This window comes from Ylistrum balloti, unplaced genomic scaffold, assembly GCF_031769215.1.
Source record: "Ylistrum balloti isolate Yb309-2 unplaced genomic scaffold, AGI_CSIRO_Ybal_v1 Utg370568, whole genome shotgun sequence".
NCBI lineage: Eukaryota > Metazoa > Mollusca > Bivalvia > Pectinida > Pectinidae > Ylistrum > Ylistrum balloti.
In genome coordinates, this window is record NW_026782356.1 from 1,256,943 (window position 1) to 1,319,083 (window position 62,141).

General features: G+C 35.5%; 2 protein-coding genes across 2 annotated transcripts; one reads left to right on the forward strand and one right to left on the reverse strand.

Moving 5' to 3' along the window:
• Window positions 1–8,995: 8,995 nt before the first annotated feature.
• LOC132556388 (E3 ubiquitin-protein ligase ubr3-like) lies at window positions 8,996–46,093 on the reverse strand. Its single transcript, XM_060220791.1, has 37 exons — window positions 45,862–46,093; window positions 44,303–44,516; window positions 42,568–42,704; window positions 42,040–42,186; window positions 41,645–41,752; window positions 40,777–40,922; window positions 39,863–40,091; window positions 38,719–38,898; window positions 37,883–38,016; window positions 36,452–36,544; window positions 35,003–35,158; window positions 34,496–34,624; window positions 33,673–33,725; window positions 32,950–33,092; window positions 32,444–32,592; window positions 31,971–32,040; window positions 31,415–31,511; window positions 30,743–30,890; window positions 30,374–30,472; window positions 29,480–29,693; window positions 28,318–28,774; window positions 27,479–27,576; window positions 26,856–27,002; window positions 26,231–26,364; window positions 25,727–25,837; window positions 25,290–25,484; window positions 24,700–24,833; window positions 24,150–24,229; window positions 23,241–23,349; window positions 22,403–22,500; window positions 21,568–21,686; window positions 20,765–20,869; window positions 20,164–20,289; window positions 19,394–19,585; window positions 18,818–19,027; window positions 12,573–12,712; window positions 8,996–12,316 (listed from the first exon to the last, which is right to left on the reverse strand). The coding sequence occupies exons 1-37, from the start codon at window positions 46,091–46,093 to the stop codon at window positions 12,199–12,201; spliced, it is 5,451 nt and encodes a 1,816-aa protein (XP_060076774.1). The 3' UTR covers window positions 8,996–12,198.
• Window positions 46,094–46,391: 298 nt separating this feature from the next.
• LOC132556399 (uncharacterized) lies at window positions 46,392–56,639 on the forward strand. The gene is made up of 10 exons (XM_060220808.1): window positions 46,392–46,541; window positions 47,714–47,832; window positions 48,018–48,172; window positions 49,411–49,572; window positions 50,109–50,235; window positions 51,797–51,919; window positions 53,925–54,039; window positions 54,235–54,306; window positions 55,152–55,255; window positions 56,195–56,639. Exons 1-10 carry the CDS (start codon window positions 46,395–46,397, stop codon window positions 56,328–56,330), a joined length of 1,260 nt encoding a protein of 419 aa, XP_060076791.1. The 5' UTR covers window positions 46,392–46,394; the 3' UTR covers window positions 56,331–56,639.
• The last annotated feature ends 5,502 nt before the right edge of the window (window positions 56,640–62,141 follow it).

The window sequence follows — 62,141 nt, forward strand, 5'->3', positions numbered from 1 at the left end:
CATGTATAAACCCCATGTAATGTAGCATACATACTGTATACTCTTTTTTATTTTATTTTTAAAACCTTAAATACTAAGATAGCTGTACTGAGTTAAAATTGTTGCAAACATGAAACCTTTCAATTGTATTTATAAATAATACAATATCCGAAACAAAGTAATTTCTCACCTTTTTATGTATTTTTTCGATCATTTTCCATTTTCCGCGGTCGGCTTTTAAGTTTCAAAAATTAACCCTTAGCATCACTGAAGAGGCCTAGAAAGACGAAGCAGCTGTTGATTCAGTTTGACTCATTATTTGGCACGACTCCATCTAATTTTAAAATTGTATTAAAAGATGCTTTTCATCCTCGTGAGTCGTACAATTTTCCATACGCTTATAAACTGCGTGATTTTAATGATATCTCCTTCTGTATAAGTAATAGCAGCCTCTTATTGACTTTTTTTTTTATAAATGTGAAAAAAATGTATATGAAATTAAAAGATAAAATCCATCTATTTATTTTCGACAAAAAGAATATTCTACATTTCGGAACATCATAGCGCATTGTTATCACCTTCATATCATAACACGGCCAGTAGAAAATTAGAGTGTGACGTTTTGATGACTTCACGGTCAGCTTCATATCGTAACACGATCAGTAGAAGATGAGAGTGTGACGTTTCGGTGACAGCATGGTCGCCTTTATATCATAACACGACCAGTAGAAGATTAGAGTGTGACGTTTCGGTGACAGCATGGTCGCCTTTATATCATAACACGACCAGTAGAAGATTAGAGTGTGACGTTTCGGTGACAGCATGGTCGCCTTTATATCATAACACGACCAGTAGAAAATTAGAGTGTGACGTTTTGATGACTTCACGGTCAGCTTCATATCATAACACGACCAGTAGAAGATTAGAGTGTGACGTTTCGGTGACAGCATGGTCGCCTTTATATCATAACACGACCAGTAGAAGATTAGAGTGTGACGTTTCGGTGACAGCATGGTCGCCTTTATATCATAACACGACTAGTAGAAAATTAGAGAGTGACGTTTCGGTGACAGCATGGTCGCCTTCATATCGTAACACGATCAGTAGAAGATTAGAGTGTGACGTTTCGGTGACAGCATGGTCGCCTTTATATCATAACACGACTAGTAGAAAATTAGAGAGTGACGTTTCGGTGACAGCATGGTCGCCTTCATATCATAACACGACTAGTAGAATATTAGAGTGTGACGTTTCGGTGACAGCATGGTCGCCTTTATATCATAACACGACCAGTAGAAGATTAGAGTGTGACGTTTCGGTGACAGCATGGTCGCCTTTATATCATAACACGACCAGTAGAAGATTAGAGTGTGACGTTTCGGTGACAGCATGGTCGCCTTTATATCATAACACGACTAGTAGAAAATTAGAGAGTGACGTTTCGGTGACAGCATGGTCGCCTTCATATCGTAACACGATCAGTAGAAGATTAGAGTGTGACGTTTCGGTGACAGCATGGTCGCCTTTATATCATAACACGACTAGTAGAAAATTAGAGAGTGACGTTTCGGTGACAGCATGGTCGCCTTCATATCATAACACGACTAGTAGAATATTAGAGTGTGACGTTTCGGTGACAGCATGGTCGCCTTTATATCATAACACGACCAGTAGAAGATTAGAGTGTGACGTTTCGGTGACAGCATGGTCGCCTTTATATCATAACACGACCAGTAGAAGATTAGAGTGTGACGTTTCGGTGACAGCATGGTCGCCTTTATATCATAACACGACCAGTAGAAGATTAGAGTGTGACGTTTCGGTGACAGCATGGTCGCCTTTATATCATAACACGACCAGTAGAAAATTAGAGTGTGACGTTTTGATGACTTCACGGTCAGCTTCATATCATAACACGACCAGTAGAAGATTAGAGTGTGACGTTTCGGTGACAGCATGGTCGCCTTCATATCATAACACGACTAGTAGAAAATTAGAGAGTGACGTTTCGGTGACAGCATGGTCGCCTTCATATCATAACACGACTAGTAGAATATTAGAGTGTGACGTTTCGGTGACAACATGGTCGCCTTTATATCATAACACGACCAGTAGAAGATGAGAGTGTGACGTTTCGGTGACAGCATGGTCGCCTTCATATCGTAACACGATCAGTAGAAGATTAGAGTGTGACGTTTCGGTGACAGCATGGTCGCCTTTATATCATAACACGACTAGTAGAAAATTAGAGAGTGACGTTTCGGTGACAGCATGGTCGCCTTCATATCATAACACGACTAGTAGAATATTAGAGTGTGACGTTTCGGTGACAGCATGGTCGCCTTTATATCATAACACGACCAGTAGAAGATTAGAGTGTGACGTTTCGGTGACAGCATGGTCGCCTTTATATCATAACACGACCAGTAGAAGATTAGAGTGTGACGTTTCGGTGACAGCATGGTCGCCTTTATATCATAACACGACCAGTAGAAGATTAGAGTGTGACGTTTCGGTGACAGCATGGTCGCCTTTATATCATAACACGACCAGTAGAAAATTAGAGTGTGACGTTTTGATGACTTCACGGTCAGCTTCATATCATAACACGACCAGTAGAAGATTAGAGTGTGACGTTTCGGTGACAGCATGGTCGCCTTCATATCATAACACGACTAGTAGAAAATTAGAGAGTGACGTTTCGGTGACAGCATGGTCGCCTTCATATCATAACACGACTAGTAGAATATTAGAGTGTGACGTTTCGGTGACAACATGGTCGCCTTTATATCATAACACGACCAGTAGAAGATGAGAGTGTGACGTTTCGGTGACAGCATGGTCGCCTTCATATCATAACACGACTAGTAGAATATTAGAGTGTGACGTTTCGGTGACAGCATGGTCGCCTTTATATCATAACACGACTAGTAGAAAATTAGAGAGTGACGTTTCGGTGACAGGATAGTCGCCTTCATCTTATAACACGACCAGTAGAAGATTAGAGTGTGACGTTTCGGTGACAGCATGGTCGCCTTTATATCATAACACGACCAGTAGAAGATTAGAGTGTGACGTTTCGGTGACAGCATGGTCGCCTTTATATCATAACACGACCAGTAGAAGATTAGAGTGTGACGTTTCGGTGACAGCATGGTCGCCTTTATATCATAACACGACCAGTAGAAAATTAGAGTGTGACGTTTTGATGACTTCACGGTCAGCTTCATATCATAACACGACCAGTAGAAGATTAGAGTGTGACGTTTCGGTGACAGCATGGTCGCCTTTATATCATAATACGACCAGTAGAAGATTAGAGTGTGACGTTTCGGTGACAGCATGGTCGCCTTTATATCATAACACGACTAGTAGAAAATTAGAGAGTGACGTTTCGGTGACAGCATGGTCGCCTTCATATCGTAACACGATCAGTAGAAGATTAGAGTGTGACGTTTCGGTGACAGCATGGTCGCCTTTATATCATAACACGACTAGTAGAAAATTAGAGAGTGACGTTTCGGTGACAGCATGGTCGCCTTCATATCATAACACGACTAGTAGAATATTAGAGTGTGACGTTTCGGTGACAGCATGGTCGCCTTTATATCATAACACGACCAGTAGAAGATTAGAGTGTGACGTTTCGGTGACAGCATGGTCGCCTTTATATCATAACACGACCAGTAGAAGATTAGAGTGTGACGTTTCGGTGACAGCATGGTCGCCTTTATATCATAACACGACTAGTAGAAAATTAGAGTGTGACGTTTTGATGACTTCACGGTCAGCTTCATATCATAACACGACCAGTAGAAGATTAGAGTGTGACGTTTCGTTGACAGCATGGTCGCCTTCATATCATAACACGACCAGTAGAATATTAGAGTGTGACGTTTCGGTGACAACATGGTCGCCTTTATATCATAACACGACCAGTAGAAGATGAGAGTGTGACGTTTCGGTGACAGCATGGTCGCCTTCATATCATAACACGACTAGTAGAATATTAGAGTGTGACGTTTCGTTGACAGCATGGTCGCCTTCATATCATAACACGACCAGTAGAAAATTAGAGTGTGACGTTTCGGTGACAGGATAGTCGCCTTCATCTTATAACACGACCAGTAGAAGATTAGAGTGTGACGTTTCGGTGACAGCATGGTCGCCTTCATATCATAACACGACTAGCAGAATATTAGAGTGTGACGTTTCGGTGACAGCATGGTCGCCTTCATATCATAACACGACCAGTAGAAGATTAGAGTGTGACGTTTCGGTGACAGCATGGTCGCCTTCATCTTATAACACGACCAGTAGAAGATTAGAGTGTGACGTTTCGGTGACAGCATAGTCACCTTCATCTTATAACACGACCAGAAGATTAGAGAGTGACGTTTCGTAACACGACCAGTAAAAGATGAGAGTGTGACGTTTCGGTGACAGCATGGTCGCCTTCATATCATAACACGACTAGTAGAAGATTAGAGTGTGACGTTTCGGTGACAGCATGGTCGCCTTTATATCATAACACGACTAGTAGAAAATTAGAGTGTGACGTTTCGGTGACAGCATGGTCGCCTTTATCTTATAACACGACCAGTAGAAGATTAGAGTGTGACGTTTCGGTGACACCATGGTCGCCTTTATATCATAACACGACCAAAATATTAGAGTGTGACGTTTCGGTGACAGCATTGTCGCCTTCATCTTATAACACGACCAGAAGAAGATTAGAGTGTGACGTTTCGGTGACAGCATTGTCACCTTCATTTTATAACACGACCAGAAGAAGATTAGAGTGTGACGTTTCGGTGACAGCTTTGTCACCTTCATCTTATAACACGACCAGAAGATTAGAGTGTGACGTTTCGGTGACAGCATGGTCAGCTTCAGTGTGACGAGATGGCAAACCGATTAGAGACCAAAAAAAATACACAAGATCGTAACAGTATACTGTAAAATATTTCTGCTGCGCTTTGCTTAACACTGGAAATATGAACCAGATTACGCTTTTTTTATTAGCATTTAGCCTTGTTCTTTCACTTATTCAGGAGTTTCTATATAAATTTTCCCTTCGTTCATATTTTGCCCTAGTTTCATCGAATTTGAGTTTGAATTTCTTCGTTGTTTTGACCAAAGTGATATAGTACTTGAGACACGTTTAGCTCCTATTCTATAACCACATCCTTTGGGCCTTTCTTTTGTGATCTGCGCAATATAATGAAAATCTTTTCGGCGAGTTTCGAATTTGTTTAGATATGTTTGATATTACTACTGTATCCAGAGCAACACCAATATATCAAACAATGCTAAAGCTTCCATATATATCTGGCTTTTGTCAGGAATATTGGTACTGCATCAATAATTCGACCGTCCGGCGTATTGAGATCATCTTATCCTCACTAAGGACGACGAAAACGGAAAGTTCTGATCCGAGTTGACAATAGGTCTGTAATGATGTCGGCGATAGTGTATAGGTATATAAAATTGAAAAGTCATAGATGTTTTTCGTGATTGGCCGAAGGGTTCGCCGTTTACATCATATGTAAGTCCTATACATGTGACTTTGGAGTATTCATAGACGTTCAAGCAAGACTTCAGATTAACAGAAAGCAGTGCCTCTTCTCGATCGTATATCTTGTTTATAATGTGGAAGCTATAATTCTCGTCCTTATTACAGTGCAGAGATATCGCAGGGCCCTTTAATGACGTTGCTATTCCGCTTCATGTTCTCGTGGTTTCACCAATTTGTCCGTACAGGGGTGCATGTTATCACCGATATCTAGTGTCAGTTTGAAATCAAAAGAAAACAATATATTCATATTTCTAGTTTTTGTATTGGTAAAATAAGATAAATCACACACAAACAAATTGAACAAGAACAAAACAATAACATTCCCTCATTATCCGATGTTTACCATCACATAACAATTCTATATAACAGGGAAATTATCTATAGCTTTAATAATGTAACTATTGCAGGAAAACGTCATTTTAAGTGATTGCTTCGAATCACAAAGGATGATTGATTCTCAACTGCTAAGATATCAAGGGAAATAACTCGAAAAATCAATCTATACTTCAGAATCAGTGCAAGGAACGACAACTCCTGCTACAGAAGGGATATATTTTATAATAACAAAAACAGGTCATCTTTATTATACACTGGTGTGTTATTGTAATTAATGATAAAACAAATCATATCTTTAGATAATTTTCACATCTGTAAGATTAATTCCATAATGAGATTTCCGATCTGTTTCAACTGTCAAACACAAAAAGTTTACGTAATAGAGTCTATACAATAATCTGTTCAGTGATTGTGTGTCAAAATTACTTTAAAACTTACTATTCAAACTTCAAAATCAATCACTTGCAATGTGTAAGGGAAAATCATGATTTCCTGATCTTTGAAAAATCGTTTTAAATCACAAACAAAAACATTTATGGAGCAACATCATACGTATTAGCATACTTTCAAGTTTTATCTCACTCACTAGCAAACATCTGGTGAAATATCACATAAATAAAATAGTCACCGCAACAATTACATATAGAGAGTTAGTACTGTCTGACATTAACGAGGCCTTGCATAATATACAACATGAAAACAAAAATTGTTTACCCCTTTATAAGATGTTTGTTTACCTTTAATTCTTATGTCAAATATAAGTGTTGTGATGTAAAGGAAAGTTTTATTTTTTTTTCTCAATATTGCAATGACCAATCACGGATATGGAAAATCTGACCTCTTGGAGGTGTGTTTAGACAATTTATCACAAATGTTTATCCAGAAACTGGTCTTACTGTTAAATGTAAGTATCTATTATAGTCCCAGTTATCCTTTATAACCAACCAGATCAACAGAAAATAATTTTTTCTTGTGTTGCTATGTGCTAAAATATGCTGCTAAGCAACTAGCTGAAACTAACAAAATCATAAACTATCAAATATCCAGCAAAAAAGACTTGAATGGTAAACAATGTTGAGGTTTCATCTTTTACTGATCTTGTTATTGTGATTTTTTGTCAACAGCACTTACTGTTATATCTGTATGTACATCATTACCTGTAAAATCTTGTTTGCATTGAACAACTACACTGGTCCTATCTTGTATTCTATTTCTCTAGGGTTTGACTTAAACAGTGAACAGTCTAAAAATCTTAAAGGTTAGAAATGAAAACAAAACAGCCATTCTGAGCAGTTGAGAACAAAATACAGCTAGAATTAGAGAATTTAAGATCTGGATTTGCATGAAAATTACATGCCAGAAGAAATCCTACAATTACATATATATCTTACTTGTCACAGTATTCAGATTGTCTGATTGTACAACAAGATAGACTGTAAGCGGGGGCGGGGGGAGCATGAACCTGTATTGGTCATAACACATCTATAGGAAGATTGCATTGGTAAACAAAACTAAATAAATACTGCAGTCATGAGGGCGTGGAAAATTTTAAGGAAACCTAGATCCCACAAACATACACATTTGCACACTGCCTCATTGAGACAATAACTAGGATCTTGACAGTACATTGGAAGTTGAGCTACATCGAAATTGTTCATAGAATAAATATACATGAAGCTTCAATGGATGAGTAATTTATTAATAAAAATTATATGTAGTTTATCAGCAATCAAGAGCCAGTGAAAACAAAAGTGTTATCTACCATAATGTTGATAAATCAAATAGTATTTGTTACTATAAAGTCATAAAACTCCCCTAAATGCATATTGTTACTCCTATCACATTTAATCTCAATGTTTCTAGCTATATAAAGTATAAATTACCAAATTAATGTGTTTGAGCAATGTGTTGCCCACAGTCATTTAATAAACCCAAAACAACATCAAGGCAATGCAATTGGATATAAATGAACACTTAACAGTACAAAAATTATAATGTTTGATCTGGAAAATGGTCATGTCTATTAGTATATGGTTCATGTTTGAAAAAAAAAAATAATTGGAAGAAAACAAGACAACAATTTATAGTGATTCTTTCAAAACAATTATATAAACTGAAATAACATAATTTCTTAGAAAAAATTGAAAAAAAAACCGACAACATTATGGTACCTTTTATTTTCCATGAGAAAAACTGTATTCTACTCAAAAGTATTCTTGTCATACAACTCTTCTATTCATTCACCAAATTTTTTTTCCTTGAATCTCAATTTCTCCATTAGGGAAAATCAAGGGGTAATCTTATAAGGTTTTAAGTCACTCATACTCCAAAGTAACAGTCACAAAGCATGCATCCTGAAGTCCCCAAGTCACAGTCAGGTAGCATGCATCCTCCAGTCCCCAAGTTACAGTCAGGTAGCATGCATCCTCAACTCACCAAGTCACAGTCAGGTAGCATGCATCCTAAACTCACCAAGTCACAGTCAGGTAGCATACATCCTCAACTCACCAAGTCACAGTCAGGTAGCATGCATCCTCATGTCCCCAAGTCACAGTCAGGTAGCATGCATCCTCATGTCCCCAAGTCACAGTCAGGTAGCATGCATCCTTAAGTCCCCAAGTCACAGTCAGGTAGCATGCATCCTGAAGTCCCCAAGTCACAGTCACATAGCATGCATCCTCCAGTCCCAAAGTCAGAAGAGTATTTGTAATACATACCATAAGTGTCAAAGTCAGAGTCAGGTTGCATCCAGTCTGAAGTCTCAATGTCATAGTTAGAGAAAATAGCCTAGATAGTCACATTAATCTCTCATTTTAACAAGTAACATGTATCCTGAATACACAAATCACAGGTATATAAAGTTTGTTACCCTTTCAGTACTAAGAAAATTATCAAATGTGTTTACACATCCAGCTTTCTGGTCACCAGAACATGCTTCATGTCATATCAAACAATATAACCTGGCATACAAACTAGAAACAGACACCAAGTACAAAGTTTGGGTAGTGACATATATGTGTGACATAATCAAAACAGTGTTTATCTGTTGATGTTAGGAGCTTAAAATTATAAAAAGACTTAAAAAAAAGGGGGGTGGGGGGGGGGGGGGGGGGAAACAAACACGCTTAATGAACCTTAGGTAATCTGTAATTGTAATATACTCATACACTTATGATGATTTTAAACTGGCACAATGGCATACATCTTAACACCATAAGCATGAACAGTATTTTGTACTTTCAATCAAAAGATGTGTTTTACAAATTCTCCTGAAAAAGAATCACAACCTCAAAATGGAACACTCATGACAGAGTATCATGTAGCTTAGTGTAAGTGTTTAAATTACTACAACATGAAAAGTCTATGAACAGCGTCAGTAAGTTTAATGGGTATTATGTAGTATCATCTTCTTTCATCTGGTTTTTTTAGCTTCATTGGTTTAGCAGTAGGACGTCAAATTCTTTTTAAATATATGGGGAATGTTTTAGTGTTAGTACACAAGGAGCTTCGCTTGAGGACTGGAAATAAACATATAAGATTATCTAAAACATACAACAATGTCCAAAAATCACGATTCACAATTTGAATTTAAAATCCTCTGGTGCATTTCACAATAAACACTTTACATACTTACCAGTTACATAGACGTGTAGGATCAATGAGTTTTTATTGCATTGGAGATATTATGAAATAAACTTGCTTAAGAAGTTTTTACTTTTTCAAGTCTTATCAAGAAAAAAAAACTCATATAATTAAATGAAAACAAATTTAACATACCTTTTTATCACAAAAATAAGAAAAGTTACATTATTTTTTAAAATCCAACATGTTGTGGACGAAATCAAACAGTGACAGCCATTTTGTTGCACCAATTTCTATTCATGATGTTTATAATGCATTTGTGACGTATTACGATCATTATCCCTATGGGGCAGCCAATTAAAAATGCTTCATGGTATAGTCTAGTGATATATGCAAACATATGGAATATTACATGGGCAAATCCACTGGATTATAGACTGATAATGTGACATTAAATAAAATGCTGTGAAAATGGCACAATCTTGTCAAATTGAAAAAAAAAATATTGAAAAAAGTAAAGACAAAAAAGTTTCCTTAAAGAAAATCTATCGAAAACTCCTTTACTGTCTTGATATTCACAACCAGAAGAAAGTTGATACGTCACAGAACTACACTAGAAATGTCCGACTGATGCTGACAATGTATGCTGTATCATACAGACCTATATATAGAACCATATCTAGTAAGTCATGATCTGTGCTACCATTATTGTATTGTTAAATGACCCGTCGACACACAGGTCATCAGGGTCACCAAATGGTGAAGAAAAAAGTACATTACAAAGGAAATGACATGAAACTAAAAGACTAAAAGACAGATGTCAAGACATTCAAGTATTGCATAATTCATAGTCAGAGATTCTGTATTGTAGTAAATGAAGTGACAATAAAAACACATGTATTACTATTGCATAATTTATAGTCAGAGATTTTGTATTGTAGTAAATGAAGAGACATTAAAAACACATGTATTACTAACAGTTACTGATTTAGAGTGTAACTGGTTGTTTACTGACTGAACAAGGAATAACACAATTAGTCAAAATGTTGGTGTACGTCCTTCTTAAACAAAGAGGATACTTACTCACAGCTGACACTGACATCTCCACTCATATTGATCGACACTGTGCTATGATGGGCTAGAAGAATTACTGATATATCCCATTCATTCACATATTAATATTTGATACACCTTAGTTTCCACATATATTCAGTGTAGTTTTAAATTATTGTTAAAAAGCTCTGAGTTCGAAACATTTCATTGCCCTATAATAAGCAAACCTCTAGCCCCTTTCACCATTTCAACATTTTATTGTTTTGCAATATTTTCAGCCTTTTATTCTGAGTCAGAAACATAATATTGTACTGTACTAAGACCTGCCTCTTACTCTGAGTCAGAATTATGAAACTATTTTGTATTAAGCTAGCTCAGCCCCTTGCTCTGAGTCTGAAACATAATATTGAACTGTAAAAAGCCCAGCCCCTTACTCGGAGTCAGAAAAATAATATTGTTCTGTAATATGCCCAGCCCTTTACCTTGATTAAGAAACAATGTGCTGGACTCTGACCAAGATTATTGCTAGATAAAGAAAAAAAACAGCATATTTTGACCAGGGATCTTTGGGAGGTGCAAAAGCCAGCAAACAGGCAAAACCCTCCTATATAGCAAGCTAATGCATTGGCACTAACAGACATATTGAAGAAAAACATAACATTATGTATTCCATATCTAACATGTTGACCTTTAACCTTGTATCACAGTTCACAGGTAATCTTAACCATTTTATCAAAGCTTGTAGCCAAGTGGATGCAATTTTCACTGAAGATTTCAAACTTATCATGATTTTCTATTTTAAACTTAATTCCTAAGGTGGTTATTTTGGCAATATTATTCCATTCTCAAAAATAATATTAACTTAAATAAGCTGTGCCCAGGTGTTATATTAGATTCTATAAATCACCCGGGGTACTAATTGGTACCTGCATATTGTAAGATTCTGCAAATCTCCGAGGGTACCTGATAGGCACCTAGGTATCATACAACATTTTATAGCATTACAGAAGTTTTTTGTGCTTTCTATGAACACAGTAAAGGAGGGAAATGTATTTTTGTATCTAATCCTAATGGTTTGACTACTTGCTTTGGAATATTTTACTATAACTCCTATATTATTTAGTGGCATGTTTTATACCTTAATTCACTGCCATTGATATCTGGTGCTGGTATAAACATCTAGGCCACAGTTATCAATGGTTTCATCAATTGTGGATTCCTGTGCATATATTGCATGATTTAAGATTACTGATAGAACAAAAACTTAGTGGTAACAAAACAGTACAATAATGCTTGTATTTCAAACTCACTTAGAGCTCTTAGTGCTGTCTAGGACTAAGCAGTTCTGTTGATATCCAACAGGTAGGTTTATAGGTATCACAGAGTCAATTGACATTCATTACAAGTATTAACAGGCACAAATCAAGCTACATCTTATCATATAAAAAAAAGAATCTCAGAGTCATGCTATCTACCATCACAGCAAACACTATACAAGAAACCTTGGAGTTTACAGACAATCCTGGTGGAATCGTCAAGCTATGTCTTGCACATTCACAGAATTCCTTACATGGTTTTACAGGTGAATACTGATCAAGGTGACTTGTCAAGCTGTATCTTCAGTGGCCACAGGAATTCCTTACAGGATCTCATAATTCCTAAACAGGAACTTACAGACGATCCTGATGCCAGATCCAACGTTTACAGCTATGGTCAAAGTTATGTGAGATCCACTGATGTTGTAAAAGGTTGTATCTTTCCTTGCTTAGGAAGAGTGGCTTACCTCGTCTACAACACAAAGACATCATGCATATAGGATAGTCTAAACCATGCAAGAAAAAGGACAAAAGCTTCAGGTTAAATCAAGAAAACTTTATATTCCAATCATTTTGACTTGACCTTAATACAAACCCGAAACCATTATGAAATAATATTCCCTGATTTTGTGATAGCTGGCTTTAAGAAAGATAAAACAACAATGAAGTTTAAAATATTTAAAAAAAGGCTATGATTCATCCTAATTATCTTCCCTTGTATAACTCACTTGAGGTCTCTGTCCTCCTCGCCATGTTCATCAAGGTAGACACATCCCCAAAGTGTGGCCCTTGGTCCACGAATCACCACCACCACACTAGAGTTGACTAGTAGAAACATTGCTGTCCCTGCACCACACTCTATGGAATGCTGTAGAAACAAACAATTAACACAATGTCAAATTTTGTGGACATGTGCTTTACAGACAAATAAATAACATCCATGTCAAATGCCTGCAGACACTATACAGACAAATAAATAACATCCATGTCAAATGCCTGCAGACACTATACAGACAAATAAATAACATCCATGTCAAATGCCTGCAGACACTATACTGACAAAACAAATAACATCCATGTCAAATGCCTGCAGACACTATACAGACAAACAAATAACATCCATGTCAAATGCCTGCAGACACTATACTGACAAAACAAATAACATCCATGTCAAATGCCTGCAGACACTATACAGACAAATAAATAACATCCATGTCAAATGCCTGCAGACACTATACTGACAAAACAAATAACATCCAAGTCAAATGCCTGCAGACACTATACTGACAAAACAAATAACATCCATGTCAAATGCCTGCAGACACTATACTGACAAAACAAATAACATCCATGTCAAATGCCTGCAGGCACTATACAGACAAATAAATAACATCCATGTCAAATGCCTGCAGACACTATACTGACAAAACAAATAACATCCATGTCAAATGCCTGCAGACACTATACAGACAAATAAATAACATCCATGTCAAATGCCTGCAGACACTATACTGACAAAACAAATAACATCCATGTCAAATGCCTGCAGACACTATACTGACAAAACAAATAACATCCATGTCAAATCCCTGCAGACACTATACTGACAAACAAATAACATCCATGTCAAATGCCTGCAGACACTATACTGACAAAACAAATAACATCCATGTCAAATGCCTGCAGACACTATACAGACGAACAAATAACATCCATGTCAAATGCCTGCAGACACTATACTGACAAAACAAATAACATCCATGTCAAATGCCTGCAGGCACTATACAGACAAATAAATAACATCCATGTCAAATGCCTGCAGACACTATACTGACAAAACAAATAACATCCATGTCAAATGCCTGCAGACACTATACAGACAAATAAATAACATCCATGTCAAATGCCTGCAGACACTATACTGACAAAACAAATAACATCCATGTCAAATGCCTGCAGACACTATACTGACAAAACAAATAACATCCATGTCAAATGCCTGCAGACACTATACTGACAAACAAATAACATCCATGTCAAATGCCTGCAGACACTATACTGACAAAACAAATAACATCCATGTCAAATGCCTGCAGACACTATACTGACAAAACAAATAACATCCATGTCAAATGCCTGCAAACACTATACAGACAAACAAATAACATCCATGTCAAATGCCTGCAGACACTATACAGACAAACAAATAACATCCATGTCAAATGTCTGTAAATACTGTTCAGACACACAAATAACATCCATGTCAAATGCCTGCAGACACTATACAGACAAACAAATAACATCCATGTCAAATGCCTGCAGACACTATACAGACAAACAAATAACATCCATGTCAAATGTCTGTAAACACTGTTCAGACACACAAATAACATCCATGTCAAATGCCTGCAGACACTGTACATACAAAACAAATAACATCCATGTCAAATGTCTGTAAACACTGTTCAGACACACAAATAACATCCATGTCAAATGCCTGTAAACACTGTTCAGACACAGAAATAACATCCATGTCAAATGTCTGTAAACACTGTTCAGACACACAAATAATACCAATGTCAATTGTCTGTGGACTCTTACACTGACATAGATACCACAGTACTTACTCTAACACTGACATCTCTAACACTGACATAGATACCACTGTACTTACTCTAACACACCCATAGATACCACTGTACTTACTCTAACACTGACATAGATACCACTGTACTCACTCTAACACACCCATAGATACCACTGTACTTACTCTAACACACCCATAGATACCACTGTACTTACTCTAACACTGACATAGATACCACTGTACTTACTCTAACACTGACATAGATACCACTGTACTTACTCTAACACTGACATAGATACCACTGTACTTACTCTAACACTGACATAGATACCACTGTACTTACTCTAACACACCCATAGATACCACTGTACTTACTCTAACACTGACATAGATACCACTGTACTTACTCTAAAACTGACATAGATACCACTGTACTTACTCTAACACTGACATAGATACCACTGTACTTACTCTAACACACCCATAGATACCACTGTACTTACTCTAACACTGACATAGATACCACTGTACTTACTCTAACACACCCATAGATACCACTGTACTTACTCTAACACACCCATAGATACCACTGTACTTACTCTAACACTGACCTAGATACCACTGTACTTACTCTAACACTGACATAGATACCACTGTACTCACTCTAACACACCCATAGATACCACTGTACTTACTCTAACACACCCATAGATACCACTGTACTTACTCTAACACTGACATAGATACCACTGTACTTACTCTAACACTGACATAGATACCACTGTACTTACTCTAACACACCCATAGATACCACTGTACTTACTCTAACACTGACATAGATACCACTGTACTTACTCTAATACTGACATAGATACCACTGTACTTACTCTAACACTGACCTAGATACCACTGTACTCACTCTAACACTGACATAGATACCACTGTACTCACTCTAACACTGACCTAGATACCACTGTACTTACTCTAACACTGACATAGATACCACTGTACTTACTCTAACACTGACATAGATACCACTGTACTTACTCTAATACTGACATAGATACCACTGTACTTACATAGATACCACTGTAACTCTAATACTGACATAGATACCACTGTACTTACTCTACTGACATAGAACACTGACATAGATACCACTGTACTTACTCTAACACTGACATAGATACCACTGTACTTACTCTAACACACACTGACATAGATACCACTGTACTTACTCTAACACTGACATAGATACCACTGTACTTACTCTAACACTGACATAGATACCACTGTACTTACTCTAACACACATAGATACCACTGTACTTACTCTAACACACATAGATACCACTGTACTTACTCTAACACTCTAACACACATAGATACCACTGTACTTACTCTAACACTGACATAGATACCACTGACTCTAACACACATAGATACCACTGTACTTACTCTAACACTGACATAGATACCACTGTACTTACTCTAACACTGACATAGATACCACTGTACTTACTCTAACACTGACATAGATACCACTGTACTTCTCTAACACTGACCTAGATACCACTGTACTCACTCTAACACTGACATAGATACCACTGTACTCACTCTAACACTGACCTAGATACCACTGTACTTACTCTAACACTGACATAGATACCACTGTACTCACTCTAACACACCCATAGATACCACTGTACTTACTCTAACACTGACATAGATACCACTGTACTTACTCTAACACTCTAACACTGACATAGATACCACTGTACTTACTCTAATACTGACATAGATACCACTGTACTTACTCTAACACTGACATAGATACCACTGTACTTACTCTAACACTGACATAGATACCACTGTACTTACTCTAATACTGACATAGATACCACTGTACTTACTCTAACACTGACATAGATACCACTGTACTTACTCTCTAACACTGACCATAGATACCACTGTACTTACTCTAACACTGACATAGATACCACTGTACTTACTCTAACACTGACATAGATACCACTGTACTTACTCTAACACACATAGATACCACTGTACTTACTCTAACACTGACATAGATACCACTGTACTTACTCTAACACTGACATAGATACCACTGTACTTACTCTAACACACATAGATACCACTGTACTTACTCTAACACACTGACATAGATACCACTGTACTTACTCTAACACACCCATAGATACCACTGTACTTACTCTAACACTGACATAGATACCACTGTACTTACTCTAACACACCCATAGATACCACTGTACTTACTCTAACACACCCATAGATACCACTGTACTTACTCTAACACACCCATAGATACCACTGTACTTACTCTAACACTGACATAGATACCACTGTACTTACTCTAACACTGACCTAGATACCACTGTACTTACTCTAACACTGACATAGATACCACTGTACTTACTCTAACACTGACATAGATACCACTGTACTCTAACTCTAACACTGACATAGATACCACTGTACTTACTCTAACACTGACATAGATACCACTGTACTTACTCTAACACTGACATAGAAAGACCACTGTACTTACTCTAACACTGACTAGATACCACTGTACTTACTCTAACACTGACATAGATACCACTGTACTTACTCTAACACTGACATAGATACCACTGTACTTACTCTAACACTGACATAGATACCACTGTACTTACTCTAACACTGACATAGATACCACTGTACTTACTCTAACACTGACATAGATACCACTGTACTTACTCTAACACTGACATAGATACCACTGTACTTACTCTAACACTGACATAGATACCACTGTACTTACTCTAACACTGACATAGATACCACTGTACTTACTCTAACACTGACATAGATACCACTGTACTTACTCTAACACTGACATAGATACCACTGTACTTACTCTAACACTGACATAGATACCACTGTACTTACTCTAACACACACATAGATACCACTGTACTTACTCTAACACTGACATAGATACCACTGTACTTACTCTAACACTGACATAGATACCACTGTACTTACTCTAACACTGACATAGATACCACTGTACTTACTCTAACACTGACATAGATACCACTGTACTTACTCTAACACTGACATAGATACCACTGTACTTACTCTAACACTGACATAGATACCACTGTACTTACTCTAACACTGACCTAGATACCACTGTACTTACTCTAACACTGACATAGATACCACTGTACTTACTCTAACACTGACATAGATACCACTGTACTTACTCTAACACTGACATAGATACCACTGTACTTACTCTAACACACATAGATACCACTGTACTTACTCTAACACTGACATAGATACCACTGTACTTACTCTAACACTGACATAGATACCACTGTACTTACTCTAACACACCCATAGATACCACTGTACTTACTCTAACACTGACATAGATACCACTGTACTTACTCTAACACTGACATAGATACCACTGTACTTACTCTAACACTGACATAGATACCACTGTACTTACTCTAACACTGACATAGATACCACTGTACTTACTCTAACACTGACATAGATACCACTGTACTCTACATAGATACCACTGTACTAACACTGACATAGATACCACTGTACTTACTCTAACACACCCATAGATACCACTGTACTTACTCTAACACACATAGATACCACTGTATACTCTAACACACATAGATACCACTGTACTTACTCTAACACTGACATAGATACCACTGTACTTACTCTAACACTGACCTAGATACCACTGTACTTACTCTAACACTGACATAGATACCACTGTACTTACTCTAACACACCCATAGATACCAATGTACTTACTCTAACACACCCATAGATACCACTGTACTTACTCTAACACACCCATAGATACCACTGTACTCACTCTAACACTGACATAGATACCACTGTACTTATTCTTACACTGACATAGATACCACTGTACTTACTCTAACACACCCACAGATACCACTGTACTTACTCTAATACTGACATAGATACCACTGTACTTACTCTAACACACCCACAGATACCACTGTACTTACTCTAACACTGACATAGATACCACTGTACTCACTCTAACACTGACCTAGATACCACTGTACTTACTCTAACACTGACATAGATACCACTGTACTTACTCTAACACACCCATAGATACCACTGTACTTACTCTAACACTGACATAGATACCACAGTACTTACTCTAACACTGACATAGATACCACTGTACTTACTCTAAAACACCCATAGATACCACTGTACTTACTTTAACACTGAATAGATACCACTGTACTTACACTAACACACCCATAGATACCACTGTACTTACTCTAACACATTCGTAGATGCGCTGCTGTTGGCAGCATATTTGACGGAAACACAAGAAGCGTCCACAGACCATACAGATGGCTGGGTCCTTGGGTACATTGGTACACATAGAGCAGGTGGCATTATTGTAGGCTTGGAAGATCTTGTAGTAGTGGTGTGGGAGAGCTATCAGCTGTGGTGGGTACCAGGTTGGATTCCTCAACAACAAGCTCTGGGAAAATTGTACATTAAAGCTATAATACTTTGCCAACTATTCCAATGAAATCAATAAATAATATACACATCAGTACAAGTATACCTTCAGTATATTTTGAAAAGGTCACAAAAAGGAACAATAAAACACTGATATAATGGAAAGTAATGACATCAAAAGAAAGAACAGTTACTGTATAAATCTGGGAAAAGCATTTAACTCGCCTATTGATGGCAAATTTAAAAAGAAAACATTAGAATACATATACAACTTGAATTATGTTGTAGTCTAATGACCATTGAAAGCTTGCATCAATTTTACACTATTCCAACAGAAAGGGTAACACTATATATATTCTATCAGAGATCTGAAGTCCAGATTTACCTTGGCATCACTAGGGTGACTGTTGATGAAGTTTGTCAGGTCTGTACACCACGCCCTCACCAGAGTTAATGGTTCAGGAACCAGCCAATGAACAATGGATGAACTAGTCACCATACCTGGTGGTGTGATTGTAGTGCCAATCTTGTTGAGGCCTAGGAACTGACAAGTCTCCTGGAACTCTGTTACATTTGGCTACAGAAAGAAAAAATTAAGACATCCTTGAAATTTCCAGAAGTTGTGAGCAATTTATGACTGAAGAGAAATTTGTCAGGTATGTGACCCTCAATTTTTAGGAGATGAGAGTGCTTATGACTGATGGGAAACCTGTCAGGTACGTAACCCTCAAATTCCAGGAGTTGTGAGTGCTTATGGCTGAAGAGAAACTAGTCAGGTACGTAACCCTCATATTTCCAGAAGTTGTGAGCACTCACTGTTTAGAAGAAACTTATCAGGCTTATAACACTTGAATTTCAGAACTATTCATACTTAAAAGAGTAACCGATAGACTAGAAAATATTTTCATATTCTCCCATGCATATTTAGTATGAAGAACTTTCAGAAGTTTTGACAATTCAACCTTGACCTATGAGCACTTGGGGTAGAACTTGATGTTTTAATACCATCGGTTTGATAAGAACAAAACCTCTTAAATTGAAGGGACATGAAAAAATGAATTTTCAAATTAAGAATAACACATCAATACATAAAGGTAACTATACCATTTAAACCAGAACATTATACTGAGTTTCTATAACAACTTGTCATCTTACCGTCTTCTCCGGGAACTCCAGCTCAAACATATGATGTCTAACAAGTGCTGCTATCTTTAGAAACGGGAGACAGAAATCTTGTACAGCCATGTCTACACAGTGAGGAGACCATACACTTTGACAAATCTGTAATGGAATTTAAACATTGATTTCATTTTTAATTTTAATGTCTTTCACATAGCAGAGGGATGACTTACAAATCAAAATCTTCAGGGAGTTCAAGTATCTTTCATAATAAGATTCTTAACAGAGATTTATCTGCAGCATAATTTAACCTGTATTAATGCAGTTTTCAAATCTTTGGTCAAAATTTGCTAAAGTACATACCAAAATATAGATAAGGAGGTCCACTCTCTCCATAACTCAGTATGTTTTATCAATCTTTAAACATCTGATGGATTTGAAAAGATATAAGAACATTGTAAAATATTCTGAGCTGTATGGAACACCATAACATTTGACGGTGTGACCAACCTCTAAATTTCTTTATTTCAGCTACCTAACATACAAAGGAGGTCATTATATTAGTACAAAGGGGGTCATTATATTAGTACATTTGAAGATAACATTTTACAGTACATGCTGAAAATTCTGTACTTACAGCTGGTATTCCGATATCCTGCATATCAACATCTTCATACAGCCGGCTGACCTCTAACCTTGTGATTACATGACTTAGCATCCCCTCCAGACTGTCAAATGATACCTGGTAAAATTCAAAGTAGCAAAGTGGTTGATTTTTATCATTTCTCTAACCTTTGATGAAAAAAACAATCATAAGGTTTATTTAAGAGCATGATGTATATATAAAAAGATAGAAATAACAGGTTACCATATTTTAGAAAAAAAAGAGGAAGTTGCTTTGAAGTTAACCTACTGAAGAATCCTGTTCTGTGCCATGGACATTTAATAAACAACACAGACATGAAGCATGCCTTCATATATGCTAAGCAACATGTATACAATTATCAGAGAGACTAACCCATTAACCCCTATAGTTGATCAAGCATATTATCGATACATTACAGTTTCCATCATCTATCTATTTCATTTCTTTCACTCATCTACCCTATTTAAACTTTTAAATTGTTTTTAAGAAAGGTATTCCTGTGTACTTCACTGATCAGGACCAGGTGTTACTTTGATTATTTGTGTTAAAAAGACTTATCATGAATTTATTGTATTCTATGAATGCAAAATATACTTTGTACATACATTCATTGTCTTACCAATATTTACCTAATAATATAATGTAAAACAAAATTTTCTCATGTTTGAATTTTATTTGGATGTCATTATTTACACTCTGTTGCATACATATTTGACATTTAAGATAAAGCTACCTTATCTCTTTCTCAAGATTAGATTTGAAATGTATTGTAAATTCTATCCCTACTGACTTACCTTGCGACCTTTCTTTCTCCAAGCCTCTCGCTCATCCATAGTGAACTTACAGCTGGTACATGCAAGGGCTTGTATGAATACCACGTTGTACAACATCTTTGTCAGCAAACAGTAATGTTCTGCACAAATGAACATCAACATCTTAAATAATAGATGTTCACTGTGTTTAGGTCAAAATTTCTAAAGATGTATGTAACAATAATCATCTATCTTAATTTACATTATCATGGAATTGTCAGTTCCCCCTTACCGGAAACACCAATTTCCAGCTTCGCTCTAACCCACATCTCAATTATCAACTTCCCTCTGACTCACATATCAATTTCCAGCTTCCCTCTAACCCACATATCAATTGCTAGCTTCTCTCTGACCCATATCGCCTTAATCTGCTTCATTCCAACCCACACCTTAATTGTCAACCATTCTCTGACTCACATCAATTACCAGCTGCTTCCCTCTGACCCACATTTCTATCCATAGCATCCCTCCATCTCACACCTTAATTGTCAGCTTCTTTCCAAATTACACCTCAATTGCCAACCTCCCTCCAACTCACATATCAATTGCCAGCTTCCCTCTAACCCACATTTCTATCCATAGCATCCCTATATCCAACACCTCAATTGTCAGCCTCCTTCGTTTACTGTTTGTTTCTTTTCCTTGTAACACATGTACACAGAATCCATCTTTTCTGGCCTATACATGTTTTGTAAATTGATTTAAAGTTAAATGTTAAAATTAATAAAAGGTCTTTTTACACTGGATATCTGAGTATGCCCACCGATGATTGTCAAGTTGAAAACTACCAATATTTATAAGTAGATGCTACACCCACCTTTCTCTATTGTGGCAGGCAGAGTAAGGATTAGTTGTATGAGGAGTGAGGATGGATCCTTCAGCAGCACTGGAACTTCCTTATTGTAGGGTCGTACACTACAAAAAAAGGGTTACCGAGTCTTAAATTTGACAGTAGGTATCAATGAAACTGTGGACCAATTAGCAAACAGTAATGGAAAATTATTGAATTTGATTTGACACTGTTGTCAAGGGTTACATTGGGATTAACATTGCTGTCAAGGGTTTACATTTAGATTAAAAACATTGTCAGGAATTTACAACAGAATTAACAATACTATCAAAGGTTTGCATTTGAAATTGATAATGTTGTCAAGGGTTTACACTGGATTTAGCAGTATTGTCATTATGCAGTCATGAATTGGTGGCTGAAAATTCCACCAAGAACCAAATTGATAGTATCTTGAGCATAAACATAGAATGCACTGAAAAAAGTTGTTATCTTCAATGGTTCCAATCTGCATGTTTTACCAAAAGCTGAAGCAAAATGAAAGCTATTTTTTCATGGAAGATGTAAAAACGGACCATATGGTTTTCATTATTGATTGTAATTTCAATCAGAAAATATCTGTTTTTCATCTTTCATTATAATATAGCCCCCCCCCCCCCCTCGCCCTACACCTCCACGTTGTACAGAATTTCTCATTAATTTTCCATCTTAACCAAGCACTGAATCTTTACACTAACAGTCACAACAGTGGTGGTCTCAAAAAGAACTCCAGAGTATACAATGTATTTGTATCAAGATACCATATAATTGTCATGTGACATATAAATGTTGGCATATTTCAAATTTTTCAAAATATGATGTAACCTACCTGCTGGACTCTTCACCACAACTGACCCCTGTAATGTGTGACCACAGGTCAGTATAGGGTTTGGTGGTCAGTATTTTACTGTGCATGCTTAGAACATGGGTCAGAGGCACTGTTAAAGATATAAATAGAAAAAAAAGGTTAACATCTTTCAGGCATAAAAGCTCCTATATACTACAATAAAATGCTGGTTTTGGCTTTTAATTAGAATGCAGGAAAATTGATTCATCTAAGGTATTTTCATTCCTGCCATTCACAAAAACAGTGAAGAGACTGAATCACAAGATAAGGTATGAAATGACAAGATGGAGATGTGTAACACTATATTTTCACCTCTCCCCCTAAAATGGTAAAGACATAATATACCCGGTATTGTTCCTCCTCCAGGCAACTGAATTTCTGATGAACAGAATCTGAAAAAGATGTCTTCAAACCTTTGGAACAAGACCCTGACATATGGGCTCATAATAATCAAACCAAATAAAATTATTATAAGTGATACTAATAGTGTAAACATACTTCACTTGGTTCAACGAAATAGCAGCCAAATGATGAATTCCTACATCCACAATAATTGATATATAAACATACCCAAACTGAAATTAGCACAATCATATTTTAGCTCAATATTTTTTGCCCAAAAAGCGCTAAACTAAGATAAATGCTAAATTAAGATCAATGCTAAAATATGATTAACACTGAAATAAGATTAATGCTAAATTAATATCAATGCTAAAATATGATTAACACTGAAATAAGATTAATGCTAAAATATGATTGCCGGTAATGCTAAATGTAAATTTGTAGTAATATATATAAGGTCAAAAGATCTATCAAAAAAGGAATATACATCCTTGCTTGAATACTTTTGACACTTTAAATCTATTGATTTTTTTAATGATCATTACTTACAGAAGCTTTGCTTCCGACCAAGTGATGTAGCTGGACATAGTTCTCCACCTCTCTGTAATAGCTCTATCTCCAAATTAGACCTGAAGTATCAAAATTATTGATATTTTACAAAGAATTTTAATAGGATTTTCACCTTTTATACGTTAGCTGTCTTTATATCAAATTAAATATGCATGCTGCAGTCAAACTTGATTAACCATAAGAAAGTAATCCTAAAGTTGAGAAAACAAAACTGGTCTTATAAATACACCCATTTTACACCAAGATACTTTTCAAAGACCTTTTCATATATTCATCATGAGCAAAAGAATTTAATTCAAAGAATCATACAGAAATAATACATCAACTGTTAAAATACAACATGCAACACATATTTTATATGATTGATTTTAAAGTAGTTTTCAACTAATGAATGACTCTAAATAACATGTTTCTGTACACTCAAGAAGACATTACCAGGCGACAGAGCACACAATGATAGCATGTTTCTGTACACTTAGAAAGATGTTACCTGTAGGCAGAGCACACAAAGATATTAAGTTCCTTTTACCTAGCTACAGAGCAGACAAAGAGAAGGACACTCTCTGATGACTGTGATGTGGTGTAGGTTTTGTAGACGCTGTATGTCACATTGGTGAGGTCCTCCATCACACTGCCCATAGCTTTGGTTAGCGTAGATGACCGCTATAAGAAGGAGTAAATTGTTGTTTTAAGTAGAAGCAATGGGTTTCATCATGCTTATCTCAAATAGATTTAGACACTCATGAAGATTCCTCTATTTTATTTATCAGTGACAATATATCGTACACTTTGTGTAAATATCAATAATCATGAAAGGTTGTAAGGAATATAATAGTGTAGACATTCTTAGCCTATGATAACCTACTCTGTTTAACTTTCTTAAAGTCACATTTCTTATACAAATAAGTTTCTCCATACTATTTGGTAAATTCTGGACACTAATGATGCTGTTGGTAAATTAAGTAACTGAAGCAGTTACGATCAACCCTCTGTCAGACAAATATATTCTAAACATATAAAGAATTTGAGAAAACATACAATGGTATCCAAACAATATAAGCAGAAGCAAATATGTATAAAATTCATCTACAATGCTTTCTGTGGTCAGTTTATACTGACCGGTGTAATAGGTCGTCGTATCATCATCTCTGCGATGTCCTTGATCATCTGAGTTAGGACAGGACTGACCGGCTTCACCAGTGTGTACTTGCTCTCTTCTGGGATGATGGGGATGAATGAGTTAGACAGCTGACGGCAGAGTGGACACCAGTACTCTCCCTTGCTAACCAGAAGATTCTGGTTTACTTCCTGGGTCTACAGAACAAAAAAGAACATAAAAATTAAATGATAACAAAACCGTCAAACAATTAATCAATATTGCAATTATCAACTGATGACATATCATATTTTTTTTGTTTCAAGAATAGTTAATACTTAAAAAAAATTTTGAATTGAAAGGAAAAAAAAAAAGAATTTTCATCATTTTCATCCAACAGCTTGGCTGTATCAGAACACAAAACAGACAAATTATTTTAGAAATGTACAACATCACTGACCGTTAAAGATGCAACATAGGAACTATGACAATCTAGGTGAAGATAGTGACCACATGTTTGCACCACCACACCTCCTTCCCAGCCAATGTTGACAGACATCTGACAGGAAGTCTGAAAATTAAACAGTTTCACTATACTAAGGCTGCCACTAACAGTTTGATCAGTATTTAATAGTATACAACAGTAAATCAAAGAATAAAATCATCACCTAGTACAATTTTTCTGTAGAAAATATAATTGTTGTAGAATCAATTTAAAAATTACAATACATAATTTCAATGCTTGGAATTGTGATACATAATTTTTTCAAAGCGATATTTAAGAAATCTTGTTAATAAATATTTGTTTAACAACCTATATCATGTTTGTTGTATTGAAACTTAATTCAAAAAGATCGAAAAGGGCATGTAAATATTGTCACAGGAAAACTGCTAAATTTCTATTTCTTATTTCCAACCTATAAAGAAATTATAAAACCTACTCCCTATTAAGAAAGTTACCCACCTCTTCAAAGTGTTCAAACAGAGACTTGAGCTGTCTTTTCTGTGCCAATTCACAAGATATAGGTGTTGTATTTAGCTTTTCTCCCTCCACAGGAAGTTTGATGGGGTCTTCCGTCTGTAGTCTATGGCCCAGCACTAATCAACAGACATATAAGATAATATATCATCAAAAAAATAATTCAGGATTAAAAAATGACGTACATATGATTGAGTCTGAAAATAAATACTTGTAGCCTGACAGGTAGTCCTGAGATATCATCAGATTAATCCGGGTCAGAAAAATGTGTCTCCAACAATTAACTCTAAAAAAATACCCAACCTAATATATGTCATTTATTCTAGGCTACAAAAATTTGAATTCATTTTAATGAAAACACCTTTTTAAAGATTTTATTAACAATTTAAATTACAGAAATAACATTTAACTGCATACACAGTTATATGTGAAGCCAGCAATTTTATCTAACCAGTATTTGGTAATTTTTCGCAACTCAAAATTACACCATTCTCAAAAATATCAAAAATATTCTACACATTTCTTGCGGAAGGAGGCATTTTAAAGTTAAAGCTAGGAAGCATATATCATAAGGGAAAGAAGACTGATTGCCAGCCCTATAATAACTGACCACTGGATGCCTGGATTAAGACCACCAGACCAATGGGTTTGTCTGCAGTGGAAGGTGAGCTATGGCCACATATGACACAGTCAAACTCCTTTTCTTCCAGGACTTGTTTAGTGTCAGCTTTCTCTGATGTTGTACTGCTACTGTCATCTGACCAAGGAATAATGAGAAATTGTTTTATGATAACGTGAAATTGCAACATAGTGATCAAATTTTTAAAGTATTTTATTATTCTGGAGTAGCAATTTTGACATTACTGTTAACAGATAATACATCCAGTCTTGCTGAATTATAACTGTTTTGGTCAAGAGAAACTTATTTTCAAATGTTTAAATTATCCTCAAGTGTTAAAATATTGATAAGAAAAGTAAAAAGAAAAGACAAGGAAAAAAATTTTCTAATTCAGAAAGGTTTGACCCGTCTGGAATAATGTAATAAGGCCCAAGTACAAATATAAGTACATGAGATCTTTTCTGCAGTTTATACACATGTACAAGGTATATCACTGAATAGAGTGATCCACATACAGTGAAATAAGTTTTGCTATTATTCTGAATACTGAAGTCCAAAGCTATTCATCTAACCTCTGGATCTGTATCGAATTTATTGTCTCAATAATTGTTTACCTAATGAGTCAGTATCAAAATTTTGTTCCATGAAAGCTTTCTGTTTCGAAGCAAACTGTGCCATCAACTTCTCCTGTCGTTCTTTGGCTTTCTTTTTCCTAAAACATGTCATGTTCACCCTTAATCACATGTCCACACACAAGTCAAATTCTTCAAACACAGAGTTTTGTTCAATGCATGCTAAAATGCCATTGCTTACACATCATCATTCAATCGTTACAATTTTTGGCAGATGGGAATTTTGATGAATTCCTTACAAATGGCAGACTATAGAAGCATGAGTGACCTCTAATTTGTTGAAATATGACAAAATTAACTTGCAAATTTTCAACTTACAATTACAGTGATTGGACAACTAATGTTTGGAAAATAACATTATTCCGTTCTACGGATCAGTTTGTATCAATATCTTTTTCTATTGGCTAAATTAAGTCCACAAAACCACAAACAGCAAATGCTGTCATGAATTAGATATATCTGAGTAACATGAATGACCCCACCAGATTCAAGGGTATTTTAATTTTTCTTGACTTTTTAAGGTGTTTTCAAATTCCTTATGGAGTTTGGCAGGGCTCTAAAATTTTGTTCCAACTGTTCTTGCAAAAATCAATTAAAATTCTGAACGTTAATTGCCCACAGCCATGGAAAAGTAAAATAGATGACTACATAGTGAAGTACAATTAACAAGTGAGCCAGAGATAATGATGGAAGGATGGTTGAGGCAGATTTTACAGATGGCCCTGAATATGAAACGGCAGGGGCAGAAAAAGGATAATTACTGCCAACTGACCTATCATTTAAAGGCTCAGTGTAGCCACCTGATTACAGTTAACACTTACCTGTCATCTTTCTTGCCAGATTTCTGTTTACCGTCCTCCTCAGATTTTGGGACTAGCTGTTGGTAGGTCTCCTCAATCAATTTGGCACATTGAGAACTTTGTTGTGACATTTTGTCTAATAAACATGTGATGAAGTGTGAGCCATCCCCGATTCGGGACACTGATGGAAGTCTATTACACATTGACAGAGGTACATACGAACCAGCCTTTCCTGATAGTTTACAATGCAGTTTCATTAACAGGGAAATCAAGCTCTCATTTACCGGAATTGTAATGGGTGGAGCTGTCTCCGTGGATACGCCTTTACTTTCATATTTTGGTTTATCTGTTGTTTTGGCACCAGAGTGACTAGACATAGAGTGGATCACTGGGAAGGTTCCCTCACCTGGCATGGGAACTACTGTAGGATGGCTCGGAATATGGCCAGAGTGAGCCGCAGTTATAGGGCCCCCAGAACCTGTAAAAACAAAAGAAAAATTGAGGCTTTTTGCTTTATCTCAAGATTTATTTCAGGAAAACCCAATTAAACTTGATGTGATTATCTGGTCAAAGCCAAATCCTCTCTCATTTTCTTGAATATGATAATTTTAAATACATTAAAATCCTGTTGACACGAAATCTGACCACATGCCAATAATGGAATGTTTAACATGATATGAAGATACAGTCAATGGGAACTTTGTAACAACCCCTTATATTTGTAAGTGGGACGAAAGCTTTATAAGAAATGCACAAGCTAGTAGAGATTATTTGTTTTAAATACAAAGTTCATAGTAATTCAAAATAAACAAAAGAAAATCTGAACCAGCATCAAAACGTGTAGTACTAACACTTCTGGTGAAATTTCATGTCACCACTTATCGAAAAAGAAATCAATATATTTAAATCAGGGGAATTAACCAATGTTTATAAATTAGTTCCAAGGAGAAGATTTCTGATGATGGAAAAAAAACCCCAAAAAAGCCATTATAAGAATTACATCATGATATGTCATCTTTTTCTTATATATCTGTTAAATCTGTTGGATTATAGCCTCCCCCCACCATCCTCCCCCTGAGTATTGGTTATAATTGTATAATAAAGATTACAGTCAGGCATTTCCAATTTTTAAAGCAGTTCAGGACCTGCTATATGACTAAGCACAATATGTCTGATTCCTCACTCATTATGGAGCTGGGAGCCATCTGAAACATCTCCTCCAGACTAGAGTTTACAAGGTCAACATCAGCAGGAAAGGTGAAGTTATCGCCAGGTTCTAAGCTGAGGACTGAGACATGTATTTCCTTTATAATATCACAAGCGTTTTGTAGTAGACTGGTTGAGGAAAACCAGTCCTTATAGTCACCATTAGGGGCACAGCCTCGGAATGTTTTTGACTGAAACACAGAAAAAGTTATTTAGAAGTAAAACTAGTTTTGAACTCCAGTTGAATGCTTTCCATCTATTGTCAGGAAAATTTATGAATAAACCACTACATTTATCAATCAAGTTTCATTGAATTTGCAAGAAAGGAGGAAGAACTAGAATCACAGGAAAAGTCCCACTCATTTAGTCCAATATTATTTGAATCAGAATTTTTCTTTTCTTTCAAAATAAATATAAGACAATATGATGGCATACTAGATTTCTAAAAAATTGTTAATAGATGGTCATGTCAAACATCTTATTTTCAACTTTTGAAAATTTTTTATTGCTATGCAACCTAGTAAAACGAAATGAAAACTTAGCATTTTCACATTATTTTTTTTTATTTCCAAGTATCATACCAATACTTTTTGCAGAAAGAAGAAAAATTTACTTTGAAAAAAAGTTGCTGCAAAAAAACTGAAAAAAATAATTCCAGTAAAGATTAACAGTAATATTTGAAAATGAATTATTCTTATTACACATATTCAGACACCTTTATCCAAAACAGAAATGCTGCAACATATTGCTTTTAAAATTACTTCTTAAATCTATTATTTCAAAGTTCATCATCAGAGCAAAGGTTTAATATGGGATCAACTTTCAGAGGAGTACATCCTTAAAATTACAGGCATACTGTAATCCAACCTACCCTTCTTCTGCTGTCTGTACAAGGTATAGTGAGTGCAAGGTTTAACAGGTGAATACAATGGTACAGGCAGCTTTCAGGTACTGTGTTACGAGTCAGTGCCTGCAAAATCAAGGTTATCAACATCTCATTGTCAAATAACTGGGTGTTAATCAAATTTCAGATCACGTAGTTTGTATGTTTAGTATTTCATTTTACACCGATGATACAAACATCTGTAAAGTCTGTTTTATGAAGATGTTCTATAAATGAGCTAGCGAAAACAGTACCGTAATTAACAAGGAGACAATTTCCATTCCTATATAGACAGTATTCTTCAATAAAAATGAAACCCCATTATTTATTTCGGATACATTTATGTCACATGTTTACCTTGTGTAAAACAGTAAAAAGGAAGGCGTGCAGAGTTCTACAGTGAAGAATCTTAAACATGTCTTTATAAGCTGGATTAATGTCCCCTGGAGGTTTGAATGGAGGCCAAGGTGGTGTCTTCCCAGAATACTTCCCATTCTGTCGAACACTGCAAATAAATTGTCTTTTCAGTCAAAAGGTTATTTCAAATTCATTTTATATTAACGACATCAAAACCAGAAACTTCAATCACAAACAAACTCAAACTTAGATTAATTGGTTCTAGTGTATTTAATTCATAAAGTCTGTTTTGAAGATAAGCTAATATTTCTAATGCATACAAAATACACTTCAAGGAATTATTTAAAGTTATCAATGAAAGGTATTAAAACTTATAGATATCCTGTCATATGACACAACAAAAGAATAATGATAGAATTTGTGTGTGCCCTTAAGTTCATTGTGACATAATCTGGATACAATGTTTTATGTATTTAACAATTAAAAAAACATTACTTGAATGTTATTTGTTTTGGCTGGTGAGAGCAATGAGAAAAGTGACTTTAACAGAACTTTTCCTTGTGTACTTCTTATCTGCTTGCCCAACAAGGCAGACAGTCATGTTTATTATATTATATTATAATTCACTTAGATAATATTTTAAAAGGTGATTAAAGGTTTTCCTGTACTTACAATGCGCTGTATCTGTCCATGGAAGACTGGAAGTCTTTTTTGTACACAGCTCTCAAGGCTACATGGACGGGATCAAATTCCTTCTCCCAAATAAAATCTGCAACACAGGCATATTTCAATTACAGTATGATAATTAACAAACAAAAAAACACACAAATGAATTGTTTCAATTTGAAAATTGAACTTTAATCCTTTGTGAAGACATACATATTACCACAATTTGTTAACACTGAGATAAAACATATGAGACTAGGGAATGTCTATAAGACATGAATGCCCTTGCTTCGAGACAACAGAATCTGTCAATGATCGAGTGTAGAATGGTGTTTATGGAGTAAATATAAATCTGAGGTTCAAATTTCTTATATTTTCATAATCATGAAGTTAAAATTAAGATAATTATGTTAAATTGTAATGTTTAGGAATTCAATTTTTATCCCTTGCATATAATTGATACACACAAATTCTCTTCACACAATTTAAGAAATCAGAATGAAAATCTATGAAATTCTGTAATATGAAAAGTTGTTAAATTTCTTGATATTTGACTACAAACCTTTAGGCACATAAGTTCCCTGTTGTAATCCAGCCCCTGCCTCAAAGTTTGGGGCTTTGTAATCTGCCAGCTTTTTTTTACAATTAAAAACAAAAGATTTCATCATTGACATTTAAAACACATATTAACAAAAATTGTAAAAAAATGTAATCACTATGGGGTCATTAAAAGAATATAATTACTTTACATATCATTGATTTCATTGAATGAGACTTTTACAATACCTTTATTTAATGACAAAGCAAATAATCAAACACAACTTTCTGCCAAGACATTGTTGCAAGATATCCAGGTCAGATATGAAAGAATATTTTTTGTAATACCATAACTAATGCTGCCCTGATATTTGAACTTAATTTTTGGTATTAGAAAGAGACTCAGATGATAAAATTGCTTGACATTAAAGATTTAGACAGTACAGTAGGTGATGGAAAATAAGAACACACCATTTATATATAACAATAATAAATCACCTCTTTCAAAATTGGCTCAAAGAGTTCAGTTCCGTGACCTATCATTCCTGACTTCTCTGGCATCAGATCGCTCAGTTGACTGTGCTGTCGATCACTAACACATAGCAGGGTAGACATCTCAAGTCTGACCAGGTCCTTCTCAACTATACCTGTAACACCACCCACTCAATGTAATCTCTGTGTGTGTATGACAGGCATTTTTTCAGTGTGGTATAATTATTACTATCATATTCACTTTCAGGTATACTGTTGAACAGAGCTGTTCTCAATGTCTTGTGCACCTTGAACTTTTGTGAACGCATATTTTAATATTCAAGGGGAATAATTATCATTTGAAGGTCACAAACAATTGAAGTTTGATCATAGTATTCAATTATTTCAAACACAATTTTTTTTAAATTTTGACAGAGAAATTTTGTAAATAATATTTTGTGTCTGATTTGGACTAATATATTCACCAATACTGATTTTACAATTGCAGATGAAACAAACATGAGTGAACTTACCTAGATAAGTCCTCACCCCTAACAGAGTAACTAAGTATGACAGTGCTGCATCAACCATGGCCAGTTGTTGCTCTGGCTCCAGTTTAAAGCTTGGATCTGTGTTAGGGTGAATGGAGTAGGACAGCCAGTCAGTCACATGATACCTGTACAAAATGACAAACAGGCTGTGACCAAGGGAGGTAACTCATTTATAAACATGCACCCACAAGAATAATTCTTGTTATATACAGGTAACCTAGAGGGACAACCCAGTTATATACATGTAATCACAAGGGGTATTCTTGTTATGTTCATGTAACCAAGGGAGGTAAATTAGTCATAATTATGTAACCACAGGCAGTATTGTCATATTCATGTAACCAAGGAAGGTAAGCCAGTTATATACCTGGCCAAGTGGCCATTCATAGTGTTTTGCTGGAGGGGGTTCACAACTTTAACTCTAGTAATCTCTAGGGAGAACTTCTCTTTAGCTCAATTTATTTAGTATAAGACCAGCAAGCCAGAGGTCCTGGGTTTGAATCCTAGTAGGAACTATGACATAAATAATTATTTTTTACTCAAACGAAGCAAGGAATTTTTTTTTAAATATATCAGCAAACATTGCCTTACCACATATAATTGGAAACCAAAACCTTACTGTCTCTTAACAAGATAATTCTGAAAAGAAATTTATTCTGTGTTCTGCACATGTGCAGTTGTATACTAAGTACATAGTTACTTTACCTTTCTAAAACAGTCTGTACAAAGTAATCCGGGTCTAACTTGCAAGCACACACCTGCAAAAACAAACCAAATTCCCTTGTCTCACACTACAATATATGATATATATTGTTGCCAACTCTTATTACAGACTCAGGAAATATATTGAAAGACAATTCTTATCATAAGAGAACTTTCTAGCCTAAATCTTAATAATGAATTAAGAGTTTTCTAATTAACAAGCAACCTTTTTGTTTTTAGATTTAAAATCTTTTCTGGTAAAAAGTCTAACTTGATTCAAATTACATTCTAGTGGTCACACACAACCAAAGCTTTTAATTCGGAGCTTCTGAACACCGTAAATCTGTACAAAACATTGCTTTTGATAAATAAACATTCCTTTTTTATCTTTTGTGGAAAAAATTTTCGTTTAAATAGAAATAAATTTTTTGTCTTAATGGCCCCATTTACTTTCTTTTTATTGGACATTCCTGTAAAAATTGATATGGCAGGCATACTTTGGCAGAAATAAGATTTTTGGTTCAAAATGTCATTGTAAGGCATTTTTTGATGACTTGTCACCACGACTACTTACTTTTTTATACTCTTAGAATTCAATTAACTTATGGAAATATCCTCCTTTTTAAAACTGGTCTTAACACAAACTGATGATGACATCAATGTAAATAATAACATTGCTTTTAATCATAAATGAAATAATTCCATGAATGAACCAGCCTTATAAGGCATTGTAAGCTATTCACTAGGAGTCAATGCTCATATTACCCGCTACTTTGACAATACTTTCACTGATAGACACATCACAGAGCCTTTACTGCTGACCTACCTGTTGTAGACACAGGTCAGCGTCCACCATAGAGTAGCAGAAGTGACATTGGACATAGGTCATCGCTTGACCTCGGATCTGAAGACCATTTCTTATCCACATGTTAGCATACACCTCAGCAACACACACCTAAAATATATAACAGTTACAAACAAGTGGTAAAGGATACTTAGATAAACAATCGACACTCAAGACACTTGTTTCTTCCCTTATTTGATACCAATTATCACATAATATCAAGGGGGATCATCATTTATTCCAGACAGCTATCATGGATATTTTGAAGTTCAATTTCATCTTTTATCAATAATGCAATAAGAATGCAGAAATGCAAGTATTTCATACTTTAAAATGCATTGGAAACAGAATGCTATGCAAGTATTTAAATTTTAACAACTATGGAATAATTTTGAAATCTATATGTCACTAAAGTTTTTAAAAGCCATTTTCAACATCTGAATACAGGTAATAATCCCACAATGAGGACATAACACAAAATTATCTTACCTGTATCTGTAACAAGTGATGAAGGATGGTTTTCATCTTCTTCGGAGCCAAATCAAATTCTGTTATAGAGATATCCTGACTCTGAACGCTATGAACTAGGAATATCGCCAGGTAACGATGTAGAGGCAGGTGAAAGGTCAACTGATAAGGGTTAGGCTGAAGACAAAGTTCAATTTGTCACTTTTCTGCATGATATACTCATAACAATTTGAAATGTTATGCATATACAGTAAACCTCTCGTCAATTCAAATAGATGGGTAGTGATGAAAATGTGATTTTTTTCTATAAAAACAATAATTTTCTGTCTAGTTCAAACCCTTTCTAGCTTGTTTCAGTTACATTTTGAATTGTTCAAATATATTGCACGACAGCACATATTACATATGCGATCATTGCTCCATGTGGTCAAAATTTACATCAACGTTAAACACTGTGGATGGCGTGCTGTAATGACCATCTTAAGCATTTGATGCCACTTATGTAGCATGATGTATAGTGTGATTTATTTCACATCTCGCTGTAACATTGTGCGCATGCCAGCTGACACAACTTGAGGCCCCAACTCTGAATAACAAGCTTATGCGATCGCTTTTGCCAAACAACAAAGTTAACTTACTTCACATTTTGATAAGATAATCATGTCAAGACCGTCCCAATAATTGGAAGATTCATAAAGATTTTAACAAACATCAATCCATAGTCATATTAAGTCTCAATCCACACTCTGCATACTGATATGTCAATGCTAACTCCCGCCGATACACAAGCAGAAATGTGTTTTTCACAGGCAGGTTGCTTCATCACAGTATCCATAGTTATGAAGATTAAAATGAAACCTTTTATTTCTTCACATTTGTTTAACATATTTTGCAGAACAGTAAGCTTTTCAAAAGATAATAACTTTATCTTTGACTCTCCAGAAAATGTGATTTGTGACCCAAGGTTTCCTGCCCTGCTAGGACGCTTTTAGATACTTTGTCATGATTTTTGGTAATGACAACTCTGATAGTTCAAACTCTATCTTTACATGCATAGTTGTGTGTAATTTGAACAGGTTCTACTATATTTCAATAATTTTAATCAAACGCACCAAAGGTATACCCTATAGTGGAATCATATTCAGAAATGAATGCCCGTACAATATACAAGGTTGAATGAGATGGTAATATCTTTCAAAACTATGAATTAAATAATATATGGAATAATGATTTTAAGATCCATTCAGTCCAAAAGAGATATGACAGAACTGTTTAAGTTTTCCTGATATGTAAAGATCAAACTGTGAGAAAGCTGTTGATAATTTCAGTTTGCAGTCTGTTCTAACATTGACTTTTTTTTCTTATCAAGAAAAAAGTTCAAGATTTCTTGTCTATATTTCACAAACATAATACAAAACATACAATTAATTTCAGTTTAGGGAAAATTATTGAAACTAGAATTTAACTGACCTTGGTGGATTCCATACAATTGATGGCATCAAACCATTCCCTCAGGTTCTCCAAACACACAGAGACCATACTCTTGGTGAAATTGGCAGTCTCCTAAAAATGATATCATGATGTTTACAGGCAATCTTTTTTTAATTATTAAAACGAAGCATTGGCTGTTTGATTTCTAATCACAGCATTGAGAAAACAATATTGAAGGACCAACACACTATATGTCTAAGATTGTGGCTAGGTTCCTGAATGGATACCGGAGGTATTCTGTAGAGTTCCTTACAATGTGGTCAACATAAAGCGAAAGTAAAGGATTCTCAACATCCAGGAACACTTGTTGTAGTTTTATTTATGAACTAATTCATCGACATGTTTTGACTGCTATGCGGCCATCATTAGAGCAAATAAACAGAATATTATTAAGTATAAAGCATAACTTTGCGGTTATAAAGACAAATATGACGTAATAATGGACAGACACAACAATTCTTATAAAAAAATCTGGTATTTTGAAGGTGCTGTTTTTACTAGTATAGAATTCACTGAATTTTTACAGTTTTACAGTGAGATATGAGGGACCACATTGGTGAGGAAGCATGGCAGTAGAGTATACCTTGGTTTTACAGTGAGATATGAGGGACCACAGTGAGATATGAGGGACCACAGTGAGATATGAGGGACCACATTGGTGAGGAAGCATGGCAGTAGATTATACCTTGGTTTTACAGTGAGATATGAGGACCACAGTGAGATATGAGGACCACAGTGAGATATGAGGACCACAGTGAGATATGAGGGACCACAGTGAGATATGAGGGACCACAGTGAGATATGAGGGACCACAGCGAGATATGAGGGACCACAGTGAGATATGAGGGACCACAGTGAGATATGAGGGACCACATTGGTGACAAAGCATGGTAGTAGATTATACCTTGGTTTTACAGTGAGATATGAGGGACCACAGTGAGATATGAGGGACCACAGTGAGATATGAGGGACCACAGTGAGATATGAGGGACCACATTGGTGACAAAGCATGGCAGTAGATTATACCTTGGTTTTACAGTGAGATATGAGGGACCACATTGGTGACAAAGCATGGCAGTAGATTATACCTTGGTTTTACAGTGAGATATGAGGGACCACATTGGTGACAAAGCATGGCAGTAGATTATACCTTGGTTTTACAGTGAGATATGAGGGACCACAGTGAGATATGAGGGACCACAGTGAGATATGAGGACCACAGTGAGATATGAGGACCACAGTGTGATATGAGGACCACAGTGAGATATGAGGGACCACAGTGAGATATGAGGACCACATTGGTGAGGAAGCATGGCAGTAGAGTATACCTTGGTTTTACAGTGAGATATGAGGGACCACAGTGAGATATGAGGGACCACATTGGTGACAAAGCATGGTAGTAAATTATACCTTGGCTTTACAGTGAGATATGAGGGACCACATTGGTGAGGAAGCAATCTCCAGTTCTGCGGAGAAGGCAGCGTAATAGGTCTCTGGCTCAAACCCCATGTGCTGACTCAGCTCACGCTGGTTCAAGTTCATACCTATATTCAAAATGAAAGCATTTCAATATCAATGAATTTAAAGCTCTGTATACTAGGAACTTTCATCCGTTGAAGAAAAAAAATACTCTTTCACCCCACGTATTATTTGCTCTTGTTTGTTTTATGTTCTGTGAAACTTTTGCAACATTGTTAAATTGCTCTGTTCTCACATAGGGTGAAAATATCAAAAGTGAAATGACTGAATATTTCCTGATTTTCATTCTCTGATTTGACCCTTTTTGATTTCTCTACTTGTGATATTTATTGAGAACATCCAATGTAAAATTTCAGAATTTCATTTGGTATTTGCGATATTGCATTTCTCCTGACATTTGGGGAAGAGAGTTAGACAAAGATTAAAAATCAAGTTACAAAATAGGAGTAAAAATCAGACAGCTTCAATAGAAACCGGGACCCAAAATTTCCGGAAGCTGCTTTGAAATCTACCAAAATAAATGGAAGGTTTTCCTGATAATGCTCTCTTCTGTCTTACAGGTACATAAAAAAGAGTAAAGGAGAGGGGGAAAACCTCGAAGGATTTTTGAAAAGTTTTACAGCAATTCAAAAACATTATGATGTTGCTTTTAACAGATCCAAATATAACTGAAGTACCTCATGGAATACTTATATATTTGTATTTAGCAATATTCTTATTTTGGAGAAGAAAACACTCATCATAGCCATTTAAGGTTGGATCCTCACCTTGGAAGTAACAGAGAAGCTCCAGCCACATGTTGATGAGGCGAAGGTCACTGAGGAACTTGTGGGCAATGGACTGATGGGAAAGGAGGTTTATGAGGTCACTGACCACTGGCCAGTAGCAATGGTCCTTCATAACATCATTGTCACAGTCCACCACCATGTGCATGTTCATCTGAGAGTCTGTAAACCAAAATACATCATTCAGAATTTTGTCTGTTGGTTTGCTGGATGTACAGCCCTATCAACAGCCAGGATCATTTTGATATGTGGTATTTGGAATATTTGATATGTGGTATAATGTATTTCATATGTGATATGTAATATCTGGTGCCTTGTCATTCCTCTAGTAAAGCAGACAACAAAACAACCCCGACATCTCCAACCCTCTTCTTCTCATTTCTCCTATCCTCTAAGTCAGCAATGTATAGTATTTTTCTAGTCTTTTGTCTTCACTTTCATTTCTCTACATATGAGATTCTATGATATGCAGGTATGTAGATGAAGTAAGTTCTGGCATAATTTGATGTATTAAATGTGTTTACTGTGTGTAAGCATGTACCTGTATGAGTATTTATGTGTACATGTCAGTATTAAATGTGTGTGGTGTGTTTATATGTGAACCTCTATAAAGATGTAGATCACTAAGCGGTTGATATCTGATGGCTTCTTCACTGAGCGATATACAGGAGGCCTGTCTTACTAAAGACCACAACAAAGACAGCACTGACTGATCTATTTCTCAGCTTTCTTGAGAAACAAAAACAGCTGCAGGTAAGGTGTGTCAAATCACCCACCTCGGATCCTCACCTGAGGTTGTATAGGTCAACACTCTACTGACCAAGTTATACTTTTTTATTACATTTTGTTTATCATACAGATGTAAGCATTACCTTTACTTCTGTGTGAAGCATGAATCTCAGATTAGAACTACTGTAAAAAATATGATTATGATATTAAGGAGTGAAACTGGAATTCTCCTATACCTATATCAGTATGTTATAAAGGGAAAATTTCACACCATTCAACTTCCACACATGTAATGATTTAAGGACTTAACACAATCACTCATCATTATGCTACTGTATCACTGAAAAGCTGAGAATATTTCAGATATTTGCGTAATAACAACTAAACTGATACTCACCCTGGAGTGTGCTTTGTGTCACAATATTTTCCACCATGTGTGTGAGGCTTAAGATGAGAGTATACAACAAATTATATTCATCCACCATTTTCCTTGCCAATGTTTCATTACTGAACAATTGTACGCTGATGTGAACCACTCGATTGGCGATAGCCGGCCGACTCAGTCCATTCACCAGCACAAGGGATATCCTGCTATAGTGATCAATGAACGCTCTAGTAAAGGCCTCCTGAGGAAAAAAGTATACAATATAGATTCATAACACTGTGTATAAGACAAAAAGTGAAGCATCATAGCAGAAAAAAGAAGTACTGATAAATTCTTATTCAATTAATACAGGGGATCTTGACAGATATCCACAGCACATTGTGTATACCATCAAAGGGTCATATAATTTTCAAAATGTCCAGTTTCTTACAAGGTTCCACTAGATTAAAATGTGTGTTTTTCACACGTACAAATCAAATATCCATTAACCAGCAACATCTAAGACAAATGTCAAGCATTATTTCAACAAAATAAAACAATTATGACTACACTATTTTCACTTCATTTTTTTTAAAACTCATCCTTAGTTTTCTCTTGCATTTTTCTGTAGGACAACTTATTGGATACAGTATTACATTACAAGTCCAATGTAACTTTCTGTGTACATTAGTAGTCAAGAGTAACTGCAGGCTCAATCTGCAGAGTTTATTGTTGTGCATCCAATATGGCAACTGGCACACAATTGTTTATAAGTAAAATATCTATGGTTCAAAAATGTTGCTTAATATTAAGATGTTTTGGCAAAAAACTTATGTTTGAAAAAAATAAATAAAATAAAATGATTAAAAGATTTGCAGCTGAGAGCAAATAGTTAAAAACACGTTGACATGAAAAATATTTTGGAATTCTTTTCAATTTAAACATGCCTTGTAATCATCGTCTGGGAGTAGACTCAGCAGAAGTGTAACCATCCTCTGAGGGAACTCAAACTTAACCATCCAGAAGACTAGCTCCTCCAGTAGAGTTTTGTGATTTAATGTTTGCGTAAGGCCTGGCATGCCAGCAAGCATTCCTGGAATTAAACAACATTAAAGGTCTGATTATATTTATGTTTACAGTGTGACACTTGTAAAAAGTGATGGACTGATGACCTGATATAATTGATTAACTTTTACCTTAGCCTAATAAAATCTGTCATGTATTAGGTACCTTAATATAAGCTTGTTATCACAAAATACCTATATAGACATCAAAGACTTTCACCATGGCTTCAGAAATAAAATACCTATATAGACATTAAAGACGTTCACCATGGCGACGCAAACAAAATACCTATATAGACATCAAAGACTTTCACCATGGCGACACAAACAAAATAGACATCAAAGACTTTAACTACGGCTTCACAAATGAAATACCTATATAGACATCAAAAACTTTCACCATGGCGACACAAACAAAATACCTATATAGACATCAAAGACTTTCACCATGGCGACACAAACAAAATACCTATATAGACATCAAAGACTTTCACCATGGCGACACAAACAAAATACCTATATAGACATCAAAAACTTTCACCATGGCGACACAAACAAAATACCTATATAGACATCAAAGACTTTCACCATGGCGACACAAACAAAATACCAATATAGACATCAAAGACTTTAACTACGGCTTCACAAATAAAATACCTATATAGACATCAAAAACTTTCACCATGGCGACACAAACAAAATACCTATATAGACATCAAAGACTTTAACTACGACTTCAGAAATAAAATACCTATATAATCATCAAATACTTTGGGATACTTCATATTCTCTACTGTAGTTTTGAATTTCTTCTGACTGTCTACTTTATAGGAATTGCTCTCCTCTTCTGGATTTGTAACTATAAAAGATAAAACACCAGCATTAGGTTTGTAAGACAGATAAAGATTATATATTTGGAAAATGACCAGTTATCTACATCATGTTACAAATAAATCAAGGCAATGAAAAGTTCTCAACATTATCATTATATAGTTTAAATATATCTTTACTCAAAGCCCTAACTAGAACAATTACAACACATGTTACTTCAATATATAATCAATCACTTTTGCCTGTCTGGATGTTAAATAAGTGACATAAACAAACCTTTCATCTGGTTAATTTTTTTGCAAATAAATTACTAACCCTCTGTTAAGTTTTTATACACGACTTGATTTGTGAGTGCCTGGCCCATCACTTTCCTCATGGCAGCTCCCATGTCACTGAGACTATGAAGGAAAGTTAGAAACTGTTCTGCATCCTGCATTGCCAAAGAGTAGGTACCCTGCATATCTACAAATAAATGATAATTTATTACTGTACAAAATTACATCCTGCATTGTCAAAGAGTAGGTACCCTGTACATCTGTGTAAACGAATCACACAAATGGATAGATAATGACAAAACAAGAGCTGACTTACTCAGAAAGCATTTGATATCAATTTAAATGTCCATGCATGTTGTATACATTTTTAATCAAAGTCAAATTAAGAGAGCTCCTTCTAAAAATTCGAGCTGTAACATATGTTTGTAAGGTGTTGTGCCATAATCACTTTCAACTGTTACTTATTGCCTGTACTACATTCCTGCCTCTATATATGTGAATGTCAGTTTTTACTATTGGGTTGAGTATTTGATATATATCAGTATCCATAACACTCATGGTCACTAACCTGGATTTGAACTGTCTCTGAGATGATGAACGAGTCGGAGGACAACCCTTGGTAACATGGCTTCAGCAATGGCCAGTAGATCAGGGGGAGGACTGGAGTGTTGCTTCCCACGATTCGGTCCATGACGCAGACAAAATCTGCAGAGATAATAGTCAACACTTTAACTTAATGTTGTAAATAAATCCAGGACAAATCCTCAGCCAGATTTTGTAAAATTACTAATAACTAATTTCAGACCCAGGAACATTTTTTGAGTTTGTATGCATACTTCAGATTCACCATTCAACTATAATTTTAACAAATTAATTTCAAGAATGCTTATACTTTTAACCAATTTTGTAATTAAATGAACAGCATCAACAGTACTACAAGATAATTATGTCAAATCTAAATCTCATAAGCACTTTGTTGCCTTTGATATGATCCTGAAGGGATTTAGTCTAGATTATTCTGATGCTCCATCAACTTTGTTTCCTCAGTTTGGAGTCCATGAACGTCAGAAAAATTTGGACTAGAAAGGGCTGTGATTAAACTCATTGTAACTATCACACCAACTTGATCAGCTGCTTAAACTTGTTATTATAGTACATATACCAACAACAAACATGACTGCTGTTTGAAAATTCCAGCAGCTCAAAAATGGGTAACTATAATAAGTCTGTTTGAAAGTAAAATTGGTATTGACATATCAATATAAAATCTACAAAATTATATTCAATGTTGCCACAAAAATAACTCATGATAAAAATAAATTGTTTTAAAGAAACCAGGAAACCAATGTTTTCAAAATTCCAGTCTTGACAACGCAATATTATAAGAAATATACTTGATTGGAGAACATACAATATAAAGGAAAGTTAATCTCAACAAGATCAAGGGTTATAACATAAGTAGGTTACTAAACTTTATTGTCGACTAGCTTCGCCTCCGGTCCAGACTTCATCAGGACAATTTTACACTAATTTTGGTTAATTTGTTGAGAGGCTTTCAGGAAAAATTCTGCATGAATATGTCACCTACAGAATATACTTGAAAGGAGTAAATCATTACGTGATTTCCACAGCCAATTATTGCCAATTACCCTTAAGTGAGGGTGTCAAATTCTCTGAATTGGTGAAATTAAAAGAACTGTATCCCAGATTTTTAAGAGTCCCCTGTATGAATATGGAAAAGTAGTGTAGAAGATAGGGCCATGACAATATTTTCCATTGATGTAGGTGAAAGGTCAGACATAATTTTGATACCCAACAGACCATTTTGCTAAGTTGTACTCATATTATAAATACAAAGTACCTGCAGTTAGTAATGATAGTAAGATATAGGCCTGGTAAAACTTTTTTCTTTGATGGGGTTGAAAGTCAAAATGTAGGTCAAATTGACCCAGTTTTAATATGTGACACCTCCTCACAAAAGTGAACCTGTGTTCCAAATTATAAAATTTCTGTGAATAATAGTGTAAAAGATAGGGCCCAGACAAACTTTTCTTTGATATACATATATGTCAAAGATCAAAATGTAGGTCAGAATTATCTACTTTTGATACCTAACACACTTTGGTGAACCCATATCCCAAATATTAAATTCCTGTCAGTAGTTGCGTCAAAGACAGGGCCCAGGCAAAAAAGTGATAGAATGAAAGGACCAACATGCAGACACAAGGCAAAATCATAGTCTCCTCCAGTTCCTGGTGGGGGAATAACAAAGGGGAGCACTGAACAGTAATGTTAATATTTACCCGTCTTTGTTCATAACACTGACATCTCCACAGTCACAAGCTCCCCCTGCTTTACTGCGGAACATATTATAGTCATGTCCCTCATGCTGCCCAGCTTGGAAACACTCTGCACACAATGACATGCACGGTGAGATCCCACAAGTCCGACAACGGTAAGCCACGAAATTGGCTGTCCAAACAAGTCCACAGATAATGGCATTATCATATTGTTTTACTGAAATGAAAGCAAAAGAGATACAAGTACATGTACTTTAAGCAAATGGTAAAAGTTGCATATTTATTGCATCACAATTTCAACAGGAAAATGCTTGCTAAATGATTTGATTTGAAATTTTGAATACTTCCTGATAACTGTGTAACAGGAAGGATTACCTGGTAATGAAAATACCCTACTACTGCTGGGGTTCAAACTAGGACCTTTCGGTCTCTAATCAGATGTTCTACTGCTTGACTATAAGGAAATTCCCACTAGCCAAGGCTAGTAAGGGGACCTGTACTTTCAACTTTTACAAAAGATTAGTTTTATCTTACAGCTGGTTGTAAGGATCTGTCAAAATTTAATTAGTACAATGTAATTGAGTACCTTTTGTCACTTTCAAATGAAAGTAAATGAATCTATAACTGCTTATAATATTTACTGGATCCTTTACAATCTTTAAAGAACTTAACACGGGAACAACCTAAAACCAAATGGAAAATAACCTGATCATGATTATAGTATGATCATTTTTTTACGAACATAATTTAAAAGTTCAAGTCTGGCTAAAAATTTGGAAAATACTGGCAGGCCATACAACTAGATGTCTATACATGTATATAGTATACAGTACAAATGGTTTCAAATATACTGGACTTGAGACCTAAAATATATTTATGTTATGCCTAGCTTGAACCTACATATACATGTCTGTAGAAAAATATTATGTACCACACTAACCTTCAGATGTACAGTACATATACAAAAGCATGAGATCATACATATTGCATACATAGAACATATTTTTTGTTTAAATATCTTTAACATTAAGGCCTGCTTCCTTATCTTCTAAGAATTTGTTCTTATCTCAATGACATATCCCTCATTGCATATTCCAATATTACATCATCTTGATAATAGCATGTACATTAATCTTCCATGCATTCACTTGGAGCAAGTGCCAGTCCTTAGTGTTTATGTTATTCCTGTAGCTCGTTCAGAAAAGCAACAATGTAATGCAGTAATTTTTTAAAATATATATAATAATGACAATATCAAAGTACATGTAGTCACTATGTATGCATTTACAGGTCGCTATATCATCGAAGCAAATGAACGCACATGCAATGTATACAGATTACAAGTGGATAGGTCTACGGTAATATGTGGCCAATATATATATGTAACGTGCAGCTAGTCTTTGCACGTAGGCGTGTAGGAAATCGGGCAAGCATCTCTGGAATGTAAAATACCCTCTGCATGGAATCATAATTTAATACTACATATTGTTTGCAACCTGTTCGTGTTGTTGTCAATTAAATGAAATCCTGTAAAAAATGGAAGAGAAAGATAAAAGGAGCACCTGTTTTTGTGAATTCGTCAAATGTGGATCCGCCAGCTATTAACCATCGACACCAATCAATCGTGTCAACATCGTCGATAGATTTTGATCTTGGGTCGAATAAACTGTCCAAAAGATTATTTAACGACTGATTGTTTCCGCCCTTTCGAAAGCACTCCCCTTTATAATAACTGGCAGTGTTTCGCTTCCCTCTTTTCATAAGAGCTGTCACTTCTGGTCCTGGTGCAGCCATGTTGATGTTTCCATGGCAGGACGACGGGTAGAAATTCGGACTTGCTACTTGTTTTCAAGCGCGTTTGCCCTTAAAAACAAACCAATCGTTCAGAGCAGACACTTGAAATTCTTACACATTCCTCTATAAGTTCAATCACAAGTTTTCCTCTCCAACAATCTGCATATAAACTCATATTTACGTTCCATTGCTGGGCACCTGTGCGGTTGTCACAATTTATGAACATGGATCAAGTGAAACGAAACACTTCGTCATATGAGAGTTATATCCCTTTGTCAAGTTCGGAGGTTATCAAGCTGAAATGGCAATCACAACTGCTCGCGACCTATTCGAAGATTTAGAATTTGTAGGGGACGATGAATTGATTTCTTTTGCCATGGGAGCTCCTGGACAAACTGCATTGTCAGGTTGCAAGGAAATAATGATAAAAGCGACAGATTTAGCTATGGTAACGTGTTACTGTAGCACTAATATCTTGGTTATGGATAACTTGCATCTTTTTAAGGAAAGATAATTGAGTTCAAATCACCCCAAAGGATTTTTTTTTTGTGATTTGTTGGTCGTTACCCCTAATGTGACTTTTTATTAGAATATTTCAGCGAGAAATGGCATTATTTAGCATTTACGGTACTTAATAACTGGAAAAAACAGTTTACCTAAAATGTAGGCCACAATTAGACCTATATACTGAAGTACAGCATGTTTCATTTTATGGGCCTATTATGACAATTTTTTAAATCGGTGTGTTTGTTAAATATTCCCATTGTCTATTTCATTGATTTTCAGCCCAGTATCCATACACACAGTTTTTTTTATCATTAATAGTTATTCTATTTGTTTTCTCTATTTTTTTTCCGCAAATATGTTATCTACTTCTTTTCTAATTAGAACTAGATTATATATTACACTTCATATCAATATATGGTACATGTCTTTTCTGTTTTCTTTCAGGAAGTTGAGTTTTTAGTCTTGTAATTTTACATACTGGCATGTAAACCCTGCTTTCTGTGACAGTTGAATTTTATTGAATTTAACTTCATAGTACAGGGTTTTCCATAATTTTGCTAGAAGTGGGCTGTGTAGTGTAAGTAGGAGGCTGGTCTGCCATGTACGTGTAGTCGTGTACAGAACATTATTATGGAACTGGATTGGTGTAGGCGGCCAAATGATCAAAGTAGCCGGTCAAATTGGCCAGCGACCGGCTCTTATGGAAAACCCTGTAGTATAATACTGTTCTGCATACAAGAAAGTATGACATCATGGGTAGATGTTTTATGATTGGGTAACCAGCTAAGTTTGGCACATAAGGTCTTTGTTCCAACCACTAGACCTGTGATACTTGACCATTACATGAAAGCTAGAGCTGCAGCAATCAGATATATTGCATTAAGTTCATTGTCATCTGTGCTGTTATTCAGGTTTGATATGATTTGCCACACAGACATAAAGATTATCTTATTATACACATATGAGTGTAAGTTCAAATAATAGATTACTTGCCTGGAACTCTCTGGAGATGGGTCATGTTTTATCAACTATCAATATTTCCCTCTGTACCATTTCCATATTCTTTTGTTGCATTGTAGACATATTTAGATTCAAGTCGATTTTGTTTTGAAGAGTGACTTGTCCCAGGAGAGATATGTTTTCCAGTATGGTCCTCGTCAGGGCGATCCAGTATTTCTGGAACATCTTGCCAAATTCTTGTCTTTACAATATGGAGACAATAACATTACTAGGTAAATATAATTTTTTTGAATCATTAGATATAAAAATTTTCAGACTTAAATGAAAAAAAAAAATATGACAAACAAGGATATTATATTGATAGGCCTCAGGGTGACCACATTTTGTAGTGACGACCTCATTGTGACCACTTTTGGTAGTGATGTCCTTAGCTTATAGTGATGGTAACATGTTGTAGGGAAAATCTGATGGTTACAGCTGGTGCCACTCATGGTATCCATTTGACGGCATCTGTCCTCTTTGATAAGGATATTCCTGTGTTTGTTGAGGATCCCACTTACTTCATAGCCATCAACATATTACAGAAGGACTTGGGGAAGTTGGTTATACCAGGTAAAAATGTAATTGATTGAACTGCCAGTCAGCTCGTGACCATTTGTTATGTACCGATACAAAAATTAACAAACCTGTAGGATCATATTCTTTGGAAGTTGCTATTGTGGATATGGTAAGTTTTCTTATTAGGCTATCATTGTAGGCGATTTATAACATTGTTAAATAGATCATCTTACTTCTACCTAAAACCTGCACCTTTGATTTTTATTTTGCTTGAAATATTGATGGATATGTTAAGAAAGCAAAAAAGTGAATTCACAACTATCTACATAGATCCTACAAATCTGAAACTCTCCCTCTCCCTTATGAAGAGCCTTGCCCTCTACCCATGGAAGACCTTCACCCTCTGCCTAATGAAGAACCTCAACTCCCCGCAATGAAGAATATAAACCTCATCCTCTATCTGATAAAGAACCTCATTTTCACATCTTCCCTGATAAATATCCTCACCATCTCCCGTATGAAGAATCACAACATTACCATTTTTCTGATGAAGAACCTCAACCTCACCTTCTCCCTGTTAAAGAACCTCACTTTCTTCTTTATGAAGATCCTCATTATTTCCAAATGAAGAAGATCACTCTCTCCCAGATGAAGAATCTTGCCCTCTCCGATATGAAGAACCTCACTTTCTCCCTTATGAAGAGCCTCACTTTCTCCCTTATGAAGAGCCTCACTTTCTCCCTTATGAAGAGCCTCACCCTTTTCCTAATGAAAAGCTTCACCCTATCCTTGATGAAGAACCACACCATCTCCCTGTTAAAGAACATCATGCTCCTCCTGATGAAGAACCACACCCTTTCTTTGATGAAGAATCTCACCATCTCTCTGTTAAAGAATTTTACATTGTCCATGACGAAGAACATCACCCTGTCCATGATGAAGAACCTCACCATCTCCCTAATGAAGAACCTCAACCTGTCCATGATGAAGAACATCACCCTGTCCCTGATGAAGAACCTCACCATCTCCCTAATGAAGAACCTCAACCTGTCCATGATGAAGAACATCACCCTGTCCCTGATGAAGAACCTCACCATCTCTCTAATGAAGTTACAGAATAAAGAAGGTGTAAATGCTAAAAACCTAAGATTAGGTACTGCATGAATAGATATTGTAATTGTTACTGGTTTTTAGTTATAAAGTAGGCTACATTTGTCACAGTTGTTTTTGTAACATCTTTGCACTGATTGGTAATCAGATTTTGAAATCATTACTTTTTGAATTATTAAAAGTTCCTGTTGGGGATGATGGTATAAACTTGGAATCACTTGAGGAGCTGTTGAAGCAACACAGACAGAAAGCTGGAGACAAGAGCACATGGAAGTGTCCCTTCTGGACTATGTTGTATCTGATGACAGTGTACAACAATCCCAGAGGCAACTGTCTCTCACCAGGTATTCTAATGTTTAACCTGTTAATATAACCTTTAACCTTTACATGTATCCCGGAAATCTGAATGTTAATTTGGTTATCTAACCTATAAGCTGGTGATCTAACCTTTAAGCTTGCGATCTAACCTTTTGGTTTAACCTTCAACCTTACATATCCATGAAATCTGACATTTAACCTTTAACCTGGAAATCTGACAGTTAATCTCATGGCCTGACCTTTTATCTGGTGTTCTAATATTTCATCTGTGATATTTTGGGTATGATGTTATCAATGTCAGTTTGTCCTGTCCTGTAACATCATGCCCCGCCCAGTTAGGAATCAGTGTGTAATATCTTTGAAACCTCTCAACAGTTTTAGTTCATATTTACCAAATGGTATCAAGAAAACATCATGTCATATTATGGTTGTCAGAGGTCAAGGTCACATCATTTATGGGAGCAGGGCCATTCATATATAACAGATGTGTTTTATCTTTGAATATATCAGTTTATTGGTGTACACTGTTCCCCAGATTCTTACATTATCCTCTTTTTATTAGAAAAGTGTCAAAAGCTGATAGAGCTAGCCAGGAAGTATGACGTCCTACTGTTTACAGAAGATGTCTACAACCTACTCCATTATGAGAAAGACACGCCACCTCCACGTCTTCTCTCCTATGATGTCAGGTTAGTCTCATCTCCTATGATAAGGGGTTAGTCTCCTTTCCTATGATAGCAGGTGAGTTTCCTCTTGTACGCTGTCAGATGTGTAAACTGTACCATGATGTTAGATGTGTTTTCTTGCCCATGATGTCTGAAGAATCTCCTTTCCTATGCTAATAGGTGAGTCTTCACTGCTTTGATAACAAGCAAGTCTCCTCTCCTATGATGTCAAGTAAGTCTCCATCGCTTTGATAACAGAAGAGAAGAGTCTCCTCTTATATGACATCAGGTGAGTCTCCTCTCCTATGATGCCACTTGAATCTTGATAACGAGCTAGTCTCTTTTCCTATGATGTCAGGTGAGTCTCCACTGCTTTGATAACAAGCGGGTCTTCCGTCCTGCGATTTCAGGTGAGTCTCCTCTACCATGATGTCAGGCGACTCTCCTCTCATATGATGCCAAGTGAGTCTCCTCTCATATGATGTCAGGTGAGTCTCCTCTCATATGATGTCAGGTGAATCTCCTCTCCCATGATGTCAGGCGACTCTCCTCTCATATAATGTCAGGCGACTCTCCTCTCATATGATGTCAGGTGACTGTCCTCTCATGATGTCAGGCGACTCTCCTCTCATATGATGTCAGGCGAGTCTCCTCTCATATGATGTCAGGCGAGTCTCCTCTCATATGATGTCAGGCGACTCTACTCTCATTTGCTGTCAGGTGAGTCTGCTCTCATATGATATCAGGTGAGTCTCCTCTCATATGATGTCAGGCGACTCTCCTCTCACATGATGTCAGGCGACTCCTCTCATATGCTGTCAGGTGAGTCTCCTCTCATATGATGTCAGGTGAGTCTCCTCTCATATGATGTCAGGCGACTCTCCTCTCATATGATGTCAGGTGAGTCTCCTCTCATATGATGTCAGACGAGTCTCTTCTCATATGATGTCAGGTGAGTCTCCTCTCATATGATGTCAGACGAGTCTCTTCTCATATGATGTCAGGTGAGTCTCCACTGCTGTGATAACAAGTAAGGCTCCTCTCCTGCGATTTCAGATGAATCTCCACTGATATGAAAACAGAAGTCTCCTGTTATATGATGTCAGATGAGCTCTATCTGATAAGATATCAGGTGAGGTTTTCCTCCTACAGTCTCTGATGTGTTTAGTCCTCCAACAATTTAAAGTGGGTTATCTCTCCTATGATTTGAGGTGAGCTTCCTCTCCTGTGATATCAGATGAGTTTTCTTACCTGTGACAACAGGTGAGATTCCTGTAGTGAGCTGAGAGCTAAGTTACCTAAACAGTGTGAATCACTTTCACTGCAGAGGAACTTGATGTATAACAACTCCAAAGTAAAGTATTTTTTAAATTAGTACAGATGTATGGTGTTGTAATAACCATTAAAAGGAGACTACAATATACATTAATGTATATTAGTGTTATCACATCAGTGATTTTCTACACTAACATTTGGAATTACTATTTCTTGTGATGGATGTAGAATAATCTGAAGCTTTGTCATTTCATGCTGTCTTTGTCTTAATTTTACAGTGTAGTAATACAAATGATAAAATTGTTTCCAGTGAGAAGCCTGACTACAAGGGCTGTGTACTTTCCAATGGAACCTTCTCCAAGATTTTTGCACCTGGTTTACGACTTGGTTGGATAGAGGGACATCCTGAAGTTGTCAAGTTGCTGTGGTCAAGGTATATTTTGAACATAAAAAATATGTTTTCTCATAAATAATCTGTGAAATTTTTTTTAAACCGGGACAAAGAAATGGAATTTACAGGCTTAGATAATTTTATCTTACAATTACCTAATATCTTAGAAAAAAATGTTACATATTGTATTTTTGGAGACATGAAACAGAGCATACAAAGTATATCACATGTTATATCTTATAGCCTAAGAAGAAATACAGAGATTCATTTGAAATGATCTTGAATATATTCTGGATTGAAATTAAAGATAGAGAAAATCTGAAAATCAAGAGATTTAACCTGAATAGTAGTTCATAATAGTGATGCTTCCAGTTTTGATACATGAAAAAGTCTAATAATCCTTTCAACTGTTAATGTCACATTCTGCTTAATATCACATTTCCCCTGACAAATGGAACATGATATTAAGGAGGTTCTACTGTACAACCATCTGTTTCTATTTTAAGGATTAGATTTTGCCAGGTTGGAGTTGAATTATATACATGCATGTTATACAGAATGTATATAGGTTATGATCATAGAGTGTGACCAGAAGGAGTGGAAAGATTATTCTGAATAATACCATTAGACATAAATACTATAAAGCGATCCTTTATGCCGCTGGGCAGATACATGCTCACTGTAATGATAGCTGGGTGACATGTGTTGGTCAAAAGCCAGTCACATGAACCCTTGATTAGACAATAGTGCACATATTTCTAAGCAAAACACTGCATGTCCATGCCTAGTACATTGTAGAATAAGCCCAGTTATACTCCTGTTCATTAAAATTACAAACCAATTAATGCTGTTCCATAATCTGTGTTATCCCCAGCAGGAACAGGGGCAGAACAGGTGTAACTGTCATATTTCATGACCAAACAGGCAGCTACTTGCAAGGCCTCCTGCAGAATAGAGGGTTTTTTTTGTAGTCTTATGAATTCTATTGAAGCAGCCAAAATCAATATGCTTCTGCCCTCCAACTGGCCTTCCAATACTTGGGATCTTATCCTTTTCTTTCAGTCCTGTGTAAACTATCTTTAATTTTTTTTGTCCTTAGAAACCTGTCTTTATTTGTTCCTTGGTGTAGGTGTCTCCTGAGACAATTATCTTGATATGACTCTAACTGTTGGATTGGTGTCTCCCTAGATACCTGTCTTGAGCTGACCCTGACTGTTGATGTCTCTCTAGATACTTGTCTGCAAATGATCTTGGCTGTTGCTGCCTTTTTAGACAGGTGTCTTCATATGGCTCTGACTGTTAGTGTCTGTCAGACACCCATCTTCTGATGACCCTGGCTGTTGATGCTCCCTAAGCACTGACCCTGACTGTTGTCATCTCCCTTGAGGTCTATCCTGATGTGACCTTGACTGTCAATGTCTTGCTAGACACCTGTCTTCATGTGATACTGGTTGTTAGTTTGACTCAAGACACCTATCATCATATGACTATGTCTTTGGGTGTCTCCTAAGACACTTATCCTCATATTCCCCTGTCTTGTGGTGTCTCCCTAGATACCAGCTCTCCTCATACATGTATAACCGTGCTGTGTTGGGGTCTCCCTGGACACTTGTCGTCGTATGCAGCATGGCTATTGAGAGAACATAAAAGTACAAACAAAGACATTTTTCCATTATAGCAAAATAAATACGGAATTTCTCATGACCTGATGAAGAGTGTTATTTGATATTGACAAACAATATATATTCTTTTCCTTAAATGACCAGAGCTGTTAATAGGACAAAAAGCAATAAAACAAATATACAGCTAGTAGATTTTGCTGATCATCATTTAGTGTTTGGGATCAAATAACAACAATGATTCACATTTGAATTTTTTTGTTTAAAATAAAAGGTTAACATATATTTGTAACATCATGCCTAGTTCATATAGGTTGTAGTAGGGCAATGTTATCATCTTAAGGACAATCTATTAACGTTTAACCAGATCAAATAATTTTATGGTGCCTAAGAGTATCTGTGCACTGAGCTCACTTGGTTTTTGGCAGTTTCACAGCTTGGAGTGGAGGCAGTTTTAATCACTACACGTCGCGGGTGATGTCATCAGTGTTACAGAGTGGACTCCTGTCGGAACACCTGAGTCACCTCTGCAATGTATATGGGGTAAGATATTGATTCACTACATTTTCTGGGACTCTCATCCACTTGAACTTTCAGTTGTTGATCATTGTACAGTATTACAGGTTCACTGTGAGAGTAGGTGGGCAGTTTCTCTTGGCTCAATTAACCTTGTTTTACATGTACCAACTTATACATGATTCTATCATCGTGAACACAGCTAATGCTTCTATTTTCCAGGAAAGAATGAGTCTTCTTTGTGATACTCTACCTAAATATCTACCTGAAGGATGTCACTTCATCAAACCAAAGGTAATACTTAATAGCTCACCCACCATGGTGCAGCATATTGTTGTCAATTATATATTATATTGTTATGCTCCCAGAAAATTTTCCAGCGTAGTGTATAGTTGCATCTTAGTCTGTCTGTCTGTCTGGCTTTCAGTCTGTCCTTTTATATCCAAAGCATAACTTTGCCCACAGTTAAGCAAGGTTAATGAAACTTAGTGATTACATTTATCATACAAAGATAATGTGCAGTGTACCAAATTCAGGGACCACAATTCCTAAATTTCAGAGTTATTGCCCTTTGTGAAAATTTCTTGTCCAGAGTATACCTTTAAACTACATGTATTTGAAGAAGGCTAATGAAACTTGGTGTATACATTAGTGATACTAAGGGTATGTGCAGTGTACCAAATTCAGTTCTAAAAACCCCTTCATTACAGAGTTATTGTGGCTATGTTAACTTATTTTGTCTAGATCATGGTTTGCCAACAATTTAGCAAGGATCATGAAACTAGGTGTATACACTGATCATACAAGGACAAAGTGCAGAATTCGTTGTCTGCAACCTGTTAGTTAATGATCAGTTTCCAGAGCAAAACATTGCTTGCATTCAAATTAGAAAAATGAAACATGTTGTATACATTGGTCATACTAAGACTAATTGCAGTGTACCAAAATTCAGGTCCTGCATCTCCTTAATTATAGAATAATTTCCCTTTGTTTACATTTTGTGTTTAATGAAGTTGCTTTTGGAGAGCATTCATCAGGTTCACTGATATCCTTGTTTCTTAATATGTAATTGTCATGTAGAGTGATTAATATAATGTATTGATAAAAATTCTTAGCATGTCACACATTTATGTTTAAAGGGTGGATTCTTTGTTTGGGTGAGATTACCAAGCAAAGTTGATGGAACAGCATTACTGAGTCTAGCTAATGGCAAATACAAAGTGAATTTTATTACAGGTCAAAGGTTAGTAAGATTTTACTTCAATTTGAAGAATATTATTATCAATGTTGGTGTTGTGGTCCACATTATGTTAAAAACTTTTTCTGAAACTAATGGATGTCAATTTCAACAGGATAATTAAACATTTTTTGTTAAAGTACGAGTTCGAGATTTATTTTCAAATTAGGGACTGTCATGTTGTCTTAAGGTTTTGCATGGTTTTAATTTTCACTGATGTTCAGAAAGAAAAACAAAATACTTTAAAGAAATCTAATTATACAATTATAGGAGAAGATTGAAGGTTGTTTCTAAATCCTACTAGGTATTGGAAAATGGATGTTTCATGTCATATTAAATATTTCTGAAAGGGAAATTAATTTGAAATTGTTTGCATACTTTTCACAAATGTAAGATATGATAGAGTCTACATTGTTGATTTGAGTTTATTGAAAAAACTAAGTGATACTGAACTTTTTAGGGAAAAAAGTGAAAAAAAAAGATTTTTGAAAAATCATATTGTTTAATGAAAAACTTCTCAGCTAATTGAAATGCCCTGATTTAGAATCAAGAATTGCTTGTATCAGTATATTGTACCTTTGAAAGAATTTTGAATAGATGAAATAATTGTCTTATTTCTACAGAGACAACTTGTTTGTTTGATGACTCTAGTTCTGGTTTTGTTTTACGTCTGTTGAAAGATTGTATATCCATACCAATATAGGCACAATAGTCTTACATACAATTGATGGAGCTGAAGAGAAGTTCTCCGTAGTTAAGCAGTACTTTTGTGACTATAGTTCCCAAACTATCATATGGATATTAAATTCAGAATACAGTTCACTTCTTATCATATAGTTTTCATAGCTGCTTGAGTGTCTCATCAAGTGAGAAAATTGAAAGTAAAAATTCTGTATGGATCTCATTATCTCTTACCTATTACCAACATTTTTTCTTTCCTTACAGCACCTCACCTACAGGGAGTTTTCAGAACTGTATTCGTCTGTCCATCAGCTTCTGTGATACTAACCAGATTGATAAGGGGGTTCAACAACTCAGTTTGGCTATAAAGGAATATATGTCTGCCCCTGATCGTTGCTGATTCTTGGGAAACATATCTCCTTAATACCTACTTGTACCTGTGTTCTATTAGAGTGAATTTAAAATATAAAAATACACATGTATACAGAAGAAACTAATTGTATATTTTTCATCATATCAGATAATTTATGCCAAAATTATTTTGATACATACATATACCGGTGTGAAAATAAATGTTAGCTGAAGGAGAATTTATTTTTTGAAAACTGCAATCATTTTGTAATAGCAAGATACTGTGTTTAAGAATACACCACTGGTCTTGTTAAGATTAGGTGTTATATATGAAGTAAAGAATTAATATATACCATAATTTTAATGTGTTAGCTTTTGTGTATTGTAATACACTAGTGCAATAATTAGTGAAGTAGTAGTGAAGTGATGGAGTATAGAAGTATGGAATTAGTTTATTGTATAACATATGATCTTTAAGGCAACAAAAGTGATAATTTCTCTTTATTTCCTATTTATGATATAAAAATGTGAAGCAGCATTTGTTTCTGAACCCAAGGAAGACCTGAAAAAATTTTAAAGTAATACCATCAGGTATGTTATTTTATAATAAACACATGTACTTGACATTGTTTTGAAATTTACGAAATTTACTGAATTTTTGGGATAGATCACCTCCCCATGTAGATTTTGACTTTTCTTTTGATCATTTTGGATTTTCCTCCGTCGCCTCCTAGGTTTTAAATTAAAGCTCTTAGCATCACTGACAAGTCCTAGAAGGACAAAACAGCTGTATGATGCAGTTTAATTTATGGTTTGGCTCTGCTCTAACCAAATCTAAATTTGTATTAAAAAGGTGCTGTTTACTTCTGTGTCTTTAGAACAATGCTTCATGTCTTCAATGAAGACAATTTTCGTATATACCATTCCGGGGCAGCAATAGCTCAGGGTGGTTAGAGCATTGGCAGATGTAATACCGGTGAAGATCAGAGTTGAGTGGTTTTACCCTCCCTAACCATTCTGGTTTATGTTTCTGTGAAAGATGAGAAGTAGTTCTGTCTGTACTGAGGTGATTGTGTCTGTGAGCAATGCACTTTACCCCTTTTGTACTTGGGCCTCCTGTTTGTCGCTCAGTGAAGTAGCAAGCTACATATATTACAAGGAAACCCCCATCTCAAAACGGCAATGGCAGTTCATAGGGTGATGAATCCAGTAAACAAACAAGCAAGGATTCCAAATCCAAATACTGAATTCTGAAACTAATTTTATTGTGAAAATCTGAATTAATTGATGTTTGTCTCATGTACACACAAATGTGTGGCTCTTTATAAATGTAAAAGCAGTACACAGTTTCTCGGTGTGGCCATGCAGGATATTTTGTTCATTAAATTACCCCGTTATCAAAGGTTTTATCAAAATTAAAAAAATAATAATCCTTACTAGAATTAAAAAAATCGTGTTGAAATGGACAATGTAGGACTTCATGTTTTTTTTTTAGTAATATTTTGCATTGTGTTGGATCTGACTATCTGGTCAGTCTCAAATCTGTGTCTACACATTAAAAGACTGGAAGTGAGATAAGTGTCTACATGTCTTGATGTTGTTGAGCCTTAAAATAACCTTGGAGATGTAGTTGCGGGTTGAAATTAGTGATATTTTAGCATTTTTTGCTTTTTTTTTTTTTAAGTTGGTAACCATTGTTCTCACAAATCAGAATTCAGGGAAACTTTGTTTATACAATTTTTTTCTCTAAAATGCAACTGCAATATTGATGTAGTTTCTAAATATATATATATATATATATACATGTGTTTTTTTATCAGTCATAGCTGACAAGCTGTTATACTTGTACATGTATATCAAAAACATGTACTACAATTTCAAGAAAAATCTGAAATAAACTGTGTCATGTTCCCTTATTATACATTAAAAAAAAATTTGTGTAAAATATGCTTACTGAAGTTTAATCTCATTCAAGATTATCATAAACACATGAAAAAAGGAACTGTAATTTGTTCATAATGATTTTATTTAACTTTCATAAGAAATGCATAAAGGGAGATAATTCAAATATTCTTATGGTTGAGGATTGTGCTGTTGGAAAACTGTTCTATGTTATGCAAGAGATAAAAAGAATAGCTCACTCTCATAATGTGTTTAGACTGGATTTCAGGGCAATTCAAGTACTTTAATGACTGGTATCCATGGTAACTAAGGAGGAAAGTGTTTTTGAATTTTTGATAATGATCTGTTTTGAGAATTTTTACTCCGTAATGTTTAATTATTTCTTATAACTTGAACATAATCAGGTCAGTATTGTAAAAGATTGATATTTGCATAGTTAAAGTTGTGAAAATAGTATCTCTTGAACAAGATTGGATGCTGGTACAGTTTTTGGTAATCACAGTCCAAGGAGGGTAGGGCAGTAACATAGGTAATTGTGATATTTAAGGATCTCTGATGTCATGTCACTGTTCATTTTTTACTGCAAAGATGTCAGTTGCTGACTTTGAAATTTTGTGGGATTTCTGTATGCCATGGGTGTGAGATTTCCAAAGTGTCCAAAACTCATATTAATTGTTTCCTGCTATCAAAATATACCATGTTTATGTAACAGTACACAGTTTCTCGGTGTGGCCATGGGTGATTTTTTTGCTCATTAGATTACCCCATTATGAAGGTTTAAATTAAAAATGAAAAAAAAAATCCTTGCTGAAATTGGTCCTGTCATGTTCAAGTGGACAATGTGGGGTTTCATTTTTTTCAGGATAATATTTTAGCTTTGTGTTGGAGATTACTATTTGGGCAGTCTCGAATCTGTTTCTACACACCAAAAACTAGCTTTACAGGAAGTGAAATTTTCATAGTGTTTACATGTGGTCATGTTATGAAGAATTTCTGAGTTGGAATTTGCTGAAATGTAAGTACTTTGTTACCATGACAGTGTTGTTGATTGTAAGATAGGTGTTTAGAATTAAATTTCTTCTAGAAAGTTGTAGTGTTAGGTTGGAATTAGCAGTATTTTTGCATTTTTAGCATTTTTTCAGTAGGTAACCATGATAATCAAATGTCAGAAATCAGAGGATTTTTTTTTTTTACACAAATTTCATCTTTCTGCTGTTAATGTAATTGTTATGTAGTTTATGAATATATATACGTGTAATGATGTATTTTTCATAACCATTCTGCTATACCTGTATATCTCAAACATGAAAAATAATTTCAGGAAAAATGCAAATTAACTGTTTCCTGCTACCTTATTTATAAACAAATTTTCAGACAAATCATATTTCATTTCATAAAGGTATAGTATAAAGTCAAGGCTAAACATTGTTGGTCCAGTGGTCAGAAGGCTGTGGGTCAGCTGTTTGAGAGTCCTTTCACCACAGCATCTAGGAGCTATTAATTAAAATATTCACCGGTTGTAGTATATTACGTTCAGAAAGTATCATTTACTTTCCTGATAATTCTTCACCAGTTAGAATATATCAACTTTCCTTTGTATATCGTAAGACCCAAAAAAGATTTTAAAATTTGTAATTAACTGATGGCATATTGCCTTGGTGTGACATATTGTTATTCCTATGCCATGGTGTTTGTGTAATTATTGTTCCTTTTGATGACCATCATATTTTTTCAGGAAACCAGGGACCTATATAGCTGTATGTAGATCTCTGATGAAAGAGATCTGTCTTCATGTTGTAAAACATACATACACTATACATGTTTTATTACCTTATTGTGACTGCTGAAGATAAGATATTTTAGATATATTTTAGTGTGATGACCGTGAATATTATATCTACATTTAAGTAATGCCATCAAGATATAAATATACCTTTTTATGTGTACAGATGTTGTATAAATGAATACATTTGAATTTTTAAAATCGAACTACTTTGTTTACTAAGTAATATAAATAAAATGCCACCCCATCATTTTAATTGAAAGTGATGTAGATGATGTTAATGTTGATAAATACTAGAAGTATATACTAGTGAATACATCATATTGTATACGAAATGAAACTCTGAAAGTTACAATAATATGATAGTAAAGAGTGGCCAAGAAGACCCAATTTGAAATTGGACTTTGGTAATTTGATTTGGTAATATCACACGAAAAACTCGTTTTTAAGAGATTAGTATGGCCCGGCTGAATGTCGTTGGTCACGCAAGCAAATCCAGGGACGAATAGACAGTGTCGCTCCGTGGCCAACCTTTCAAAATTACGGTAATGATCACATTTCTAGTTGGGTAAGTACAGACTATCGCAGCATGTTATAGAAACGTGGTCTGGTTGAGTACAGGTGAATACAGGTAAATTATACATCCATACTTATATCATTACAATCATATTCTACAAAAAATGCAACACATTTTGATTTTTTTTATATCAAATTTCTGTTTATAAGACTGAGTCTTTATCCAAAGCATTGTGTATTGTGAAAAAACACAATTTCAAATGAACACTGGGGAAAGTATTACGCAAAGCCTTTCGCACCGGATGGAAAATAAGATTCCGGTCGGTGATCTGTTTAAGAGCAGAAATAGAAAATATGTATATATTGTAGATTTGTTCAGTTTTGTTTGGTAGGATTTCCTGGCAGTACGTTGTGATCAAATCTCCTGATGTGCAGATGTTCAATGTGCATGTTTGGTATATCATGCTTTTGGATACGTCATTGTCTATTAAATTCCAGAAACTGCCATGGGCATGCTCACGTTTCCCTCCAGTTGTCATTCTACGTTCTAACGGTTGACGGATGAAGTGCTTAGCATGAGAATTTGAATATAAATTCATCCCAGTTTTTTTTCAGATAGAATCTTCTAAAATCAATTTTCCACGGAGTCTTTTTCTGGACTTATTAATATTGACAAAACCATTAAGTTGCACACATCTTCATTAACATAAAAAAATCGTATTTACTGTAGCTCTATATGTAAATGGCAAATGAAGTAGTCAAAACATTTTACTTCACTTACTCTGGATATCATGAGACCAGATTCCTGCATGATGTTCAGTGAAGTAGCCTTCAATTATTTCAAGGAAATCTTGCCTCAAAACAACATTATATGTAACTGTTCAAGGAGCGAAACACATTGGCAACAAACAATAGGGCACCTGACAAAGTCGTGTAGTCGTTGACTTGTTCACTTTCAACACGGTTATTGGATTTGATCTATGGGAATGTTCCACGAAACACTACAGGTCGGTTGGATTATTACATAAAGACAGTATTTCCTGGGTCATTGCTATGTAATATCTTCACTCATACTACGTCTAAGTGATACGACGGACTACAGAACCCATCTTGTAAAGACTCCGAGATATTTATGGTACTTTAATGTACACGGATCTTGTGGGTGCATGATGTTTTGTGCTCGAGCCTTTACAGGTTAAATACAAATGTATCCCACGAATACATTGTTTAACCGAGTAATTTCAATTGCCGTGTGACGTTTGCTCAGTAAACAACATCCAAATTTATATGAATGGTACGTGGCAGTGTTATAACCAGTGACAAACTTACATAGTTGTGCATTTCTTTGTGAGGGAATTACAAACAAAATTAAATTCATTTCTAAACATTGGTTTACTTTTCCCTTTAACGAAGGTTGTCACTGACTGTGTAGCTTCTATTCAGATTAAAACCGGCACTAGGTCCACTTGCGGTATTCTTATTTCGATGTTCGTTGCAGGGTATCTTCTATAACAATAAAATCCATCTTAATAGTCAATCATCTATACAGGAGAAAAAAAAATAGAGTTACCCTACACTGAAGTCAAATTTAATAATTGTATAGAATAATTGTTCCTTAAATTCTACCAGTAATTTGGGTAAAGTTCCTCATGTTGCCAA

What these genes read in the sequence shown, in the direction of transcription:
- LOC132556388 (XM_060220791.1), bottom strand. Translation starts at nt 46,093, where the DNA reads ATGGCTGCACCAGGACCAGAAGTGACAGCTCTTATGAAAAGAGGGAAG. An exon ending in GTATAAAAACTTAACAGAGG is followed by an intron (nt 41,753 to 42,039) that starts GTTAGTAATTTA and finishes TATCTTTTATAG; the next exon opens with TTACAAATCCAGAAGAGGAG. An exon ending in GTACAGACAGCAGAAGAAGG is followed by an intron (nt 29,694 to 30,373) that starts GTAGGTTGGATT and finishes TCTGTGTTTCAG; the next exon opens with TCAAAAACATTCCGAGGCTG.
- LOC132556399 (XM_060220808.1), top strand. Translation starts at nt 46,395, where the DNA reads ATGGCAATCACAACTGCTCGCGACCTATTCGAAGATTTAGAATTTGTA. An exon ending in AAGCGACAGATTTAGCTATG is followed by an intron (nt 46,542 to 47,713) that starts GTAACGTGTTAC and finishes TTTGTTTTGAAG; the next exon opens with AGTGACTTGTCCCAGGAGAG. An exon ending in ACCTCTGCAATGTATATGGG is followed by an intron (nt 54,040 to 54,234) that starts GTAAGATATTGA and finishes TCTATTTTCCAG; the next exon opens with GAAAGAATGAGTCTTCTTTG.